Raw genomic sequence first — 72,089 nt, 5'->3', positions numbered from 1 at the left:
AGTTGGCGTTAATTAATACTAAATTTACTGAATTAAACAATGAATTTTAAAGAAATAATTCTAAGATGTCATTTCAATTAAGGCACTGTCACTGAGAAAATGGATGTGGGTGGTGTCCAGGAAGGCTGATTATGGCACTGTTACAGGAAGAAACCATTAACTCCAAAGAGGCAAGTAGATGAAAAAGAAAGGAAAAAAAAAAAAAACATGTTTTCCAAGGCTTCTAGAAGAAGCTACCGAGTTGTTAAGCGTCAAACTTCTCTATCTTTTCAACAAAGGAAGATGTATCTCGATTAAGCTCCATTGAGCTCAATAATCCAGAGCAGATCACTTTAGCATTTCCTCAACTTTACTAAGGCTGAGCAAAAATAATTGCTTCCTTGGGTTTAAGGGAAAAGCAGGGAAGATTATTTAGGGTAAAAAGTTCTAATTGACATAAGCCTTGGCTTTCCTCCCAAAAATGATTTCCTCTGCCAGGCCCAGAGAATAGAACTGTGAACCCAAACATATCTGAGACAGGTCTCAATCAATTTAGAAAGTTTACTTTGCCAAGGTTAAGGATGCACCAGTGACAGCCCCAGGAGGTCCCAATGACATGCACCTAAGTTCGTCAGGGTACAGCTTGCTTTTATACAACCTAGGGAAACGTAATATGTCAATTAATACATGTAAGATTTGCATTTATTTGATCAGGAAGGATGGGACAACCCACAATGGAGGGGGAGGGATAGGCTTCCAGGTGGTAAGTAGGTAAGAGACAACAGGTTATATTCTTTTGGGTCTTTGGTAGCCTTTCGCTAGACACACAATTTGCATGTGACAGGCAGGTAGAGGAATAGTCACTTATACCTTAGTCCGGCTCAGTGAATCTGCATTTTTACATAAAGAGTGAGGCAGAGGAAGCAATCAGATACGCATTTGTCTCAAGTGAACAGAGAGGTAACTTTAAGTTCTATCTTTTGTCCCACACCTGTGAAGATACGTTGTTAATTACATTGCCAGGGTGAAATTCAACAGAACTGTTTTAGGATGAAGATCTTAAGGCCCACAGTGAATTTTCTTGTGTGCAAATTGTGAGGGAGGTATGTAGCTTTTCTTAAATCTTTGCAGCTATCTTATTTGGGAATAAAATGGGAGGCAGGTTTGCCTGATGCAATTCCCAGCTTGACTTTCCCCTTTGGCTTAGTGATTTTTAGGGTCCCAAGATTTTATTTTTTTTTTTACAGAACAATAGCAACTTTCTAATGTTTGGAAAGCTGGGACAAGAAGGGGAATCACAACTGCAGATTTTAGAGCTAGAAGAATCTTTTCAATTGTCATTGAGTTCAACTACAAAATTGTCCAAACAAGGGTACAGATCTAGAAACTGGAGCTTTGCCCAAGGCCTCAGAGTCCAGACCCCAGACCTATATCCTGTTTATTTCTTCCTCAATACCAAAGTGGGTCTCTATTTGTGCTAAGTATAAGAAAACATCCTAAAGACAGCCCCTGATTAAAAATAAAAATTAAAAACTCTAATGAAAGGAATAACCAAACATGTCACTAGCAGGCGTCCACATCTGTCATCTCAGTTTGTTCATCTATACCATGGATATACAACTACTAACTAAAGGTTGAATCCCCGTAGGAGCACCCTGCTTTCTCATCTTGTGTATTTAATACATGTCTGCCCCAGCATATTGAATTTTGAAGAACTTCAGTATATCCGGAAAAGGAAATGTGCGTGTGCACGTTAAAGTGCTGGCCAGAGGCAGGGAAGGGAAGTAGGGGAGCAAGCACTCAGGACTTGTCCTCAAAGCTCCTTCCCTCTCAGGGCGACTGACAGTTTCTGTGTTCTCCACAAGTAAGCCATGTGGAGGGGACGGAAGGGACACCATCAATCTAACTGTGTTTTACCAACCCTCAGATGGCTTCCATTGTGTTTTCTGAGTTTGTTTTTGTTTTTGTTTAGCTTTGTTTTCCTTCTCTATCTTAGAATGTTTCTTAAAACAAATAGCTCTTCTGGCCCAGGACACCCCTGGGGATTTTTGTTCACATTCGCACTCTGAAAAAAAGGACAATTTCATTTTTAATTATAAATATTCATGTGTTCAGCTGAGACTGTGCATGTCATTATGACTTCAAAATTAGTCCAGAAAAAAAAAACTGACCTTTTATTCAAATTTCTTTATTCTTCATTGAAGCAGAATAGGGTGACATTCTGCTCTTGAAAGGAAATGGAAATTTTCCTTGTGTTTGTCACCTGAAAACTTACCATTCTCAACAAATTCCCATTTGTAGAACTTCCTCTCTGAGTTACAAGAATCCAAGGGATCAAGAGAGTTAGGGCACTTCAAAGTTTACAAGAGAGGAGCTGACTTAGATAATATTAAAGCAAACTGAAGGTGACAACATGAGTCATGCAATGTCCTCACACTGTCCTATTATTATCCCTCATTCTACAGATGGAAAAACTAAGAATCGGAAAAGTTCAACAGTTTACCTAAGGTCGTACAGCTCTTAAACAGGAGAATAAGAATGCAAATATAGCTCTTTGGATTCCAAATCTAGTTCTCTTGCCAATCCACCATAGCTGCCCATACATTTTATCAACCCTACATGTTATTGTTTAGTTTGTAAAAGCCTCTGACCAGCCCAACTTCCTAGTGAGTGCCACTTAATAAGCCAGCTGACACACCAACCAGAGTTATTTACATTTCACAGATGAATGAGGAAGGCATAAGAAAAGTACGTCATTTGACAAATATTATACAAAGGCACCTAAAGGTTCCTGTTCTTAAAGATTCTCACCTAAAATAAAAATTCAAGTTTAAGTAGGAACAACAATGGTGTAGGACCACTAATCAATTACATAAGGTGGAGTGTAAATTCTTCCCACAAACAAGGAATATGTTAGTTTTTTAGGCTAACACATTTCCACTAACTCAGAAGCTCAAAACCCATTTATTATCCCACAATAGAGCAGAAGTCCGAGAACAGCTTAGCTGGGTCCTCTGCTCAGTCTCACAAGGCTGTAATCAAGGTGTCAATCCAGGTCGAGCTTAGGATCTTCTCCCAAACGTACATGATTGTTAGAAGAATTCATTTCCTCGTGGCTGTACCGTTCAAAGCCATCAGGACAATCTTTCTAACCTCTGTGAAGGCCCAGGCCCTCTTTTTAAAGGGTCTTCCTGATTAGTTCAGGCCCACCCAGATAATCTCCCTTTTGATTAACTCAAAGTCAAACTTATTGGGGGCCCTAATCATCTCTAAAATCTAATTACATTCCCATATAATGTAACATAGTTATGAGAGTGACATATATAATATTCTTAGGTCCTGCCCACAATCAAAGGGAAGAGAATATACATGGTGGGTGCATAGACTTAAGGGTTGGAATCTTGGGAGCCATCTTAGAGCCCTGAGTATCACAGAAGCAATTAAGCTTTCTGGCTTGTAGCTCTCATGTTCTACTGGTAATCCATATCTCAATGTGACACTGTCCCTGGGTTCTGTACAGCCCTTTTAAATAAATGCCAGATCATTACTCAATTAGGTAAGCCAGGATGAGAACCTATAGTTCATGCCTGACACAGAACAAAGAAGTCCAGAAATCCAAAGCAAATAAAAGACTCAATATTTTTTTCAGCAGATACTTCCATTTTAAAGACAATTTGAAATGCTATTTACAAAAACTGGTAGGTCACTGCTACATTCACAGGCCAAGATACTAATGGTGAACATGGGGACTCAAAAAGTAGGGATCCCAGAATAAACAGAGGAGTTGTTTCAAGGTCCATAAGGCTAGATCTAAGAGTGACGCAGCCTTTGTAAGGTTTTGTTGGGATCCAACTTTAAGAAGAACTGAAAAAATGCAACCCATAGAGATCCTGGCTAAGTATCTAAAGACTTAGAATGTAGTCCTAACCTGCACCATCCCCTTTGTAACCTAAATACCTGTCCTCCCCCTCTATGGGACACACCATCCTTTCCTATAAAATATGAGTGACCTGCCCAAGTTGAGATGATGTCTAAGGTTGTTCATCCTTAAAAAATAATGCTATGATTAATACTAATGATTCACGAGCTCAAGCAGAGCCAATGGCATTTGTCATATGACTTTTCTCTTGTCATATACTCTTGTATGTCCATGGATAATTTATTTAACCATCTAAGACTGTTTCTTGTTAAATGGAGATAATAATGACCAATCACGGAGGTAGTGAGAGGGTTAACTGACACGATGGACAAGTCAACTCCCCACCAGGGTTCCTGGTACATAGTAGGACTACTGGACTACTCTTAGCACCCTCCATCCCCTTAAGAAAGCAGACTTCTGTGAGATTACTTGTGATATTCTAGAGGCCGTCTGTCTGCTAAGTGAGCATACAGAAAATTCAGGTCTGATAATCAAAACTAATAATGGTATTCAATCTAATTTTCCAAGCCAAAGGAGTGGAAGGCTGAACTGTAATCAATCTTTAGAGGTCAGTTCACAGGGGATTTACCAGGTAAAAGACATGACGCCCCTGCTGCAGAAAAATGCCCATTCTTCTCAGCCTTGTGTCCACACACATAATTTCAGCAAGATGCCCTGTGGCTCTCGTAGACACTTGAAAATGCACCCACCCTCTCGTACGACCTTATGTAGTCAACTCTTGTTTGATATCAATTATTATTTTAGAAATGATCAATTGTTTGATTCACTTTAAACAGAATTCATTTTCCTTGCACATAAAACAAATATCAAGAGTCCAACATCAGTCTTCTTCCTACTCCTGAGCCCAGAAAGCCATATCCCTTCCCCAGAGGCAAACATTGTTGCCAAATTTCTGTGAACCCTACCAGAGATTGTGTGTATGTGTGTGCGCACATATATATAGGTGTGTATATATAAATATTCACACATATGTAGATATATTCCTCTACAAATGATCATGTACTATCTGCACTTGCCCCTTGGATTTCTTCTACATTTTGTTTTCTGCACCTTACTTTTTTCACATATGTTGGAGGTCATTCTTTCACTGTATATACCAAGTTGTCCTATTTTCTTAGTGACTGCATAGCATTTCATTGTATGAATAAACCATAATTTGCTTATATAGTCTTCTTTTTGTAAATGTAGTATATAAGCATATATACTCTCCCAAGCTTTTTCTAAGTACGCTATTGCTTTTATGTAATTAATAATCTTTTCTTCACATTGGCTAAATTATGATGAGTATATCTTTAGGGTAAACTTCTAGGAGTAAAATTCTGTCAGGTCTTGTTCCAATCACTTTACGTGTATTCATTCAAAAAATATTTATTGAGAATCTGGTACATATGCATAACAGGCCCTATTCTAGGTGCTGAGGATATATCAGTGAACATAATAGAGAACATTAATCTTGAGGTGTTTTTATACTGTAGTAACAATAATTCATTTACTCTGCACAAAAACTTTTTATAGATAGGAGCTATCATTATTCTCACATTTTATAGATAGGGAAACTGAGGTACAGAAGATTAAGTTGTCCAAGATAATGTAAGTTGTGCCAGGGATTAAAACCAAATAGTCTTGTTCCAGAGTTCAGAGTTTATGCATCTTGGCATATGCTATATTTTTACACTTCTCTTAGCGTTACTCTACGAATCAACTCAATCTTACACAAAGACCCTACTTTTTTTTAGTAGGGGTGCATGTGCAGGTTTGTTGTACAGGTAAATCGCATGTCACTGGGGTTTGGTGTACTCATTACTTCATCACCCAGGTAATAAGCCTAGTACCACATGGGTAGTTTTTCAATTCTCACCCTCCTCTCACCCTTCAGCCTCAAGCAAGCCCCAGTGTCTATTGTTTCCTTCTCTGTGTCCATGTGTACACAATGTTTAGCTCTGACTTACAGGTGACAACACGTGGAATCTGGTTTTATATCTGTGTGGTAGGTTGCTAAGATAATAGCCTCCAGCTCCATCCATGTTGCTGCAAGGGACAAGATCTTGTTGGACATGGTCTTGTTCTTTTTAATGGCTGTGTAGTAATCCATGGTCTCTATGTACCACATTTTCTTTACCTTGTCTACTGCTGATGGACATGGAGGTTGATTCCATGTGTTTGTTATTGTAAATGCTGCTACAATTAACATATGCATGCATATGTCTTTAGACTAGAATGATTTACATTCCTTTCGGTATATACCCAATAGTGAGAATGTTGGATTTAATGGTAATTCTATTTTACGTTCTTTGAGAAATCAACAAACTACTTTCCGTAATGGCTAAACTTATTTACATTCCCACCAACAATGTATAAGCATTCCCTTTTCTCTACAATCTCACCAGTATCTGTTATTTTTTTAACTTTTTAATAACAGTCATTCTGTCTGGTGTCAGATGGTTTCTCACTGTAGCCTTGATGTGTGTTTCTCCAATGATTAGTGATGTTGAACAGTTTTCCATATGCTTGTTGGCTGCACTTATGTCTTCTTTTAAAAAGTGTCCATTTGTGCTCTTTGCCCACCATTTTCTCTCACCTGCATGTTTCCCTGACTCCATTATTGACTTCTCACATCTCTCATTCACACTGCAACCTGACAGTTGTCTAATTTGTAACACTCACCTTGGTACTCTCTGGTTGCTTTAAACCTTTCAAAGATTCCTATTCTCCTCTTTGTCAAAGTCTGCATTTCTTGCATGGCCAGGAAGGAGACACCTATTGGTTATCTCTGTACCCTCTATGCCACTCTCTACATACCCCATCCCACTAAACACACAGCCTTGTTCCATCCAATTACTTGGGCTGGGCAAACTCTAGCCTCTTGACTTGTAAGTCCTCCCTTACCTTTGTCAAAAGTCTTTTCAACCTGGACTTCTTCTGCCCTAGAGTAGAGTCAGTCTGTTGTTCTATGGAGATCTCTAAGCCCTTGGTAAATATAGGAGTTAGTCTCCAAAGATGTCCCCCAAAACAAAAAACTATGCCTCTCAGTATTTGTCCCCCATCCCTTGAATCTGAGCAGGATTGGGACTCACTTGTAACCAAGAGAATGCAGTGTAAGTGAAACTGTGTGGCTTCAGAGGCTTACTAAGAAAAAGCCAGGGCCGGGCGCGGTGGCTCAAGCCTGTAATTCCAGCACTTTGGGAGGCCGAGGCAGGTGGATCATGAGGTCAACAGATCGAGACCATCCTGGTCAACATGGTGAAACGCCGTCTCTACTAAAAATACAAAAAAAAAAATTAGCTGGGCACGGTGGCGCATGCCTGTAATCCCAGCTAATCAGGAGGCTGAGGCAGGAGAATTGCCTGAACCCAGGAGGCGGAGGTTGTGGTGAGCCAAGATCGCGCCATTGCACTCCAGCCTGGGTAACAAGAGCAAAACTCCATCTCAAAAAAAAAAAAAAAGAAAAAGAAAAAGCCTCGTAGCTTCCAACCTTGTCTCTTGGAAGTTTTAATCCAAGGGAAGCCAGTCATGAGAAATATTTATCTATATGAGACTGTCATACTATAAGGAATTTTAAGCTAGCCATGTAGAGGATCCATGTGAAGAAACAGATATCTTTCAGAACAGCCAATAATGGTTCTATTAATCCCAGAACATAGATGTGTAAGTAAAGAAAGCCTCAGATGATCTTAGTTTCAACCACCATTGGACTGCAAAAACACAACAGAACCCAAGCTGAATCCACCTCAAGAATCATAAGAGATAATAAAACTACTGTTTTAAGACACTAAGCTAAGGGTACTTATTATTCAGTCACAGATCACCATAAATATTCTTAAATTGGTATATAGACTGCTGTATAATAATTCTTTGTCTATTTTCCCCACAAGGTCACCCAAGGTTAAGGATGTCTAGAGATAAGTTCATCTCTGAGTCTTATAACATAGTATATTGACAAGAATATAAATTCAAGAAGTGTTTTATAAATAAATCAATGGATGGGGAAAGGACAGAATTTTGAGGAGCCTAACTCCTTTGTACCCTGGGCCATCTTCAATGAGTCCACTGTTATTACTTCCACAAAAGTTCAGTTTTACAAGCAATTATTGGGTGACTACAGTGTTATCTGTGAGGCCCTAAGCATGAGCTTTGGCATTAGATAAACCTGAATTCAGATCTCAGCTTTGTCACTTACAAATTGGGTAACCTTAGGCATTTGATTTAAACTCTTATTTGCTCATTTACAAACTTTAGATGATGAAATGCCTAACTTCTTGAAATCGTGGTACAGATATCATATTCTTAATCTTCACAGCATATGACTCAATATTTCTCATGAATGTGTGTTAATTTAATTGACAGCATATATAAAATACTTAGTTCAGTCATTAGTAAAAGAACAAATGAAAACTAACACTTAGTATCATCTCATTAAGCATGTTCCTTCCTTTATTCTGTTCCCTTCCCATTAAGTCAAAAAAGGCAGTCTAAACTAAGACTAAAAGATCCACAGTATAATTAAAAAATTGTAGTGGCCAGGTTTAGTTTTGAGTAGTTATTACATGCCCAGAATTGGCATCAGCAACAATGAATTCATGTCCATACCTGTAGTCAATACCAAATTTCAGATTCTGAGCTAAACTTTTCTAAGAAATGAGCATCCCTACAAATAACAAATTCTCCCTCCAGCATTCTCCTGCTTTATCCTTCTGAGAAACGTTAAAAAGATTGTGTTCCGACCACCACTTTGTTGAGTTTTGTCATTTGTTTCTCTTCTTCAGTAAAGAAAATTATTGAAATAGGAAGGCTCTTGGCCATTTCTCTAAAAAGAGAAACCTTTTCAGGATGACATTTATGTGTAATGGGATGTTTATCAGCACAGAACATTTCTGCCTAAAGCAGAAAATGACTCCGCAAGGTAAAATTATAGGTGATCTATTACTCATGCCAAACAGGAAGGGCAAAATGTCAACATTTATATCCAGAGGATTGAGATCCCCGTAACACATTCTTCCTACGGTGCACTTAGTGTAGAGGGCTGCTTCTACAAGCCATTTCCAGGGCATTTTACCTGGAGTAACACAAATATCTGATCACCATAAATAGGGAGAAAATAACAGGGACTTTGATTTCTGCAAAGAAATGTTCTCATTATGATCAAGGAGAGGATCGTTGGATTGACTTAACATGTATAAATTGGCTGAAGACCTGTCTAGTGGCAAATATATTCTCTTCTCTCCATTAGTCTGTAGCTGTGGGTTTTTAAAAATCCATTTCCACAGTGCTGCCTAATAATAAACATAAGATAAAGTTAAGGTAATTATTCTTTCCCAGCAAACATAGAAAAACTTGTCTTGTCTCCTTAGGCTCCATGGTTTGTCCATATAACTGGTTCTCCTTTCTCAGTATTGCAGCTAGCACATGCATTAAAACTTTAAGTATCCTTTAAGTAGCATCCTTTAGGAATTAACTCAGCTGTGATCTCTGCAAGAATTCCTCTTGACACACAAGTTTGGTTGCAGATACCATTGTGTGTCCCTAGCCCTCTGTGCTTACTTTTGTCACACTGCTGTAATTCTTCATAAGTCTCTTTCTTTGAAGAGGTGCAGATTCCTGCACCATAAGACTGTGTTGCATTTGTCTCTATAATCCTAGCAAGTAGCACTAGGCCTGAAATGTATCTGGAGCTCTGTAATGCTGAATGAAGCCAGGTGGATGGGAATAATCAGAATAATCAAACCATATACCCCTCCCAGAAGGGTCCTTGGGGAAGATGTTGTGCAAGATTCTAATTCTGTAGATACAGTTATGAAACCTAAAGTAGACTAAGGGAGTTGCCCTGGATCATACAGCATGTTGGTTTCAGGGAGGGAGCTGAATTTAGTCTAAGGGAGTTGCCCCGGATCATACAGCATGTTGGTTTCAGGGAGGGAGCTGAATTTAGTCTAAGGGAGTTGCCCCGGATCATACAGCATGTTGGTTTCAGAGAGGGAGCTGAATTTAGTCTAAGGGAGTTGCCCCGGATCATACAGCATGTTGGTTTCAGGGAGGGAGCTGAATTTAGTCTAAGGGAGTTGCCCCAGATCATACAGCATGTTGGTTTCAGAGAGGGAGCTGAATTTAGTCTTCCTAAATCCTACTTCAGGACTACCTTATTTAAACTAAATCAACAATATGAATTAAGTATGAGGACTTCCTCAAGGAATTTATCTTTCAAGTACAAAAAAAAACCCTATGATACATGAAACATGGATGAATGCAAAATGGGCTCTTTCATATGTACAAATAAAATAGTATGGGAGAATGGGGATAATGTGAAATTTGTTCCAGAAGAACTGAATCTGATTCTTGGTGTTTTGAGCCACAGTCACTGGGTCCCCTCTCTCCTTTCAGCTTCAACTCTGTTCAGCCAGGCGACCTCACTCTCACGCAAACAGGCATCTCAACTTTAACAAGAACTTTACATTCTCCTCTTCAGGGCTGGCTCCGGTGCTGGGGCACCACCCAGCATCTATGCAAACCCTGTGGAAGAGAGTTTACAACCTCTAGAAGCAATGCTCAACAAATGGAGAACAGAAGTTGGTAAATAAATATCCCAGCCTCCTATCCTTCAGATGTCCAGGAATATTGGAAGGCATTCTATGCAACTTTAGAAATGGAGGTCCTGGTGAAACTGAATCATGTTGCCCACATCAGTGACCTTGAGAACACATGCTTTTATTGGCTTTTCCTCTTTCACCCTATTCCCTCACATCTGCTTCTTAGATATCTTCCCAAAAAAGCTTTCTGTAGAGCCTTGTCTTAGGCTCTGCAGAAAAATAGAGATCCATGATTGCTTTGCAAGTTCCATGGGCCCTGAAACTTTTGCTTTCATAGGCCCCTTCTTCCATTTACACAAACTAGCCAAAATACAACTAAAAATTTTATGTTAACACTACATTGATAGAAAGACTATAATCCATGGTGGATTCATTATTGTATATTTATTATTAATCTTTTTCTTCTGATTTTAAAAGCATTTAAAATTTTAATGTTTTTATGGACCCTTTATATTGTATTTCCTGTGCCTAATGGATAAGTCGCCTTAAAGAGGTGAAAATGCAAAGGAATAATACCACAGATAAAATACCGGAGTGCCATTTGAGAGGGGCTTCAATATGGCTGACAAGAAGACATCTGGAACTTACCTCCTCTACAAAGAAATAAAATAGCAGTTAGATGATGCTGCGTTTAATAGAGCATCTAAGAGAGAACACTGGAATTGAACAGAGAAGTGAGAAAATACCTGAGGCACAGAAGCAGAGGGAAGTGAGGCAGCCATGTTGGCCAAGATTGGCTGGGAGCCTAGAAAGCCTCCCCAGCATGGGAAAAAAAGAAAGCAACACATCCTCAGCAATCTCTATGTCCACCATGAACTCTTGTAACCGTAGCCACAGGAGAACCCCTTTATCCTCATGGGCCCTAAGACTAACATAGGAAGCTACCTGGAGACTAAGTGATGGCTTCAATCTACAGAGTGAGCTTATGTTGGACCCCAAACAACCCATGTGGTAAGTATCAGATGCCTTCTAGTCAGTCATATTGAAGATCCTCCCAAGGGGCACTCCAATAACATTTTGTCCATGAGATTATTCCCTTGCTGCACTGAGCAGGTGCAGCATGATGCCGCTGAGAGTCCAACACCCACCATATTGCACCCTTCCCTGGGACCCAAAAGCCCTTGCATTGCTATACCATGGAGCCCCACTAACCTCCTCTCACATTCACTTGGAGGGCTGCATTAGCACAATGCTGGTGGTATCCAGTGAAGTGGAAGGGTCCCCAGAACTCTAGCACAAACTGAGTCTTCCGCCTTGGAGAGGCTGCCCCAGGACAAAGGGAACCAAAGTGCACACTCCCTAGACCCTAAGAACTACTTGGGGGTTACATAAATAGCAACCCCCAGCCTCAGCAGCAGGACTGACATGCACAAGCCCTAAAAACAGGCTGTGCAATTGTTCACTGCAGCCACTGCTGAGGTGACTATGGACCACAGCAGCAGGGCCACTGTTCACTTGAATGTCTCTGAAAATGCTTTTCCCACTGTGGCCACTGCTGTTGCCATAGCCACTGTCCCCATGGGCTGATGTTTACATTCGTCAGAACCTGAGAACTGCCTGCCTGTAGCTGCAGCCAAGACCACATCTCCCTGATGGCAGCAGAGTTCTAGCACATTTGCTCATGCCCCTGTCTTCATAAGCTTTCCCCACCTCAATTGCTGCAACTGTCGCAGGCAGCCAAGCACCCCACCAGGTGATCTAGGGATCACTCTACAATGACTATCAGAGCCAGCACCTGAGCACACAACCAGAGAGCCTGAGGACAGGCCCACCCAGCTGAATACTACCTCCTGAGTTACTAACAACAACATCCAGGAGCCTGGGGACTGCCCCACCCTGTACAGCACTGCTAACATTTATGCACTCCTCCTGCGCCTGAGGATAAACCCACATAGCCTGTCACTACCACCAAAGTCAGCACCCACCAGAATATGCCATGATAGAGCCTGAAAACTTGCCTGCCAAGCTCACTGCAGCTACATTAACACCAACATGTGATGCTTCAAAGAGTTGTCCCACCACTGACATCATCCAGGCTATGTATGCCATCCAGGGTCTAAAGACCTGCCCAACTGCTGGGTTCCAACCCTGCTACTGCCAGCACCTAAGCAAGACAAGAATCAACCCTTTTGGAGTCACTGACACCCAATGCCCCAAAGAGAGGAGACCTTGACCCATGCTTCTGCCACAGGGGCCTAAGGATGGGCCAGCAAAATCTCACCACAGCTTCCACTAACACAAAGGAAATCACAGACGCCACTGATATTGTTTACAGCCCAACGAATCATACAGACAATAAACTGCACATACCACAAATCAAAGCTAAAGTGTTCCACCCAATCAAGACTATAGATATATCTTCATAAAAGAATCTTTCACCAAAAAAGCCAATAAAAAAAGTGGGAGAAGCCACTGTTATACCAGATATCCAGACATCAATGTAAGGACACACACACACATACGAAAAAATTTTTTAAAATGACACCTCTAAAGGAGCACAATAATTTTCCAGCAACAGATTCCAATGAAACAGAAATTGATGAGATGCCAGGAAAAGAATTCAAAATAACGATATTAAAGAAGCTCAGTGAGATGCAATAGAACACAGATAAACAATACAAAGAAATCAGAAAAACAATTTAGGATATGAGTGAGAAATTCACCAGAGAGTGAGATATAAAAAAGAAATAAACAGAAATCCTGGAACCGAAGGATTCAATGAATGAGAGAAAAAAAAAGTATCAGGAACTTCAACAATAGACTAGAACAAGCAGACGAAGGACTCTCAGAGCTTGAAGACCGGTCTTTTGAAATAAAGCAGTCACACCAAAATTAAAAAAAAAAAAATTAACAAAGCCTATGTGATATATCAGTCACCATAAAGTGATGGAAAATATAAATTCTGGATGTTCCAATAAGCAAATAAATAAAAGGCATAGGAAATATATTTAATGAACTGATAGACATCCAGATACAGGCAGTTCAGTGACCCCTAATAGAAACAACTCAAAAAGTTCTTCTCCATTGCATGTTAGAGTCAAATTGTCAAAAGTAAAAGACAGAGAGAATTCTAAAAAACAACAAGACAAAAGCATCTAGTCACATACAAGAAAACACCATCAGACTAACAGGAGATTTCTCAGCAGAAACCTTACAGCATTAAATGAAAGAACTGTGAGTCAAAAACACTATGCCCAGCAAAGGTATCTTTTGTAAATGAAGGAGAAATAGTCTTCTGAGACAAATAAAAACTGAGGATATTTATAACCATTAAACCAGCCCTACAAAAAATTCTTAGGAAAGTCCTACATCTGGAAGTGATAGGATGATTTCTACCATCATTAAAACATATAAAAGTATAAAACTCACTGGTAGAGCCAACACACAAATGAGGAAGAGAAAGGACTTAAATGTTAACACTACATAAAATCACCAAACTGTGACCATAAACAACAAGAGGGAAAGAAAGGGAAAATAACATATACAACAACAAAAAAATAATTAACAAAATGACAGGAATAAACCTTCACATATAAACAACAACCTTAAATGTAAATAAATTATATGTTTCACACAATGGACTTATTGAATGGATTAAAAAACATGACTTTACTATATGTTGCCTTCAAGAAACTCAATTCAACTGTGAAGACTCATAGACTGAAAGTCAAGGAATAGAAAAGATACTCCATGAAAACAGAAATCAAAAGTGAGCAGAAGTAACTATACTGATACCAGATAAAACAGATTCCAGGTCAAAAATAGTTAAAAGATACAAAGATGGTAATTATATGATGATAAAGAAATAAATTCAGCAAGAGAATATAATATTTTAAATAGATAACATCCAATACTGGAGCACCAAGACATATGTAGTAAATATTATTAGATTTAAATGGAGAGATAGACTGCAATACAGTAACAAACAGTTTAGGACATCAACACCCCATCCACAGTAACAGAACATCTAGACAGAAAATCAATAAAGAAACATTAGATTTAAATTCCACTTTAGACTAAATGGAACTATGGACATATAAAGAGCATTTTATCCAGTAGCTGAGGATGCTTGTTCTGCTCAACCCCACATGAAACATTCTCTAGGAAAAGCCATATGTTAGACTACAAAACAAGCCTCAACCAATTTTTAAAAATTGACATCATATCAAGTATTTCCTCAGACCACAATGGAATGAAACTATAACTCAATAACAAAATGAATTTTGGAAATTGTACAAATGGCATGCTCCTAAAGGACCAGAGGGTCAATGAAGAAATTAAGAAAAATATAAATAAATAAATTTCTGAAAACAAATGAAAATGGAGAAACAGCATACTAAAACCTATAGAATACAGCTAAAACAGTCCTAAGAATAAAGGTTGCAGCAATAAATGCCTATATCAAAAAAGTAAAAAGATTTCAAATAATGATGCACCTCAAAGAACTAGAACAAACCACAAACATTAGTAGAAGGAAAGAATAAAGATCAGAGCAGACTGAAACGAAATAGGGACTAAAAACATACAAAGGATCCATGAAACAAAAAGTTGGTTTTTTGAAAAGATAAACAAAATCAATAAACCAGTAAGTAGACTAACCAGGAAAAAAAAATAGAGAAAGCCAAAATAAATTCAAAAATTAAAAAGTAGACATAACTGAAACCATAAAAATACAAAAAATTATCAGAGAATATTATTGACAACCAGATGCTAACAGATGAAAAAGGCTAGAGGAAAAAGATAAATTCCTAAACATTTACAACCTACCAAAATTGAATCAGAAAGAAAGAGAAAATCTGGACAGACCAATAATGAGTAACAAGATTGAATAATAATGAAAATACTTCCAAACAAAAAGTCCAGGACTGATTATTTTATTGCTCAATTCTACCAAACTTATAAAGAAAAACTAAAATGAATTATCCTCAAATTATTCCCCAAAATTGAAAAGTATAAATTGAAAAGTATAGACCAATATCTCTGATAAACATAGATGCAAAAATCCTCAACAAAATACTAACAAACTGAATTCAGCAAGACATCCAAAAGTTAATACACCACGATCAAATAGGATTTATACCAGGATTGCAAGGATGGTTCAACATATGCAAATCAATAAACATTATACATCACATCAACAGAATTAAGACTGAAAACCATATTATCATCTCAATAGATGTAGAATAAATATCTGATAAAATTTTAAAATCTTTCATGATACAAACCCTATTACAGCCAGAGCAATCAGGCAAGAGAAAAAAATAAAAGGCATACAAATTAGAAAGAGGAAGCCAAATTGTCCCTCTTTGTAGACAACATGATTGTATATTTAGAAAAAGCTAAACACTCCAGCAAATAACTTTTAGAATTGATAAGTAAATTCAGTAGTGTTGCAGAATACAAAATCAAAATACACAAGTTGGTATTGTTACTATACACCAATAAAGAACTAGCTAAAAAATCAAGAAGACAATTCCATTTACAACAGCTACAAAAAAAATGAAGTACCTAGGAATAAATTTCACCATGGAAATGAAAGACTTCTATAGGGAAACCTGAAAAACACTGATGACAGAACTGAAGAGGAAACAAATAAAAAGCCATTCCATGCTCATGGATGAGAAAAATTAATATTGTTAAAATGGTCACATGACCCAAAGCAATCTATAGATCCAACACAACCCTATCAAAATACTAATAACATTTGCACAGAAATAGACAAAAAATATTAAAGTTTATATAGAACCAAAAAAGAACTCAAATAGCCAAAGCAATTTTGAGGGGAAAATAAAATGGAAGTATCACACTACCTGATTTCAAAATGTATCACAAGGCTATTAATCAAAACAGCATGATCTTGGTATAAAAACAGACATATGGATCAATGAAACAGAATAGAAATTCCAGAAATAAATCCACATATTCACAGCCAACTTATTTTCAACAAAGTTTCCAAGAATATGCATTGGGAAAGGGACACCCTCTTCAATAAGTGGTGCTGGAAAACTGGGCATTCATATGTAGAATAATGAGACTAGACTTCGATCTCTCATCCCATGTGAAATTCAACTCAAAATGGATTAAATGTACCTAAATGTAAGACCCAAAACTATAAAACTATTAGAAGAAAACCTAGGGTAAACACTACAGGACACTGGTTTAGGCACATATTTTATGACCAAGACCTCGAAAGCACAGACCACAAAAAGAAAAATTGATAGATGGGTGTATATTAAACAAATGGCTTCTACACAGCAAAGGAAGCAATCAACAAAGTGAAGAGACAATCTTCTGAATGAAGAAAATATTTGCAAACTATTCATTCAGCAAGGGATTAACATCCAGAATATACAAAATACTCAAACAACTCAATAGCAAAAAAAAAGAATAATCCCACAAAAAGTGAGCAAAGGACATAAATAGACATTTCTCAAAAGAAGATGTATAAATAGTCAAAAGGCCTATGAAAAAATGCTCAATATCACTAATCATCCAGGAAATGCAAATGAAAACCACAATGAGATATCATCTTACCGCAGTCACAATGGCTGTTACTAAAAATACAAAACAAATAGATGCTGGTGAGTATACAGATAAAACATAACTCCTTATTAATTTTATTTCAATAGCTTTTGGGATACAAGTGGTTTTTTGTTACATAAATAAATTACATAGTGGTGAGTTCTGAGATTTTACTGCACCCACCACCTGAGTAGTATACACTGAACCTAATGTGTAGTTTTTTTTATCTCTAGTCTGCCTCCCACACTACCTATTTGGAGTCTCTAAAGTTTATTATATCACTCTGTATGCCTTTGCTTATTCAAAGATTAGCTCCCACTTATAAGTGAGAACATATGGTTTTTGGGTTTCCAGTCCTGTTACTTCACTTAGAATAATAGCCTCTAGCTCCATCCAAGTCACTGTGAAAGACATTATTTCATTCCTTTTAATGGCTGAGTAATATTCCATGGTGTCTATATACCACATTTTCTTTATCCACTCATTAGCTGAGGGGCACTTAGGTTCGTTCTACATCTTTGCAACTGTAAATTGTGCTGCTATAAACATACATATGCTGGTGTCTTCTTCATATAAGGACTTTTTTTAATTTGGGTAGATGCCTAGTAATGAGATTGCTGGATTTAATGGTAGATCTATATTTAGCTCTTTAAGGAATCTCCATACTGTAGAAAGTGTAACTCTTATATATTGCTGGTGTGAATGTAAATTGGTATAGCCATTCTGGAAAACAGTGTAGACATTTTTCAAATAAATTAGTAATAGAAATACCAGAAAATCCAGTAATCCCACTACCAGGTATTTATCCAAAGGAAAAGAAATCAGTATATTAAAGGGAGGCTTGTACCTTCAAGCTTATTGCAGCACTATTCACAATAGCAAAATTATGGAATCAATCCAAGGGTCCACCATTGAATGAATGAATGAATGAATGAATGAATGAATGAATAAAGAAAATGTGGCACATATACACAGTAGAATGCTCTTGGGCCATAAAAAAAAAAAAAAAAAAAAAAAAAGACGAAATCCTGTCATTTGTAGCAACATGTATAAAACTGGAGGTCATTAAGTGAAATAAGCCAGGCATAAAAAGACAGATATCGCATGTTCTCACTATATGTGGGAACTAGAAAAGTTGCTTATGGAGGTAGATGTTAGAATGCTAGTTACCCAGTATTGTGAAGGATGTCTGTGGAGATTTGGGAGTGAGAGCGTGAAGAAAGACAGGTGAATGTGTACAAACATACAGTTAAATGGAAGAACTAAGTTCCAATGTTTGATAGTAGCATGTGGTGACTATAATTTTAAAAATGTATTGTATATTTCAAAACTGCTAGAAGAGAGGACTTTAAATGTTCCCAACACATAGTAATGATAAACAGTCAAAATGACGACTCTAAATACACTGATTTGATCATTATACATTCTATGCATGCAGCAAAATACCACATCTACACCATGAGAAGACTCAAATACTGTATATCAATAAACAATGTTTAATGTTATTAGAGCTAAGCCTTAAAGAATGAGCTTAATTTGAACAGACATTAACAAAGTTCCTATAATTTCAACTCAGAATATTTGTTTTTTAATATTCACCTTTTTACATAAGTAAATCATGTTTATTACAGGAAATGTGAATAATACAGAAATATTGAGATGAAAATAACTTTTTTTAAATTTCACAGACCAGAGTGAACTCAACATTTCCAACAGGTGTTCAGTTTTTGTTTTGGTTTGTTTTGGTTTTTGCATCATTTGCATTAGTAAGATATATATTCACACAATTTTGCCTCAGTGCCCTGGAGATATTTTTATTTCTTTCCTTTTTATTTCCTGGCATCTATTACTGATAATGAGAGTCTGCCTTTTGTCTGACAGTGACTTTTTAAAATAAGCTGTCTCTTCTGCCTGATAACTTTTAGAACTTTCCCATGACACATGAATGTTGGAGTTTCACTACTGTGTGTCTAGGGCAAAATTCCAAATTCTTCCGTTCTTCAGCTTTTCTTTCTTAGCCCTCAACTCTTCTTCTGTCTCTGATGTATTCTGGATGATTTCCTCTGACAATCTTTCCATTTTACTTATTCACTTCTTAACCCTGTGTAGTCTACCGATGAAAGTGTCCTTAATGTTTCCTCCAATCCATACCGATATTTTTCTTTTCTGAAACCAGCTCTTTTTCCCCCAAGTTTTTCTGTCCTCTTCCATTATCTCCATTCTTATGGATTCTATCCTTTTTAAACTTTAAATATTTTCAACACTGTTACATTAAAGTACTTTTCAGCTGATTTCATTACTTTTACTTTCTTGGGCATGAATGCTTTATTTGTTGCACCTGCTGACTTACCGTTCACAGGGGCGTTTTTCAGTGTTTTGTGATATTTTCTCCTCAGCTTATCTTCAATTGAAATTTTCTTCAGTGAGCCCTGGGTTATGAAGCCCTCCTTGGGGGATGTTTTCTAGAGGTTTTTACCCGGGGTCATGTTCACTGGTTCTGGACTTTCTCATTTAGTCTTCAGCTCAGGTTTCCTTTGCCACAGGGCAGTTCTGCTCAGGACCATTGTTTCACTGATAAATCTGATCCCACCCTAGAAAAGAGTCGGCAGCAAACTTTCTGCCATGACTGCACAGTCCACCATTCTAACCCATATATTTGCATGTATCTACATTTTCCATCCTACCTTTTATCCCTTAATGTTTACTTGAGTATTAAACAACTGTCCTTTTACCTGGAGTCTCTGGAACTTTGGGACGTAAAACTAGGATCAGCTAAAATTGTTTGAAAATCTTGTGGTTTCGCATTTTTTCCTGAGGCGAGAGTCCATAGCTTTCATCACATTCACAAAGAGATCTAAGACACAAGAAAGCTTGAAAATAACTATTTTAAACAGTCTTGAATGTCTTCTAAATTCATTTTAGCCCCTGGTATTATATCAAGAGCTACAGATCTAAGTTTTGAGAAATTCCTTCCATGTCTTTTCTACTGTAGGTCAGAGCTGAGAGAAAAATGTTCCAGCTGGTGTGGGTGGTGCCAGCACATGCTTCTCTGAAAAGATTTCTTTATTGGAATTCATGCAGATATATTTTGGGTTTGAGGGAGCTGGGAGAAAATGATGTCTAGACAGTCAGCTCAACCAGTGTGGATGCCTTAATCAAGCAATAGCTAACCAGAACCCTCCCCTTCTCTATGCCCTTCATCCTGTATCCCTAGCCCCGTGAAACCTGAAAGCACAGAAACATTACCAAATAGAGAGAGAGAGTGAGTGAGTGTGTGTGTGTGTGTATGTGTGTGTGTGTGTGTGTGTACATAAAATAGCATCACAAAAAATAATTTCAGGACAAAAAGTATGACTAGAAAGAAAGGAAGTCACTGTCTAATGATAAAAAGCCCAATTTGCCTAGTAGAAATAACAATTTCAAACCTAGTGCACCAAAAAACTGCCTCACAATATAAAAAACAAAACTTGACAGAACTACAAGAACAATTTTGCAAATCCATCATCATAAAGAGGTTTTGACGATTGAACACCGATAAGTGGCATCTGTAATTGTATCTGACCGTAGAACTGCTCACAAATGGAGGTTCAGTAAGGGAATTTTCCCAGAGTCACACACAGCCAGTAGGTGGCCAAACTTTGATTCAAATCCAGGCTCGCCTGACTCCAAAGTCAAAGCACTTTCCAGTAGAGCTTGCTAGCAAGAACTAGGAAAGGGATTGTAAAAGAGATATTATACTTTAATATACATAATTCACTAGGTTGACTATTTTTCCTCTCCTCAGTGGCAGTTAGTTGCTATTTTTCTCCACCTGTTAATTACCCGGGTTTGTGTGGGGGCGGATTTGGCTTCCTGCGCAGCCCAGGCAGGTTGTCACACTGTCAAGGATTCCTCCATTAACAAGCTGTCAGTGTGCTGCCAACAGCCGCCATTTGGTTTGTTCAGAGAGAGGGAGCTCTGGTGTGGAGACTTGGCTCTATCATTTAGAGGAATTAAAAAAAATAAGGCAAGAGGCAGATGTCTTCCAGTCTGCTCTTCCACAACAGATTCGGGGATATGGCGTGGGTTCGCACTGGGAGGAGGAGAGAATGAGGCTTTTAAAATAAGTGTCGAGAAAGAAAATGCTAAGCATAAAGGAATGAAAGGCGAGAACGATGCCCTTAAAAATGCAGTCTTTCCTTTCCTCCAGACTTCCCATGGGACAAGTTTTAAATAACACTAAAAGTGGACTTTTCAAACTCAAACTTTAAAAATGGTTAAAAAGCCATGGTTTAGATTTTTAAAGTGAAAAGTGCCATTTGCCTGCAACCTTTTCAAAGTCACCCTAATGAAATATTGGGAAATTTTTCCAGTCCACAGAGGCACTTTCTGAAGCCTGTGTCCTTTCTGTTAATTAGCACAATTAACCTCTAAGCTGGCAAGCTCCCTCCCTCACCCCACTCACCCCCCCCAACCCAGTTCACCACTAACAGGCCCACAGAAATGTCAGATTTTCAAAGGGCTTCAAATAAATGAATGGCCAAGTCCAGCTTTTGAGCAACTACATTTCGAGCTGGGGGTCTCTATAAAAATCTTTTTTTCCGCACCTGTAGACTCTACTCCTGATTCCTTACTTCCAGCACCTGTGCTCACTGAAATGCACTTGCATTCTCTCCAACCAATAAGATTTCACAACCAGCTCAGCAAAAGACTTGTTTCCAAACATTCTATCAAAGCTGCCTTTGTTGTAAAAGTGAGACTTCACTGCTTAGATTTCAGGAAATTAAGAAATACATCCACCTTTCCATTTCTGCCCCATGTTTTAGTGCACTGTGGGAAATAACATTATCATTCAGGCCCAGTGAATCAGCCAAAATATAGCATTAATTTGTGGTGAGGACTTCAGCTGGTTTAAGAAAAACAGAAAAGCCAATCATCCTGGCCTATACCATCACCAAAGATATGAAAAAATGGTCTCTCAGAAGAGGAGTGGGATGCATAGTTGGAGGTTACACAGACATCATGAGCAATGGGAAAGAGGGAAGAGACGTGAAGATCTCCAAGCATCGGCAGTGATCCAGCAGGATTCATTCCAAGCATCAAAGAGACTCCCCTCAAAAAGAACCTGAAAGGCAAACACACAATTCAAGTTTTCCCCCACATCTCAACTCTAGCTGGGTCCTAACTCACCCCTACTCCCCCACACCCAGGTTTTCTCCCTGAAAACGCCTACTGGATTTTCTCCTATGAGACTTTCAGCTTCAAGCAAAAAAGAAAGCAAGTGTGAGGTTTCAATCAAGCAGTAACCAACGGTGGTTCTCCTTTAGCAGTCAGTGGTAAGAGTCTTAGAAGCAACTTTCAGAAATAGTATTCCAGTGTCTTCTAATCTCAGCTATGTTATAGAACAGAGATTGGAAAACTAAAGCTTATGGGTCATATCTAGTCTGTCACCTAATTGTGTAAATAAAGTTTAATGGAAACACAGTCATACCCATTTGTTTACATTTTGTCTATGACTGCTTCTGTGCCACAACAGCAAAACTAATAGTTATAACAAAGACTATATGGACTAAAAATCCTGAAATATGTGCTGCCCTTTACAGAAAAAACCTCTGAGGTCAAAACACCTACAAATTCTAGATAAAATGCTCAAAATAAATTTTTAAGGGAGGGGGAGATGGCAAGAAAATTAGTCAAAAATGACTCTCAAAAAAAGAAGTCATAAAAAATGAATAAGCACTTAAGCTACTGAATTACCTTGAAGATACAGGACCATCATACAAAGGAACCTGCAATCAGGGACACCCAGAAAATCTGGAACCCTAAAGAGTGACAACCTCATGAGGTGGACTCGCAAAGAACCTATCTCGCAAAGACTGACAATAAGGAAGTTTGCCTCATTTAGTCTTGTTTCTGAGTGAAGGGGAAAGAAATCTCCCCTGAGAATTTATAACCAGTATCCAACCCTCAGGCAAATTTTGAGCTAAAATTCACACTGTCAATGTGACCTAAAAACAACCAAGCCAAAATTAACTTAAGCTAATTGAGATTGGTAGTACGGCTCAGCAAAAGCCAATGCAAGTCCTCTTTGGAGGAATGTACCTTATGTACAAGCCTTAAGAAATTTCAAATTATAATGTGTGATAATAAGGAATATGAGCTAACAATCAGAATTATTTAACACATGAGAAAAATAAGTCACTTGGAGTCATTAAACAAAAAAAATGAATCCTACTAATGACACAGCAATAATAATAAAAACAACTAACACTTGCAGAGGTCACTCTGTTGTGTGCAAGATACTTATCTTAAGAACATCACATTTATAAAACCATTTAATCCTCAAAATAATCCAATGAGTAACAATTACTTTATCCTTATTTGCCAAATGAGAAAAATAAAGCACAGCATCTTCAGATTTTAAGAATGATTAGATTCACATAGAATCTAAAAAATATGTTTGTAATATATTTGAGGAAATAAACATCATCAAAATCATGTCTCAAAATGACCCAGCATATTTGAAAGACTCAAAGAGAACTTATAGAAATGAAAAATGTAATAAATGAAAATAAAAACAAAAGGCAGTCTAAGTCACATATTAGACCCATTTGAAGCATGAATTACTGAACTAAAAATAGTCGCAGAATGACAAGAGAATTACTCAATTGGAAGATAGATGCCAAAGAAACTAAACATAACTTAGCACAGAAATAAAAAGTATAATCAGAGGTGATGAGACCTAAGACATGCCTAATTGGAATTTTAAAAGGAAATAATAGGCTGGTAGATAGAAAATATTTGAAGAGCTAATGGCTTAAGATTTTCCAGAATTGATAAAAGACATAAGTTTTCTAACCATTAATTAGGATAAATAAAAAGAACCCCATGCCAAGACACAATGCGATGAGTCTGCCAAACACCAAGAAACAAGGTCTTTAAAAATCCACAGAGAAAAACACATTACCTCCAGAGTCATGATGCCTAGACTGATGGCTGACTCCCAGCAGTGATGGTGGAATCCATTTCAAAGTACTGAAATAAAAGAGCTGTCAATGATGAATTGTATAACCATCAAGGCAATATTTGTTAAATGCGGGTAAGATAAAGACAGTTACAGACAAACAAAACGTGGATTAGCTTCCAACAGACACTGACTAATGTAATTCCTAAATAATATACTTTAGTAATATTTAGGAATATACTTTAGTAATGTTCTTTAGGAATTACTTTATAATATTTATAATAAAGTATATTGTTTAGAAAAAAGGAAAATAATTTCAAATGGAAGATTAGAGATCTAAAGAGTAGTGACCAAAGAAAATAATTTAAATGAGGATAGATCTAAAAACATTTAATTGTGAAAACAATGATAGCAATGTTCCATTTGTGTATTAAAATGTAAATAAATGCAAAAAAGTTTTAGGTAAAAATGTAGATTCTGGGAGAGTATTTGAGAATTAAATATTTCAAATTTTCTACATTTTTGGGAAAAAGGCAAATATTTTATTTTAGACTTTGTTAAATTACACACATGGTAAAAACTTAAGAGTAACCAATTAAATAAAATAAATGGAATTTTAAAACTCCAAAATAATTCAAAAAAACTAAGGAAATCATGAGGGTGGGGAGAACCTCACTTGATTCAAAGAAAAGAGAAATGTAAAGCTAAACAAATGGAAAGTGTAAAACAAAAGAATGTGAATAAATCCAAATATATCAGTAATTGCTAATGGAAATGGACTAATCCTACCAGTTAAAAGATATAGTCAAACTAGATAAAAATATACCTAAAACATGAGAGCAAAGAAAGGCTGTGAATTAAATGTATAAAAACAATGTATTAAGCAAATATCAGCACATAAAACAGTATCACACAAAATCAGAATTAAGGTAGAAAGCATTATTAGTTATTAAGGAGGTTGCTTCATAATGATTTTTAAAAATTCAATACTCATTCCAAGAAGATGCCACAATTTCAGACTTTTATACACCTAAAAAAATAGGCTCAGAATATAAAACTCAAAATTTGATAGAACTACCCAAAGAATTAGATAATTCCATATCATGAGATTTTAACACACCTCTTCCCATAATTAACAAGTAGGAAACAAAATCAGATAGAGAAGATTAGGACATCATAAATAACAAATATCATCTAATAAACTTATAAAATTGATTTATACATAATACACATTGAAGACATTTATATTAAACTTAGGATTTATATGCTACAGCCCCAAATTGAAGAACATACAGTGTTTTCAAGAATTTCTTGGTTGGCAGCTAAATGGTAAGAGTTCATCTGTTTAAGAAGATGTTGGCAGTAATTGTGGCAGAAAATGATGATGGCTAGAATTAAGATAGTGGAAATGTGGACAAATAGAGGTGAACGACTTTAAAAGAGATTAAGGAAGAATATTTATAGGACTTGGTGACTGATTAAACATTGAATATAAGAGACAGGAGGAGACAAGAAAGAGATTCTGTTTCCAGATTTGAAAAAAAAAAAAATATGTGCAGAATTTTGTTCTATTCTCTGAGCCAGGGAAAAACAGGAGAAATATATTTAGAGTTCCAGGGGTGAATTCCATCTGGGATGTAATAATTTTGGGGTCCAAGAAGCATAGCAAAGATTCAATAGGCAGTTGGTTTTGTAGTCAAAGAATCAGGCTAAATATTTGCTTTGGAGATATTGTTTTACAACATTTGTTGTTAGAATACTGATATTAATTTAAATATTTGGATGGGATAAGAAGACAGGGCACAGCAATCCGTAAGTGGATTGAGAAGGAAACACTAAAATTGAAGAGATAGGTGAAATGGAAGGCTGTATTAGTTATCTACTGCTACATAACAAATACTCTACAACTTAGTGACTTTTATTTGCTCGTACTTTGCAGCTTGGCAATTTGTGCCAGCTTTATTCAGGTGTTTTTTCCACTGATCTCACTTGCAGTGACTCATATGGCTATCGTGGATTGGTGACTCAAATGGGCTGATTAATCTAAAACGGTCTCACTCATCTGGTTATTAGAAAGTCAGAATATCCTGATTCCCTTTCCTGGGACCTTACTAGCAGGTTAGCTCCATGCAGCACATCCACACTAGGGGTTCAGCGTCCCAATTAGTCAGAGGAGGACAAGCCAATTGTGCAAGCGCTGTTTAAGTCCTTGTTTGCATCATGTTTGCTAATTTCTCTAAATCCTATTTGCTAATTTCCTTAAAGCAAATCAGGTGATCATTATCAGATTCAATGGATACAGAAATAAACTCCATTTCTTGACTGAGGATCAACAAAGTTGCATTCTGTAGGGACATGTGCTCATGGGTAAGAAATATTATTAAAGTCATCTTTGCAATCTACTATGGAGATCCAGTGAAGACTACTAAGTTGGGGAGTTGTGTGCAGAAAGCCCAAGAGCATCTTAATACACAATCCAAGGGGAGAGTTTGGAGAATGATGATGCAGTTCCCCATGTCAAATGCTGTCAAAGGGTCAAGTAAGAAAAATCTAAAGAGAAGTCACAGGATTTATTAACAAAGAGATTACTAGTGCTCTTATCAGGAACACTTGGCAAGTGGTAAGGACAGAACCACAGGATTGAGGAGGGAATTGAAAGGGAGTGAATGCAAAGAGCTCATTCAGGAAGCCTAATATTAAAGAAGGAGTTAAGACTACAGCAGTAAGAGAAAGCAGAATGACCAAATAGTCTTGTTCCTCTTTACTATAAGACATACATAAAACTGAGCACTATTAAGAGTTGATAGGAGATGGGCATTTGGGTTGCCCATCAGTGATAGACTGGATAAAGAAAATGTGGCACATATACACCATGGAATACTATGTAGCCATAAAAAAGGATGAGTTAATGTCCTTTGCAGGGAAATGAATGAAGCTGGAAACCATTATTCTCAGAAAATTAACACAGGAACAGAAAACCAAACACCACATGTTCTCACTCATAGTGGGAGTTGAACAATGAGAACACATGGACACAGGAAGGGGAACATCACACAACAGGGTCTGTCAGGGGGTAAGGGCTGGGGGAGGGATAGCATTGGGAGAAATACCTAATGTAGATGACAGGTTGATGGGTGCAGCAAACCACCATGGCATGTGTCTACTTATGTAACAAACCTGCATGCTCTGCGCATTTATCCCAGAACTTAAAGTATAATTTTTTTTAAAAAAGAGTTAATAAGAAAGGTCAAAGGAGAGGAATATCAGATGCGGCCACAGGAAAGAAAGAAGTAAATACGATGAAGATTGACCTTTAGACCTTTCTGTAACAAGAAGGTGAAAGCTATCAGACATGTAAGGTGACTAAAAGCAAAGAAAGATGTGAGTGCACACCCACTTTCACACTGTCATGTGCAAGGGCCCAGTGTGTGGCTTTTCCCCACAAGTTACAGCACAAATAGACTTTAGTTGATAGACCATAAGTTTGGAATAAAAGCAAGCCCGACCTTAACATGCATTAACTGAGCAGCCTGGTGAACATAACTGAACATTTCTATGTTTCAATCCATGCATAGAATCATAACAGACCCACACTGTTTGTGAAAATTATATGTGAGAACATATCTGAAGATAACATACAACTTCAGTTTTCTCCTCCCCAAGACAGCTCCAGATCACCAAATGGGTTGCATAGCATTAGGCAAATTATGGCACCTTTCTGAGTTGTTGTTTTTCCATCTACAGACGTGCATACTGACAAATGGGCTTTCCAGGCTCTTTCCAACATTGATGTTTTAGATATCTTCAGGTCTCAGGAATGGCTTCAGCCTATAACCTAGCAGGCATTTGGAAGAACAAGTTTATATGATGGCAGAGAAAAGGCTCAGAGTGGACATCTGGAAGCTCCTGGAAACCACGAACAATGCTGTTCAGGCTTTGTATAAAGAGGCAAGAATCTCAGCACCTGGTGAACAAAGAAGCCTATGTGGTAACTTGATGGCAACCTTACTGAGTGAAGCACTTTTCTAGAAATTTTACAATCCTTGTCTGGAGCTAGCAACCTGACAGCTATCAAAACTCATGCCTCTCCTCATTCAGTAAATATTTGCTAAATGCATATTATGAGTGAAGCACTCCGCTAGACATTCAGGGTATAATAGTGATCAAAGGCATCATTTTGAGCGACTAATATTCTAGTAAAATCCATGTTATATGGTAGTACATGCTATAGAAAAAAAATAAAGCCGGGAAAGAGAGAGGGGGCTGGTGGATGGATGCAGGTGTTGCTTTCAATAAAACTGTTAGAGAAAGTTTCACTGAGAAGATAAGGCTTAAGTAGGGACCTAAGAATGATGAAGGCAACAGTCATGTGGACGTTTGGAGATCACACCAAGCAGAGGAAACAGTAAGTGTCAAGGCAGGAATGTCTCAGGTATGTCCAAGCCCAAATTCAGGAACAACACTTGTCATGGCCACAATGCACAGCATCACAACATTATGAGACTCCTCTCTAGGTATCTGCATAGAGCTCAGTTGATATAATAAGTATTAAAAATCCAATAGATTCAGGCTTCCACAACTCTGACCCCTGCTGTCCCCTTGCTACACATAGCCATGGGTTACTTGCAATGCACTGAGATTTATCAAAAGTTCACATAGCCTCCAGATATGGTTTCCTCAGCAACCATACTTTTCTTCTTCTTGTATTAGTTTCCTTTTCTTTTTACAGGATGAAGCTATTAGTTGGGAAATCTATTTTTTTCTGCTGTAAGCCCTTTTCCTATTGACATTATCCAAAACAGGCTTTAAGATTAAAGCTTTTTTCCTTGGAAAATAAATTCCACAACTCAGCATAGCCATCCAATCACCAGGATGATTTATTCCCACATAGCAATGACCCCTAACTGGCAGTTTCTCACTCACATTCTTTCTTATGCCCCCAATTTTATTTCGCTTCTATGTGATAAATTTCAGGCAATCTGGAGCCAAAAAGAAGCAAATTTTGAGATAAGGATGGAAAGGTGTTAAAAAGCATTTAGTAGGAGCCCAGGGGTGTCTATTTAAGATGTTGATGTTCTGTTATCCACCTGATATAATTGAGAAGCTGAGAAGCTGGAGTGGTGAATTTCATTCCGTGGCTCTTCTACAATTTTCAAAGCCTTTTCATAATCCTTAATTTACTGTCACATTGTTCCGTCCTTCACTGTTGACCTCCTAATTGCTAAATTCCATGGACATTCTGGGTTTACACTAACCTTGACCTCCCTTCAGCATTTGAAGCTCTTGACACACTTGCTGCTATGTCCGCAGCAATGTGATTCTATCCAGTTTCTTCCCATCACTTTCTTTACTTGACCTCATTAGTAGGTATCTCGGTGTTTCCCTGAGTTCTGGCCCAGCCCTCTTTACTGTGAGACATCCGAATCCTCTTAAGTTCCATGCCATGCCTATGCCAAGGATTCCCAAACATAGCCTCTAGTCCCAATCACTTATTCTCCACTCATCTGGCTCTGAGTTTTCAGTTGTCAGTAGGACCTGGGGGGTTCTCATAGGTGTCACAAACTCAGCAAGTCAATAACCAAATTGTTTGTATCCAGTGCCTTTGCAGATGATGATCTGTATTGACTTTCTCTCATCCCCACTGTGGCTCCAACTAGTCAGTTTCCACAACCCATACCCTATTCAGACTTTCACTCAGACATTGTGCTCTCTGTGATCCTTTGCAAAACAATAATCCATTTCTCCTTTATACTTCTGCTGCAATGAACATGTATCACTGCATATACACACTATGCTGTTATTTCTTGCACTAGTCTTTTTAAAGTCATCAATGGTTTTGTCAATCTGTATTTCCTCAGTGTTTAGAACTGCAGCCAATAAATGCATATTCAATAATAAAAGGAAGCAGGGGAGGAAGAAAGGAAGGAAGGAAGGAAGGAAGGGAGGGAGGGAGGGAGGGAGGGAGGGAGGGAGGGAGGGAGGGTTGACAGGAAAGAGGGAGAAAGAGAAAGAAAGGAGAATGTCTTAATTTTTGTTGCTTCTAACAGAATACCTTAAACTGGGTAGTTCATAAAGAAACAAAATGTATTTCTTACAGGGCTGGAGGCTGGGAAGTCCAAGGTCAAAGAGGCACATCTGGTGACAGCCTTCTTGTTGGTTGGGACCCTATAGAGTCCCCAGGTGATGAACAGCATCACATGGCATGAGAGTCGAGTGTGCTAATATGCTAGATCAGGTCTCCCTCCTCTTCTAAAACCACTAAGGCCACTCTAATGATAAAACCATCAATGCATTTATTCATCATCCATGAATGAATTAAACCATTCACAAGGGTTCTACCCCAATCACTTCTTAAAGGCCCCCAGCTTTTAATACTGCCATGTTGGAGATTTTCAATGTGAGTTTCTGAGGGGACAAACATTCAAACCACAGCAGGAGTTCTCAAAACACATCTTAATTTATATATAGGAAAAAACAGATTCAGGGAAATTTTAAAACTAGCCCAAATCCCCATAGCTAGAAACTGCAGTTCCGACACTCAGAGGCAGCCTTCTGATTTCAAATGACCAGCACTTTCCTCCTACACGACAGGAGACTCAGCTGCCACTTTTTCTTCTGTTTTGCTAGAAAATAGCATGAGCATTTTTAAAAAAGATAAACCAGGAAGGATAATTCTTTTGGCCTACAACTGGGAAAGGACTTTTCACCCAGCCTTTCCTTGTGCTTCTGCAACTTAAGAGAGAAAACGTACATTGATCTCAGCAGTCAGCAGGAAGTCATCAAAGCATTTCTCAGACAAATCCTACAGGATTGAAGGTGTCCAGACACATCTAACTCCATAATTGTTTCATAGTGTACAATCCCAGGTGAACAAGTTGGGGAATGAAAGATTGTGAGCATGGCTCAGCACTGCCATCCCTGTCTCTGGCATTGCAGCTGCACGGCTTTCAGAGCCTTCGAGCCCCTTGATCCTGCGCCCTGTGGAAGCACTTCATCCCGTGCCAGTCAAACGGCTAGATCCAGTGGGCAAAATGAATACACTGACCATTTCTGTCCACTAGAGTTTCCTTGATAATGAGTGATCACAGGAGGATGAGGATGGGAAGAAGAGAAGGGCCCAGTGCTGTCCTCACTCCTCACCAGGCTGCTTGGTCCTGGCCTGCTTCAGTGCGCACAATGTGTCAAGTGAAACATTGGCCAGGAGTCCTGACAAACTCAACCTTTTGCTGCTCAGAGTCCAGATTGGGGTCCTTACTTCCTCATTGGCAAGAAATAGGTACAAGGGAAAGAAGGGTAGCCGCACAGCAGGGTGACTGCCAGAGCGCAAAGCCTTCTTTGGAGCTCAGTGATGAGTGAGCTTCTCACTCCCACCAGGCTCCTCCAGTTATGAAAATTTGCCTCAGTTTGGAGGTTGTGGCAGCAGTGAAGGTACACAGCTCAGCTCTCTCACTTTGGGAAAGGGCTTGCCTTTCAGCTGCAAGGACTGCAGTTATCTGATGGCCTCCAGCTGTCAAGTCCTCTGATTTCACCTCAGTTTCAAGGATGGCTGCACTCTTCCAGGGCAGCCCCAGGCATGGCAGGTGTTCGAGGACTTGAACATGTCAGTGCTATGCAGGACTCCTCCAGTGGATAATCCTTGCCCTGGGGCTATGTTGGGGTTTATCAAGACTTTATGAGATCATCACTAGTCAGAGTCTCTCTTTCTCCTCCACACTGTCACAGGCTTTGCACTCCAACCCCAATAAGGCTTTTGCACTCCTACCTCTGTATCAGCACCTGCTTCCAGAAGAATCCAAATGACACAGTGATCTCTCCTGGGCTCCTGTGATGTATCTGTGCTCCCCAGTGATGTTTACTCTTCTTTTGCTACTTGGTGATATTTTTACTCTCGTTATCTAATGATATTTTTACTCTGTCTATTACTATGCATTCATCAGTTGGAGGTGGAGGGTGGCATAACTGGGGAAAGAAGACATCATTTTCAAATGCAACATTAACTTTGTGCAGTAAAAGAGAAACAATTTCACTGAGGATAATTGCTCGGCTAACATTGTAACCTCAACACCCATTGCATGGCTTCTAGTTGCATGCACCTGCGGACACAGGCCTGAGCTCCAAAGGACTGTCCTTGTCCTGCTGCCACTTTAAAATGTTCTAATTGTCAACTCTTCTGGCTTCCTCTAGGCATTCAAATACTGATTCTTAAAGTGACAAATTATTGACACAAACAAAAAATATTAAATATAAAGACAAATTTGAGATTTTTCCCTTCCAAACTGTAGTCTATTTTTGCCTCCTTAATCTTTTCACTAGCTGGGTAGAGGCTTTCAGTTCACAGCACATTCCCCTGAGGGGAAATAAGAGAGGAGAACTACTGTGGTGGTGGGAGGGGACATTAGAAAGTTGAAGAGAAGAAGGAGGATGGAAAGTGTCCTATGGATTAATTCATAATTCATCTTGTAATGGATGCTGTTGAGATTCCTCCCTGCATCCTTTCCCAGGCCAATGCACCCATTCCCAGCTGATGTGGGTACTGGCTGCTTGTGACTCACTGACCCTTGCTCCCTCCTCTGAAGAAATTCCATAGGCTGATCTACAGCTGACTTACCACCACCCTGGGCTACAATCGTGACTTATTGAGATGGAAGTTGAATAACTGGCCCTCACTCCTAAGGAAGTTTTTTCCTTCAGGCCAGTTCTTTTTCTTCAGGCTCCTAAAAAAATGTCTCTACAAAATAATCACTGTGGTAGTGGCCGTGCTATTTGCAAAGTTGGTAAGAAATTGGTATTGAGGGCTGGGCACGGTGTCTCAAGCCTGTAATCCCAGCACTTTGGGAGGCCGAGGCGGGTGGATCACAAGGTCAGGAGATCGAGACCATCCTGGTCAACATGGTGAAACCCCGTCTCTACTAAAAAATATACAAAAAATTAGCTGGGCATGGTGGTGCGTGCCTGTAATCCCAGCTATTCAGGAGGCTGAGGCAGGAGAATTGCCTGAACCCAGAAGGCGGAGGCTGCAGTGAGCCGAGATCGCACCATTGCACTCCAGCCTGGGTAACAAGCGCGAAACTCCGTCTCAAGAAAAAAAAAGGAATTGGTATTGAGTTTGCCTTAATTCACAGTAGAAAAAAAGGTTAATTTATTAATCTATCCATTTACCCTACAGTCATTTAGGGTGTACTCTCTACATAGCTCTGTGCTATGTTGATGTCAACATTGTGGCCTAAAAACTTAATGGCTAAAAATAATGATAACCTTTATTTTTCTCATGAATCTGAATTTGGGCAGAGACGTCAAGGATAACTCAGCTCTGCTCCACATGACATTAGCTGGAGCAGCTCAAAGGCTGGGGACATTCTCATCCTTTCAATGTGGCAGCTGATGCTGACTGGTGACTGAGCCCTCCACTGTGACTGAAACCACCACACACAGCTTTTCACATGACTGTTAGGCTTTCTTACAGCTTGCTGGCAGGGTGCCCCAAGAGGACCAGGCAGAATTTGTATCACCACTTATGACAGCCTCAAAGTCTCATAGCATCCTTTCCACTACAGTCACTAGCCTAACCAGATTCAAAGAAAAAAACTGCTCAGTGGAGGCGTGTCCATGTCACACTGTAAAAGATCATTTGGAATGGGAGATACATATATATATATATGTAGAGAGAGAGAGAAACACACACACATATGCAGCCAATTTTAGAAAATACAATCTTCAACAAAAATATAAGAGGTACACCCAAAGCCAGTTGACCTTTATAGCCACTGTCACAGGGTCAGGTGAGTATAAGCCAGAAAGCAAGAGTGTGTGAGCCCAGGGAATTATGGTACCAGTATGCCCAGCCTTCCTAGACTAGAGCAGAAGGCCAAAGGATTATCATTTTCACAACATCCCTGAAAACACAGTACCCACTGGCTATGTCCATCAGATGCTATTTTCTCTCTGCTTCTCCAATCATGGCAGAAACTGCTGTAGCCAGGTGAGTTCATTTTATGGTTGACTCCCTTTTTTTAGAGTAAAGGAAAAATACCAGGTGAAATTAAATTTAATTAAGGATTCTTGAACAGATAGAAACATGGAAAAGGAAATTGAAAACCCTTGCAATATCTTATTATCGAGAAGTAGTTGAAGCTATGCATTCCTCTAATGTCCAGGATCGCCAAAAGTAGTACTTGTTTTCATTAACCCTCATGTTTCTTTACTGAGCATATTTCTCTAAAGAAATGAGAGCCACAAGAAACAATTTGGTCTGTTGTCTATGTCATAGGCAGGGGACAGAGAAAATAAACTACAAAGAACATGATCTTCAATGCCAGCAAAGCTGTGTCCAAATCCTAGTTTTACTGTGTATTAATTTTATAACCCTGGGCAACTTGTTTAAACTATTTGAGCCACATGCAGCAAATATTTGTTGAGTTTCCATGCAAGCCAAGCAATGTTTTAGGTCCTGAAGACAAAACAAAACAAACAAATAACATCAAAACATAAAGTCCCTGCTTTCATGGAGCATGCATTTCAGAGGGAGAATAAGCAAAAAGCAACTTATGTCAGTGGTGATAAGTGCTATGCAGAAAAAAAAGGTAGGGAAAAACAAAGTATGAAGAGAGTGGAGTAAAATTGGACCAGTAAGACCTCTCTTATGAGAACCTGGAGGGCGGGAGGGAGAGAGCCACATAGATGTCTGAGGAAATAATACACCATAAAGAGGAAACAGATGCAAAAGGTCTTGGAACAGTGAGTGTTTAAGGAACAGTGACAAGAAACCCCAAGGAAGTCAAAGTGACAAAAGTAGAATGGAAGGAAAAGATGGAAGAGGAGATGGAGAAAGAGAAATGCATGTAGCCAGATCATGGAAGATTTCATAGACCACAATAAGGATGGCAGGTTTACTGCAAAGAGTGGCAAGCCACTTAATGCCATTGGGCAGAGAAGTAATATGATCGGACCTCAATGTTTTTCATGGATCACTTTGGCCACTAGGCGGAGAATAGGGATTCCAAGGCGGAAGTAGGGATGTCAGTTAGGAAACTATAAAAGCAGTCCAAGTGAGAATGTTGTGGCTTGGATTAAGAGGCAAGTAGGGAAATACGAAGTGGTTTTATCCTGGTTATATTCTGAAGATAAGAGCCAGGTGAATGTGCTGATGGAAGAGAAATAATAATATAAATAAGAGAAGGGTGGTGTGAGAATAAAACAAGTAATTTGGGACGTACCTCGCATGCTGCCATTTTTTCAGAGAATATGATTTGCCAGCCCACCTCTTGCCCTACACTCCTACATTTCTTACAAGTAAAGCAAAATCCCTGAGAACTCACATGATATGCTGGAATGGTAGGAGGGAAGAGAGGGGAGAGGAAGTCCCAACTTTAGGGAGCACAGAAACGGCTGCCTTCCTTCCTCCCAGGTTGCCAAAATTCACTCCACCCTGGAGTGCCCTAGCTAAGAGGAAACTAGAAATCCTACATAGGTCAGCTAGAAAATTTAGAAGTGTTCTTTCCACCTCAGCCCTTTGCATACACCACTTTCTCCCTCTTAGATACTGCTTGGCTTTGATTCTGCATCTGGGAGCGGCTACTGATCCTGTAGGAGTCCACTTGTAATTAGAGAGTAATTTTCAGGATTCCTACCCCCACATCGTCCCGCTTCCTTCTATGTCAGATACTGCCTCTGTCACTTCCCCATCATGCAGAAGCTTGCCATTACTTCACACTTTGCCACACTGGGACCGTGGCAGGATAGAAAATCAATCCACATTACTTTTTTTGTCTACAAAGACAATGTTGTTTCTTCATTGTTCTGTAACTGGTATGTTCTTCCTCACAAGCATCCCCCAGGTGAGCAGAATGAGAAAACTACATTTAGTTTAAGCTGTGATTCTTGGATCTGATTCTAAATGTAAAGACTGTTGAATTAAGCTAAATGCTCAGAGCTCCTCAGTCTCTGCCATGTCTAAATCTACAGCTTCTGTAGGGTCACCTTGCCTCTCCCTACAGGCAAGTGGCTGTCCCCACGGCAAGTCACTGCTCTCAGCATACCCCCTCTCCATCCCATCTATGGCTCTGGCCATTAGATTCCTTTAGCCCCATTTCCAATCTCCCTACCTCTTTCCACATCTGCCAGAACTAGACAGTGGATTTTCCTCCCTGTCTTTTCTGAATTTGCAGAGATTTCCCATGCACAAAATTCTATGACCAAGTCTCTTGAGATTTCTGAAGCGCTTCTCATAGGCTCTATTTCATCCTCCTGAGTATATTATCAGGTGGGTGGGCTGTGGGGAAGGGAATCTAGGATCCTTGATTGACACAGTGCCCTCTGACTCTCTTCTGGCTTAAGCTGTGAAGAAGCAGCACCAGGCTATGCCCCGGAGTGTATTTCCTCAGTGGAGGTCAGTCCCACCCCAAGATCCAGCCAGAAGCTACATCTCTGGCTGATGTGATTGGCCTGTTTCTTCAAGAGCTGGAGGTAGTGTTCCTCCCTTGGACTCTCTCTGATGCCTCTCAGAGATCGTCCAAGTCTCTGCCATGTCTAAATCCACACTTGCTATAGGGCCACCTTCCCTTTCCCCAAAGGCAAGTGGCTGTCCCCATGGCAAGCCCCTCTTCTTGGCATTTCCCACCTCCATTCCTGAGTTCTTCTCCTGCCACTGGGGAACTAAAGGTAATTCAGGGATGCCAATTCCATCCCCATCCACAGCTCTGGCCATTTGATTCCTCTAACCCCAGTTACATCTCCCTTCTTCTTCTCACATCTGCTAGAACTAAAAAGAGTGAATTTCCCTCCCTATCTCTTCTGGATTTGCAGTGACCTCCCATGCACAAAATGTTATGACTTAGTCCACCAGACCTACTTCTGCTATGTTAAATGGGAACTAAAATAATTTAGAACATTTTCTATCTCAATGAAGACTATCCTTCAAGCCTGTGTCTGTCATCTACTATCACAATAATGCTGCATAACAAACAAGCACAAAACCTTAGAGTACTCTAAATGAGCAATTATTTCACTCATGTATCTGGCTGTTGACTGGGGTCAGCTGACTGAGGCTGGTTTCCACTGAGGTCGTTCAGCTGGAGTGATTCCGTCCATTTGTTTCTCTTCTCTCCCCCGTGACAAGCAAGATAACTCAGACACATTATTCTCAAAGTGGCAATAGAATACAGGAAGAAGCCCAAATGAGCAAGCGTCTTTCCAGCCTCTGCTGGCCACAGGTCTGCTGATACTGCTTTGGCCAAAGCAAGCCACATGGAGTAGTGAAATATGCTCCCCTCAAGCTAGAGACCACTTTAAATTATGCAGGTAAGGTTGTTTCTGATGAGGGAGTAAAAAGCAAGTACAGGAACATGGACACCTGGTATACTATTCTACAATGACTCTTCCCGAGTTCCATACCTCCACTAGGAGACTGATGATTATCTTGGACCAGCTTGACTTATTACCCCTGTTACAGAATTAATCTATTCATCAGTTTCTCACCACAGAGCTGTGACCCCTCTTAAGGTCAGGGGCTATGTTTTATTAATCTTTGTCAGTCCTGAGTGCCTCGATATAGTATCTGTAATGGATACCACGGTTGACTCCTGTTCATAGAGTCCACCCTTCCCTGTTGCCTGGCAGTCATATGCTTTGGAAGACTTTGAGCACACTTTCAGTTTTAGGCATAGATACTGTATTAGTCCATTTTCACACTGCTGATAAAGACATAGCTGAGACTGGGAAGAAAAAGAGGTTTAAATGTACTTATATTTCCACATGGCTGGTGAGACCTCAGAATCATGGTGGGAGGTAAAAGGCACTTATTACATGGTGACAACAAGAGAAAAAATGAGAAAGATGCAAAACGGAAACACCTGATACAACCATCAGATCTCACAAGACTTATTCACTACAACAGGAACAGTATGGGGTAAACTTCCCCCATGTTTCAAATTATCTCCCACTGTGTCCCTCCTCAAATGTGGGAATTATGGGCGTACAATTCAAAATGAGATTTGGGTGGGGACACAGAGTCAAACGATAGCGTTCTGCCCCTGGCCCCTCCCAAATCACATGTCCTCACATTTCAAAACCAATCATGCCTTCCCAACACTCCCCAAAGTCTTAACTCATTTCAGTATTAACCCAAAAGTCCACAGTCCAAAGTCTCATCTGAGACAAGGCAAATTTCTTCTGCCTATAAGCCTGTAAAATTAAAAGCAAACTAGTTACTTCCTAGACATAATGGGGGTACAGTCATTTAAAATGGGAGAAATTAGCCAAAACAAAGGGGTTATAGGGGCTTTGCAAGTCCAAAATCCAGCAGGGCATTCAAATCTTAAAGCTCCAGGGGGTTGTGATTAAAATGGCACTGTAGGAGCAGCTCAGGATTGCAGCTACCAATGAAAATGCAGAGGGTGAGTGGATGCCGCATTCCAGACGGATCTTTATTGCCCTCAGCCCAGGAGATTCCCAGGTGGAGGAGCCCCATGGGTTGCCAGCGCGGCTGTTTTGGCCAGTGAAGCTATTTCAGCTGGCGTAGCTGTTTCAGCCGGCGCTGCAGTGCAGCGGCTCTCCATACAAAATACACTGGTCTGGTTGCCCTGTTAAACTGGCAATTGGAGATCCAGCAAGGCAGATTAGCCCATTCATCTGATTAAACAGGACTGAAACATAAAGCCAGGCCAAGAGATTCCTGGGCAGCGATGTTATTTCAGCCAGCGCAGTGGGTCACCACATGGGAAATCACACAGATCCCGGCACCCTTTCATCAGGCGACTGGAACAACTGGGAGAGAGTCAACTGTTCAACTTTTAAAAAAAAAAGGGCTCTGAGGCAGGGAGCCAGGTGATCAGGCTCGGTGGGTCACACACCCACAAAAACATACAAATAAAAAAAAAACAGCAATTGGAAATGCTCGGGGTTGAGAGTTTCATGGCAAGCACAGCTAAAACCAGGATGGCCCAGCTCTGTGGGGGATGGACGTCCACCATTACCGAGGCACTCCACCCCTATGGAGGTAGTCTGCCATTGCTGACACAGCCCGCCATTGCCAAGGCAACCTGCCATAACAAAGAGAGTCCGGCATTACAGAGGTGAGCCAACATTGCCGAAGCAGTTCTAACCACACCCATACAAACAGAACAGCAGGAAAATACACATGGCAGCAGGGTGGAGCCAGCAGCAGGGTGGAACCCACAAAGCCTCTGCAAAGCTTCAGCAAAGCCTCTGCAGGCAGTGACTAGGCTGCCTCCTTGCTGGGCAGGACAGCCCTGAAAAAAAAAAAGGCAGCAACACAACAGATACTCATAAATAAAGCCCGAACTCCCCGGGACAGAGCACCTGGGGAAAAAAACAGGGTTTATGAGTTCTGCTGCAGCAGACTTAAATGTACCTGCCTAGCTGCTCTGAATGAACAACGGAGCTCACAGCTCAGCACTTGAGCTCCTATAAACAACAGACTGTCTCCTCAAGGAGTTCCCTGACCCCGGTATATCCAAAGAGTCACCTCACAAAGGACTGATCAGACTGACGTTTGGCGGGCATCATTCTGGGAAAAAAATAGCAGAAGGAGAAACTCGTAGCAACCCTTACTGTTCTGCAGCTGCTGCAGGTGACCCCCAGGCAAGCAGGGCCTGGAGTGGACCTCTGGACATCCACTCAGAGATCCAATCTGAAAATCAGCAACTATACAGATGACAGGTGGATAAATACACAAAGATGGGAAGAAACCAGCACAAAAAGTAGAAAAACACCTGAAACCAGAACACCTCACCTTCTACAAGGAATCACAACTCCTCACCAGCAAGGGAACAAAGCTGGACGGAGAATGAGTGTGATGAAATGACAGAATCAGACTTCAGTTGGTGGGTAATGAGAAACTTCTGTGAGCTAAAAGAACATGTTCTAACTCAATGCAAAGAAACTAAGAACCTTGAAAAAAGATGTGATGATATGATAACAAGAATGGACAACTTAGAGAGAAATATGAGTGAATTGTTGAAGCTGAAAAACACAACACGAGAAATTCATGAAGCATGCACAAGTTTCAAAAACGGAATTGACCAAGCAGAAGAAAGGATATCAGAGGTCGAAGATCAACTCAGTGAAATAAAATGAGAAGTCAAGATTAGAAAAAAAAGCACAAAAAGGGATGAGCAAAGTCTCCAAGAAATGTGGGACTATGTGAAGAGACCTAATCTACATTTGATAGGTGTACCTGAATGTGACAAACAGAATGAATCCAAGCTGGAAAATACTCTTCAGGATATTATCCAGGACCACTTCCCCAACCTAGCAAGGCAAGCCAATATTCAAGTCCAGGAAATACAGAGAACCACCACAAAGATATTCCTCAAGAAGAGCAACCCCAAGGCACATAATCATCAGATTGACCAGGGTTGAAATGAAGGAGAAAATGCTAAGGGCAGCCAGAGAGAAAGGTCGGGTCACCCTCAAAGGGAAACCCATCAGACTCACAGCAGATCTCTCAGCAGAAACCCTACAAGCCAGAAGAGAGTGGGGGCCAATATTCAACATCTTTAAAGAAAAGAACTTTCAACCCAGAATTTCATATCGAGCCAAACTAAGCTTCATAAGTGAAGGAAAAATAAAATCCTTTGTGAACAAACAAGTACTCAGAGACTATGTCACCACCAGACCTGCTTTACAAGAGCTCCTGAAAGAGGCACTACACATAGAAAGGAACAACCAGTATCAGCCACTCCAAAAACACACTAAATGCTAAAGAGCATCACCAAAATAAAGAAACTGCATCAACTAATGAGCAAAACAGCCAGCTACAAACAAAATGGCAGTATCAAATTCACATATAACAATATTAATCCTAAATGTAAATGGGCTAAATGCACCAATCAAAAGACACAGACTGGCAAATTGGATAAAAAGCCAAAACCTATCAGTGTGCTTTATCCAGGAAACCCATCTCACATGCAAGGACACACAAAGGCTCAAAATAAAGGGATGGAGGAAGATTTACCAAGCAAATGGAGAGCAAAAAAAAAAGCAGGAGTTGCAATTCTCCTCTCTGATAAAATAGACTTTAAAGCAACAAAGATCAAAAGAGACAAGGAAGGACATTACATAACAGTAAAAGGACCGATACAACAAGAAGAGCTAATGATCGTAAATATATATGGACCCAATACAGGAGAACCCAGATACATAAGGCAAGTTCTTAATGACTTACAAAGAGACTTAGACTCCCACATAATAATAGTGGGAGACTTTAACACTCCACTGTCAATATTAGACAGATCAACCAGACAGAAAATTAACAAGGATATCCAGGACTTGAACTCAGACCTGGAACAAGCAAACCTGATAGATATTTACAGAACGCTCCACCCCAAATCCACAGAATATACATTCTTCTCAGCACCATATCACACCTACTCAAATACTGACCACATAATTGGAAGTAAAGCACTCCTCAGCAAATGCAAAAGAACTGAAATAATAATAAACAGTCTCTCAGACCACAGTGCAAACAAGTTAGAACTCAGAATTCAGAAACTAACTCAGAACCGCACAGCTTCATGGAAACTGAACAACTGGCTCTTGAATGTTGACTGGATAAACAATGAAATGAAGGCAGAAATAAAGAAGTTTTTTGAAACCAACAAGAATGAAGACACAACATACCAGAATCTCTGGGACACATTTAAAGCAGTCTCTAGAAGAAAATATATAGCAATAAGTGCTCATATGAGAAGAGTAGAGAGATCCAAAATTGACACCCTATCATCAAAATTGAAAGAGCTAGAGGAGCAAGATTAAAAAAAAAAACTCAAAACCTAGCAGAAGACAAGAAATAACTAAGATCAGAGCAGAACTGAAGGAGAGAGAGACATGAAAAACCCTTCAAAAAATCAAGAAATCCAAGAGCTGGCTTTTTGAAAAGATCAACAAAATAGACAGACCACTAGCCAGATTTATAAAAAAGAAAAGAGAGAATAACCAAATAGATGCAATAAAAAATGATAAAGGGGAAATCACCACAGATTCCACAGAAATTCAAACCATCATCAGAGAATATTACAAACAACTCTATGCACATAAACTAATAAACCTGGAAGAAATTGATAAATTCCTGGACACTTGCCTCCTCCCAAGCCTAAACCAGGATGAAGTCAAAACTATGAATAGACCAATAACAAGAACTGAAGTGGAGGCAGCAATTAAGAGCCTACCACACAACAAAAAGCCCAGATCCAGATGGGTTCACAGCCGAATTCTACCAGACACACAAAGAGGAACTGTTACCATTCCTTCTGAAACTATTCCAAATAATCCAAAAAGAGGGAATCCTTCCCAAATCATTTTATGAGACCAACATCATCCTGATACCAAAACCCAGCAAAGACTCAACAAGAAAAGAAAACTTCAGGCCAATATCCATGATGAACATAGATGTAAAAATCTTCAATAAAAGACTGGCAAGCCGATTGCAACAGCACATCAAAAGGCTTATCCACCATGATCAAGTAGGATTCATCCCAGGGATGCAAGGCTGGTTCAATATACACAAGTCTATAAACATAATTCACCACATAAACAGAACCAAAAACAAAAACCACATGATTATCTCAATTGACGCACAGAAGGCCTTTGACAAAATTCAACAGCCCTTTATGCTAAAAACCCTCAATCAACTCGGTATTGTTGGAACGTATCTCAAAATAATAAAAGCTATTTATGACAAACCAACAGCCAATAGCATACCGAATGGGCAAAAACTGGAAGCATTCCCTTTGAAATCTGACACTAGACAAGGATGCCCTCTCTCATCACTCCTATTCAATATAGTACTGGAAGTTCTAGCCAGAGAAGTCAGGCAAGGAAAAGAAACAAAGAGTGTTCAATTAGGAAAGGAGGAAGGCAAGTTGTCTCTATTTGCAGATGACATGATAGCATATCTAAAAGACCCCATTGTCTTAGCCCCAAAACTCCTGAAACTGATAAGCAACTTCAGCAAAGTCTCAGGATACGAAATCAATGTGCAAAAATCACAAGCATTCCTCTACACCAATAACAGACTTAGAGCCAAATCAAGAATGAACTGCCATTCACAATTGCTACAAAGAGAATAAAATACCTAGGAATACAACTAACGAGGAATGTAAAGGACCTCTTCAAGGATAACTACAAACCACTGCTCAATGAAATAACAGAAGACACAAAGAGATGGAGAAACATTCCATGTTCATGGCTAGGAAGAATCAATATCGTGAAAATGACCATACTGCCCAAAGTAATTTACAGATTCAACACTATCCCCATCAAGCTACCAATGGCCTTCTTCACAGAACTGGAAAAAACCACCTTAAACTTCATATGGAACCAAAAGAGAGCCCGCATAGCCAAGTCAATTCTAAGCAAAAAGAACACAGCAGGAGGCATCACACTACCGGACTTCAAACTATACTACAAGGCTACAGTAATCAAAACAGCATGGTACTGATACCAAAACAGAGATATACATGAATGGAACAGAAAAGAGGCATCAGAGGCAACACAACATATCTACAACTGTCTGATCTTTGACAAACCTGACAAAAACAAGCAATGGGGAAAGGATTCCCTGTTTAATAAATGGTGTTGGGAAAACTGGCTAGCCATGTGCAGAAAGCAGAAACTGGACCCCTTCCTGACACCTTACACTAAAATTAACTCCAGATCGATTAAAGACTTAAGCATAAGACCTGGCACCATAAAAACCCGAGAAGAAAATCTAGGCAAATCCATTCAGGACATAGAAATGGTTTCCTTCATGACCAAGACTTCATGACCAAAACACCAAAAGCATTGGCAACAAAAGCCAAAATAGACAAATGGGACCTAATCAAACTCCACAGCTTCTGCACAGCAAAAGAAACAGTCATTAGAGTGAATCGGCAACCAACAGAATGGGAAAAAATTTTTGCAGTTTAGCCATCTGACAAAGGGCTGATATCCAGAATTTACAAAGAACTCAAACAGATTTACAAGAAAAAAACAAGCCCACTCAAAAATGGGCAAAGGATATGAACAGACACTTTACAAAAGAACACATACATGAGGTTAACAAACATATGAAAAAATGCTCATCATCACTGGTCATTAGAGAAATGCAAATCAAAACTACATTGAGATACCATCTCATGCCAGTTAGAATGGCAATCATTAAAAAATCTGAAGACAACAGATGCTGGAGAGGATGTGGAGACATAGGAACACTTTTACACTGCTAGTGAGAGTATAAATTAGTTCAACCATTGTGGAAGACAGTGTGGCGATTTCTCAAGGACCTAGAGATAGAAATTCCATTTGACCCAGCAATCCCATTACTGGGTATATATCCAAAGGACTATAAATCATTCTCCTATAAGGACACATGCACACGAATGTTCACTGCAGCACTGTTTACAATAGCAAAGACCTGGAACCAACCCAAATGCCATTGATAATAGACTGGACTGGGAAAATGTGGCACATATACACCATGGAATATTATGCAGCCATCAAAAACGATGAGTTCGTGTCCTTTGTAGGGACATGGATGAACCTGGATAACATCATTCTCAGCAAACTGACATAAGAACAGAAAATGAAATACCGCATGTTCTCACTCATAGGCAGGTGACAAACAATGAGACCACATGGACACAGAGAGGGGAGCAATTGGGGGAATAGGGGAGGGACAGTGGGGGGGGGAAGTTGGGGAGGGATAGCATGGGGAGAAATGCCAGATGTGGGTGAAGGGGAGGAAGGCAGCAAATCACATTGCCACGTGTGTACCTATGCAACTATCTTGCATGTTCTGCACATGTACCCCAAAACCTAAAATGCAATAAAAATAAATAAATAACAATCTTAAAATTCCAAAACGATCTCCTTTTACTCCATGTCTCACATGCAGGTCACTCTAATGCAATAATTGAGTTCCCATGGTCTTGGGAAGCTCTGCCCCTGTGGCTCTGCAGAGTACAGCCTCCCTACTGGCTGCTTTCACAGGCTGGTGTTGAGTGTCTGCAGCTTTCCCAGGTACAAGGTGCAAGCTGTCAGTGGATCTACCATTCTGGGTTCTGGAGGAAGGTGGCCCTCTTCTCACAGCTCCACTAAGTGGTTCCCCAGTAGGGATTCTGTTTTGAGGCTCCAATCCCACATTTCCCTTGTGCACTGCCCTAGTGGAGGTTCTCCATAAGAGCCCCCACCCCTGCAGCAAATATGCCTGAGGATCCACTTGTTTCCATACATCTTCTGAAATCCAGGCAGAGCTTCCCAAACCCCAATTCTTGACTTCTGTGCACTCTCAGGCTCAATACCATGTCAAAGTTGCCAAGGCTTGGGAGCTTGCACCATCTGAAGCCACAGGCCAAGCTCCACATTAGCCCCTTTCAGCCACAGCTGGAGCTGCTGGGATGCAGGCCACCAAGTCCTTTGGTGGCACACAGCACAGGGACCCTGGGGCTGGCCCACAAAACTACTTTTTCTTCTTTGGCCTCTGGGCCTGTGATGGGAGGGGTTGCTATGAAGACCTCTGACATGTCCTGGAGACATTTTCTCCATTTTCTTGGGGATTAACATTGAGCTCCTCATTCTTATGCAAATTTCTGAAGCTGGCTTAAATTTCACCTCAGAAAATAATATTTTATATTGTCAGGGGGCAAATTTTCTGAACTTTTATGCTGTTTCCCTTTTAAAACTGAATACCTTTAACAGCACCCAAATCACATCTTGAATGCTTTGCTGCTTAGAAATTTCTTCCACCAGATACCCTAAATCATCTCTCTCAAGTTCAAAGTTCCACGAATCTCTAGGGTAGGGGCAAAGTGCCACCAGTCTCTTTGCTAAAACATAGCAAGAGTCACCTTTGCTCCAGTTCCCAACAAGTTCCTCATCTTCATCTGAGACCACCTCAGTCTGGACCTTATTGTTCATATGTATACCAGCATTTTTGTCAAAACCATTCACCAAGACTCTAGGAAGTACCAAAGCTCCCCACATTTCTCTGTCTTCTCCTGAGCCTCCAAACTGTTCCAACCTCTGCCTGTTACCCGGTTCCAAAGTCACTTCTACATTTTGGGGTTTCTTTTCAGCAATGCTGCGCTCTACTGGTGCCAATTTACTGTATTAGTCCATTTTCATGCTGCTGATAAAGACATACCCAAGTATGGGAAGAAAAAGAGGTTTAGTTGGACTTAGAGTTCCACATGGCTGGAGAGGCCTCAGAATCATGGCAAGAGGTGAAAGACACTTCTCACATGGTGGTGGAAAGAGAAAATGAGGAAGAAGCAAGAGTGGAAACCCCTGATAAACCCATCACATCTCGTGAGACTTATTCACTACCACAAGAACGGTATGAGGGAATGCCCCCACCCCCATGATTCAAAGTATCTCCTACCATGTCCCTCCCAAAACACATGAGAATTATGGGCGTATAATTCAAGATGAGATTTGGGATTTGGGTGGGGACACAGAGCCATACCATATCAGTCACATCCCTCTATAAGTTTGGATGAGACTATGTCAAGCACAAAGCTAATCAGTGAATGATATTTCCCTGGACACAGAGTTCAGGATAGTTCTTTCAAAGTGAAAGAACTGTCAGTGGATCCACCATTTTGAGGTCTGGAATGATAGTGAAGCTCAGAATTCTTGTTAGCTTATGCAAACTAACACCCAACCTCATCAGTATACATGAGAAACCACATAGCCCTGGTTCACTGGCAGCAATTTGCTAACATCAGGAAAGCCAATCTAGCACAAAGCAGACCTGAGAGAATCACAGATGAATGAAGATGGAGGAATAAATTGGGCCCTGGCTCTCCAGTTTTCAGTTAAATACTTCACACTCCCATATCGCCACCTCTTAGCATTCTCTGTGCCCTTCATTCTGCTTAATTTTTTCCATATTGCTTATCACCTGAAATATTGTATATGTATTTATTGAGATAAACATATTAATTTGTTTATTGTCTGTCTTCACACACTAGAAGGTAGTAAGCTCCTCGTGGATACAGACTGTTTTCTTTACTGTTCTATCCTCAGCATCCAGAACAGTGTCTGAAACATAAAATGTACTCAGTAAGAATTTGCCAAATAGATGAATGAGTCAGTGGATGAATTAACAGATAAATTATTTAGGTCAAGTTAGGTTGAGTTTTCCATTTATTACCAGTAAAAGAATCCTGATACACACTGTTCGATACACACACTTATTCACACTTCCTGAATTACATACAATACACTTATTTACACTTATGGTATTGAACAGTATGTATCAGAATTTTCTTAGTGGTGATAAATGAAAAACTCAGCCTAAACAGACCTAAATAATTTACAGTTGGAAGAGTTGAGTGAAGACACAAGAGCTGTCTTCAAATATTCAAAGGCCACACTGTAAAATATAAAATAAAATAAGAAGCATTAGATTCATTTAATTTATTCATTCATTCTGTGTGGTTCCAGAAATGGAAGTTTTATTTAGGCTCAATATAAAGAACGGTTTTCTTTTTTTTTTTCTCTTTTATTTAAATTTATTTATTATACTTTAAGTTCTGGGGTACATGTGCAGATTGTGCAGGTTTGTTACATAAGTATACCCGTGCCATGGTGGTGGTTTGCTGCATCCATCGCCCCGTCATCTACATTAAGTATTTCTCCTGATGCTATCCCTCCCCAATCCCCTCACCCCCTGCTATTTCTCCCCTAACCCCCTACCCCCCAGGCTCCAGTGTGTGTTGTTCCTCTCCCTGTATCTCTGTGTTGTCATTGTTCAACACCCACTTATGAGTGAAAACATGCGGTGTTTGGTTTTCTGTTCTTGTGTCAGTTTGCTGAGAATGATGGTTTCCAGTTTTATCCACATCCCTGCAAAGGACATGAACTCATCCTTTTTTATGGCTGCATAGTATTCCATTGTGTATATGTGCCATATTTTCTTTATCCAGTCTATCATTGATGGGCATTTGGGTTGGTTCCAAGTCTTTGCTATTGTGAACAGTGCCACAATAAACATACGTGTGCATGTGTCTTTATAACAGAATGATTTATAATCCTTTAGGCATATACCCAGTAATGGGATTGCTGGGTCAAATGGAATTTCTGGTTCTAGATCCTTGAAGAATCTCCACACTGTAAAGAACAGTTTTCTAACAAGCTGTTCAAGATGGAATGTACTGACACAATAGGTGATGGGATTCCTGTCACTTGTGGTATAACAAGTTATCCCAAGCTACCAACAGAAACTATAGAAAGTAATCTTGCAACAGTGACAGGCTAGATGCTAGATCATTTTCAATGTTGATAATGTATCATTCTAGACTTCTTTCCTGGGCCTCGAGGACACATATGCATCTTAAAATGTGTACAGGTGAGGATGCCTCTTCTTTATATATCTATCACTTGCAAAGGTTTTCTGTCTAGTCTTAGCTATGACACTTAGAGTTCTTTGACTTTGGGAAGGTCAGCTTGCCTCAGGGAACCTCAGTTTACCTGTGTGCAAAAGAAGGGGATAGGAGGAGATAAATGAAATATTTCAAGATTATATTTGTGAGCACTCTTTAAAAGCTTGATGTTGTACTAAAAGCCTTACAGTAGCCTTGGCTTAACATGATTTTAATAATTACAGAAACCTTTACACTGTAAGGGACACACTACTATTAACCTCTTTCTAAAAATCAAGAAACAAACATTCAAAAAGGCTAAGTAACTTTTCCCAAGTCACAAGACAAAGAAATTCTGAAACACAGAATTTGAAATATTCATCAGCACCCCAACTTGTCGAGTTAGAGCTTATAAATCAATCAAGGTCGAGAAACTTCTCACTCTGTAATACCTAGGTGGGCTCTTCCATCTCTGAAGGTCTGGGACTATAATCTTCTCCCTCAGGCTGCATGCTAAGGATTCAAAACTAAAATCAACATAGGGCAGCAAGAAAAGCAGGCTCATCCTGTAGTGCTGGTTCCTCTGGGCTAAATATCTCCGCATACCTGGATACCAAAACAACTCCCTAAAGGTATGTGTTTCTCAAACATAACCTACCTCTGTCCCTTCAAGATTCCTTGATCATAAGGTAGCAGTAGACACTCTGAGTCAGAACTTTCCAATTAGGGAATTAGGACCAATGTGGGTAAAAAGGATGACATTATTAGTGTCCCCATTTTACAGATAGAAAAACTGAATTTTAATGAGGTGTCATAATTTGTGCCCACTCACTCACAACTATTAAGTTCAAGACATTTGAACTCAGCAGTATAACTGAGTCTAAAAAGTCCATCCTCTTCTCTTTCTTTCTCTCATATATCATCCTGGAAGCGGTAGAACTAATAGTTCAATTCACTTTATTCATACTTTTAGAGAAATGTAACTTCTTCTAATTTGAATTGTTGGAACAATTACTAGAGGTATCACTTATCCACCTTCTCTCTAAAGAATGGGCAGATAAATCATTGCATAGAAACACTGTAAAGTTTTCTGTTCCAATCTTTGATTAATGATCAGTTAGCTACTGCCACAGTAATGCCGTGTAATGGAACACCCCCAAACTCAGGAGCTTAAGACAATGATCACTTACTGTCATGTGTATACGGGCCAGTTGGGGGTGGTCTGACTTCAAAGTACTGCACCTGAGAGTTGCCTGACATGGGCTGGGTTCAGCCAGGTACCTCTACTTCAAGCTGCAACACTGTACTCCAAGTGTCTCTCATTTCCCTTGAACCACCTAGACACAACAAGGGAGTAGCACAGGAGGAAGACAGCAAGTCAAACTACCCAGATATCTTTTAAGTCTCTACTCATATCAAGTCTGCTAACATTCCACCAACCAAAGACTATCATACAACCAAACTCAAAGTCAAGGGGTAACAAAGTACACGCCCCCATCAAGGTGGCATGGTATACTGGTTTGCCAAGGCTGCCAGAACAAAATACCGCAGAGTGGCTGGCCTGAACAAAAGATATTTATTTGCTCACTCTTGTGGAGGCTGGAGATTGGAAGTTCAAGTTCAAGGTATCAGAAGGTTTAGTTCTCCTGAGGCCTGTCTTCCTGGATTGTAGATGGACACCTTCCTGTGTCCTCAAAGGGTTTTTTTTAATCTATGCATGTGAACACCTACTTTCTCTTTCTCTTTTCGTGAGCATACCATCATGTTGGATGAATGTCCCACCTCTGTGCCCTCTTAACTGTTAATTGTCTCTTTAAAGGCTGTCAGTCACATTGAGGGTTAGGGCTTCCACATGTTAATTTGTGGAGAACACAATTCAGTTCATAACATGGGGTTAGTACATTTTAATAATGATGCTTCACTTCATTTTTAGTTTTCTACAACTTGGAGTCTGATTAACCACAGTTTCAAATTCTGGCTTCACCACTTCATAGCTGTGCAATCGAAAAAGACTATGTGTATTGCCTTACTTGTAAAACTGCAATAATAATAGTAATTAACTCATGCATTTGTTAAAACTTAAACAATTTATAAAAAGCATGTAGCACAGGATTTTTCACAAAGTAATTGCTCAAGAAATGGTGCTTGTGTTGTGGCTCTTTGTAGTTAAGAATCTTTCACTTTATTCAGGGAGGCTGCACGTGCTGTGGCCTTAGCCCCATGCCTTCTTTCTCAGGACCTGGATTCTCTCCTACAGCAAATTCTATTCCCCCAAATCCATCTTCCTTCAATCTGTTTCTGCAATATGGTGACGCTTTAAAAAACATCCACTTAACATTTCTCTGCCAATAAATTAGATACCAGAAAGAAAGAAGATGGTACACACTTGTCTTTCTAGATAGTTTGCAGATGGCTTGTTTGAAGCCATGTCATAGCTGCTGAGGCCTCAGCTAAGTGCTGGACTCTTAACAGCTATGTGAGATGCCTGTGATCTCAGAGGAGGACGGTATGTGCATTAAGTAGGATCCTTCGGGAGATTCTCTTGAGAGTTCTTTTGGGAATTAAGGATATATGATGCAAAAAACTTTAATAACTTTACAGTCACTTCTCAGGATCAGGTTTGTTATTTTACAAGCTATAAACCACTGAAAATCAATGAAACGTCTACTTCTAAAGTCCTCTGAATGCCTTCTCAAAAGAAATGATTATCTATCTACCCTCCCAGGATAGATTTCTTCCAAAATTAATTATTGTGTCCAGTGGTCTTTAAATTCTCAGATCACACCCCAAATATTCATAGCAAGCAGTTGGGCTGGGAAGCACAGATAAGAGTGCCAACATGTACTTCTTCTCTATTCTGTATAGACCAACTTGTTTAATTATCACAATCTGCCCAAAAAGTAGTTAATGTTTTCCGCTTTTCACCATAAATAAGATGTTAAAATTAAGTTTTGAGCAAGGCACCAAGACACAACAGGTGTACATGCCAAAGTTAGATGCCAGACAAAATGCTGGATATAAAAGGAAATGTTTGAGAACTATTTCCACTTGATTAGCTTCTATAGGCAAATCACAGATATGAAAAAAGGTTAGAATATGGAAAGAGAACATTTCCTGCAAACGGTATCTACAGAGCAATGATATTCAAAATGTAGCCTCCAGACTAGCAGCATTAGTAACTCAGCAACTTATTAGAAATGTAAATTATCAGACCCCACACCAGACCCACTGAATCAGAAACTCTGGGAGTGAAGCCCAGTAATTTGTTTTAATAAGCCTTCAGGTGATTCTGATGCAGGCCAGAGTTTGAGAATCACTGATCTAGAGAAAACTATTTTCTGACTACCTCCTTTCCCCACCCAAGAAACATTCCTAGACTGCCAAGAGTAACCATTTGAGACCACCTGGGAAGCCAGGGTCAATCTAACAAGTGGCCTCCCTCACTGCCAGCCATCTTCCGAGACTGGTTCACCCAGGTCATTGCAGGGCATTATTCCCCAAGCCTGGGGATTTCGAAAAGACAGATAAAACCAGGCTTTCTGTGAGAAGACTTCCAAGTTTTCTAAAGACATATGGACGGTGAAAAGTCAGAACCCTAACCCAACCTCCCTTCATTTCTGTGCCCTGATAGAGCTTGCCACACTGACTTTTTCCTATCCCTGGAAGAACAAAAAAGAGTCAGGGGTTTCTGGGAAGTTCCTCAAAGTCCCTGCAGGGAACAGAGAGAATTGGCAGACTGGTCTCCCTTACTCACTCAAGCATGCAGACTCAAGTTCAGTGATGAGGAAGGTCTTTGTATAAATCACCAGATAGTTGAATATGTGTCTCCCGGAGTTGTGATAGTCAGTGGACTGAAATATAACCCTTGTCCTCTAAATAATGGAGGGCGGCCAGGTGCGGTGGCTCACGCCTGTAATCCCAGCACTTTGGGAGGCCGAGGCTGGTGGATCACGAGGTCAAGAGATCAAGTCCATCCTGGCCAACATGGTGAAACCCCATCTCTACTAAAAAGTACAAAAAATTAGCCAAGCATGGTGGTGCATGTCTGTAGTCCCAGCCACTCGGGAGGCTGAGGCAGGAGAATTGCTTGAAACCAGAAAACGGAAGTTGCAGTGAGCCAGGATCGTGCCACTGCACTCCAGTCTGGCAATAGAGCGAGACTCTGTCTCAAAAAAAGAAAAAATAATGGCGGGCAGGAAACACAACATAGTAAGTCGATTTAGTGCCTTCTAAAGTTCAGTGCAGTGGTAAAGGTGTGCATTTGCAGGTTTTGTCAGTGCGAAAGACATTAATTTTTCACACACACAACAACAGTGTAAAAAAGGCAGCACAGACTCCTCTTAGGCACTACACTAGTTTCAGTGCTGTGTAACAAAGTATTACAAACTTAGTGCTATAAAATGTCATTCATTTACTAGCTTAAAGTTCTTCAGGTCAATCAAGGTACAGCATAACTCAGTTTTCTATTCAGGGCCTCAAGGAGCTAAAATCAAGGTGTCAGCTGAGCTGCAATCCTTTCCAGAGACTCCAGGGAAGAATCTGCTCCCAAGCTCATTCCAGTTGTTGGCCAAATTCAGTTCCTTGCTGCTCTAGAATGAAGGCCCTTGTTTCCTCGCTAGCTATCAGCTGGGTCTGTGCTCAGCTCCTAAATGCCACCCACACTACTTACCACATGGCCTCAACCATCTTAAAAGCCAGCAACATAAAATCCTTCTCACACTTCAAATATATTACTTCCTCTGTCTCTGACGTCTAGGCCCAGATTTAAAGGGCTTGTGTGATTAGATGCAGCCAACCTGAATAATCTCCCTTTTGTTTAACTCAAAGTCAAGTCATTGTTAAAGTAATCTATACTTAAACTTCATATGGAACCAAGAGAGCCTGCATAGCCAAGTCAATTCTAAGCAAAAAGAACACAGCAGGAGGCATCACACTACCGGACTTCGAATTATACTACAAGGCTACAGTAATCAAAACAGCATGATACTGGTACCAAAACAGAGATATAGACCAATGGAACCGAACAGAGCCATCAGAGGCAACACAACATATCTACTACCATACAATCTTTGATAAACCTGATGAAAACAAGCAATGGGGAAAGGATTCCCTGTTCAATAAATGGTGTTGGGAAAACTGGCTAGCCATGTGCAGAAAGCAGAAACTGGACCCCTTCCTGACACCTTACACTAAAATTAACTCCAGATTGATTAAAGACAAACATAAGTCCTGGCACCATAAAAACCCTAGAAGGAAATCTAGGCAAAACCATTCAGGACATAGGAGTAGGCAAGGACTTCATGACTAAAACACCAAAAGCATTGGCAACAAAAGCCAAAATAGACAAATGGGACCTAATCAAACTCCACAGCTTCTGCACAGCAAAAGAAACAGTCATTAGAGTGAATTGGTAACCAACAGAATGGGAAAAAATTTTTGCAGTTTACCCATCTGACAAAGGGCTGATATCCAGAATTTACAAAGAACTCAAACAGATTTACAGGAAAAAAACAAACAAGCCCACTCAAAAATGGGCAAAGGATATGAACAGACACTTTACAAAAGAAGATGTACATGAGGCCAACAAACATATGAAAAAATGCTCATCATCACTGGTCATTAGAGAAATGCAAATCAAAACTACATTGAGATACCATCTCATGCCAGTTAGAATGGCAATCATTAAAAAATCTGGAGACAACAGATGCTGGAGAGGATGTGGAGAAATAGGAACACTTTTACACTGCTAGTGGGAGTGTAAATTATTTCAACCATTGTGGAAGACAGTGTGGCTATTCCTCAAGGACCTAGAAATAGAAATTCCATTTGACCCAGCAATTCCATTACTGGGTATATATCCAAAGGATTATAAATCGTTCTACTGTAAGGACACATGCACACGAATATTCATTGCAGCACTGTTTACATTAGCAAAGACCTGGAATCAACCCAAATGCCCATCGATGATAGACTGGACTGCGAAAATGTGGCACATATACAGCATGGAATATTATGCAGCAATCAAAAACAATGAGTTTGTGTCCTTTGTAGGGACATGAATGAAACTGGAGACCATCATTCTCAGCAAACTGACACAAGAACAAAAAATGAAATACCACATGTTCTCACTCATAGGCGGGTGATGAACAATGAGAACACATGAACACAGGGAGGGGAGCACTACACACTGGGGTCTATTGGGGGGAATAGGGGAGGTACAGCCGGTGGGGGAGCTGGGGAGGGATAGCATGGGGAGAAATGCCAGATGTGGGTGAAGGGGAGGAAGGCAGCAAATCACACTGCCATGTGTGTACCTATGCAACTATCTTGCATGTTCTGCACATGTACCCCAAAACCTAAAATGAAAAAAAAATTAAAAGCACAAAATCAACTAATTAATTAACATTAGTTGCATGTACAGTTCTTTTTTGCCATGTAATGTAACAATTACAGAAGTCATAGCTCATCATAGTCTCAGATTCCACTCACATTCAAGGGGAGGGAATTATACAAAGGTAAAAGTTATTTATGGTCATTTTAGAATTCTGTCTACCACAAACCATTTTTTAAAACTAGAGAGGTGAGTGGGCTCCAGTAGGTAAGAGATAAAAGTGAATAACAGCTAGGGATCCTCTTTGGAGGTCAAGGATTTTGCAAAAAATAAAAAAGAAGAGGGGTATCTAGGCAAAAGGAATTCCCGAATAGCTCATGAAAATGTCCTTTGAGACAAATATACAGGGGGGCTCTAAACTCTGCCAGGCCTCAAAAGCAAGGCACCATAAAAGGATAACACCAGTTGTCAGATGCATAAGAACTTTCTTGTATCCCTTTTTCTCTTCCACTCTCTATAAATTTTCACTCTGGCAAAAGCAAAACCTGTGTTAGCAAACCAGGGAAAGAGTTAAATGCTGGGACAAGAAAGAAGAGCAAAGTCATCACACTCTCTTTCCTGAAAGCAGGTGGCTGTGAAATGCAGGTCTTACCCAGGTTGGGGAAGTCTTATATTTGAATGAAGATTGAAGTCATGATTAATGTCTGGGCTGAACTTGTTCCAGAATTACAACTGTGTTTTATTGTTTATTTTGTATTCTTTTGTTTAAAGTTAGACACAGGTTTTCTGAAAATGAACCGAAAAGTCGTGGAGATGCCTGAGCTTGTGTATAGTAGCATAGAAAAGCCCTTCTCCAATGAAATAAGTTCAAAAGAACAATAAGACAAGGAGGACAAGGAGGCAGATAAACTGCTGCATCTTGATTATACCCCAAGCATTATGGTTATTCAAAGTACTAGTTACATACATATGAGACAACTGAGATCATTAAAAAGTGAATTAGCTTGCCCAAGATACACAACTAGTAAGCTAACGAGTAACTGAGCTGGGATTGGAAATCAAGTCTCCCTAACTCTAAAATGTATTCCTTTACTATCATGCCAAGTAGGAATCTTGATGGCAGGCACATTATGAATATGGAGGACAGAAAGCTATAGAGGAGCTGCATAGAGATAAATGCCCACTCTCACCATGAGAAGGTTTTTATCACCTCTGTTGTCTGCACCTGGCTTCTGTTCAGGCTGCAGAATCCAACATGACTCTTCATTGTAGTACCTCAGTACCTTTAAGAAGCCTTAACTATTCTTCCTAGATGAAACTCCAAATATTCAGACTTTCTTTCTAGTAACAGGAGTTTAGGACTCTCTTCTGAGAATAATCTAGTACCTTCTGGATAATCAGTCAGTGTGATCTACCCATGACCAGAGGATATAGTTCACTTGAGATCATTCTTTCTCAGTTTTAGTGGGAAGAAAAATATGTAGCAATCTCCAATTTTTATCTTCCAACCAGAATAACAGTAGAAGTTTTCTGGGATGACCATACCCCAGTGTAGTGTAAGAGGAAGGATCTCTCTCACTGGAAGAGAAAGTCACTCTCTGTGGTTTGTGTCTTCTCTTTCAGTCCAAGCAGCAGATTGCTACAAAGAAGGAAAGAATGACAGAGAAGAAAAATCACGTGTGCCAGTTCTTGCCAGCAGGAACTGAGGAGCTGGGACATACATAGGACACCAGGCAGCTAAATGAGGCTTAACAAGGAAACTGAGAAATGAGGTCACAGAGCACAGTAGAGTAGAAAGAACAGGGACAGGGAGCTAGAGAGCCTGTGATGTGTGCAACTGTAGGACTCTGGACATGCTTATCTAGCCAGTGTGAATTTCTTTCCCTCATCTGATAAATAGCCATGCAGCTCTGTAAACTTGCTCTGGAGGATGAAATGAAATAACATTTATACACTTGGTACTTAGTGGACTTGACTCTTGGTTCTTACCACAACCTATATCTTCTGGTCATTGCCCCAGGAAATTGAAATTTTTAGAGACATCTTCGAGATTTATAAAATCATATAGTTTGAATCAATTGCAATATTTGTAATCAATGTGTACATCCACACAGCCTAGGTTCTTCCACTCATCAATTCCTTACTTCTACCTGGAAGACTCCATCACAAACTCTATGCGCCCAATTTGTCATGAGGCTGGTTGTCAGACCACCCTCAGGGGGAAGATGGACCTGACCACTCTCCCCCTCTTCAGAATCAGTGATGGAGTTAATATAGAAACATAAAGCAGGAATAATTGTGTTCTAACCTTGAACACAAACTCTGAGTGCTCTGCTAATATATTTCCAAAGCACAAAAGAAGGGAAAAGAGAACTGTAGCAGAAGACACAAGATACAAACTGGCAGCCAACCTTGAGTGGCTGACTTTGCAAACTACCCAAGCTGATAAAGCTGCAGCCACATAGGAATCCTCTTATCCAATTGTCAGCCAAGATGAGAATGTGCCACTGGGCCTTGAAAATTGTAGCTGTGAAAGAACTTGAAGTGCCCTTTAAATTTCATGAGAAATTCCTTCACTTGTCCTTCCTAGTTATCACACTTTGCTTGGTGTTAAGAATGCCTAGATAACCTGTCAACATCCCCATCCACAAATAACAAGAAAAACAGATATTATATTAATCAAGATAATTAATGCCATCTTCCCAACATACCCAACATTTCAGTGGCTTAACACATTACAAGTTTTTTTCTTGCTTATGTCATATCCAAATGTGGATTGGGTGGCCTTCCTTCATCCTGTAGTTATGCAATCTGAGGCATAAGACTTTCAAGATCAAAAAGAGGTGGCTGGAGGATCACATGGGATGATTTCAAAAGTCGAGCTCAGAATTGGTACACATCACTCCTGTCAATACCTCATTGGCCAGAACTCATCATATGGCACCAACCTAATGGCAAAGGAGTCTGGGAGATATAGAGGAACACACAACACACTGTTGCTGAGTCTTAACAGTTTCTGCCATAGAGAAACAAATTTGTAAATGGCAATGCAATGAGTTAAGTGCACAATATGACATAGGTTCCTAACGACACAATGAAGGGAGTAGTAAATTCTGCTTAGGCAGGTCTAAAAAGGTTTCATGAGAAAGATGACACATGATATGAGCCCTAGAAACAGAACAGGAGCAAGATAATTGTGGGAAAGAAGAGGGGCATTTTCAGGCAGAGGCATGGATGCATGAAATAGTGTGGCAAGTTTAGGAACTGTCAAAAATGTGGATGCCTGAGAAACAGTGTGGATGACAATTCATGGAGTGGAGACTGGAGCTGTGAGTGAGACCTAATCCTGAGGTTAGAAGGAAAACTTCAGGGATACAGTAAAGGCATGCTGGAACCTAGGGTTCTTACCAGGCATCAGGAGGAAGTCTGGACTCCAGGTATGATCAGATATGTGAATCAAGTCCTTGTAGACCTTCAGTCAATAAGCAAGGGAAGCCTTCTTCACAGGGTTAGCAAAAATTCCAAACAGAAGTATGGTTATAATTAAACATCAGTCATGCTGCACTTTGGCCCACTTCCTTATTGCCAAAAGTCACAGAGCACTAGATACTGACAGTTTGCATCCTCACTGTTCCTTAGGCAAGATCTCTAACAGAATTATAAGGCTTTTGTGTAAGCATTACTTAAGATGTTTTTGAAATCCCAAATTCCAGGGGAATGGCTGAAGCCAGTCAGTTGGAAGACACCCACAGAGGAATCAAATCAGGAAAAAATACAGTTTCTTCATCTTCCTGTCCCATGACTTCACCCTGCACTCTTCAACCAATCAGTATTCTTCACTATTCAGTCCACTCCAAAATCCTTAAAAAACCCTAACCTCAGGGAGAGGAATCTGAGGCTCCCTCCCCTCTCCTCATTTGGTGGCCCTATGATTAAAGTTCTTTCTCTGCTGCAACGCAGTGTCTCAGTTCATTGACTTATTGTGTGCATCGGGTAATGAACCTGTTACAGTTACACAAGGCCTCCTATGTTCCCTGCTTCTGTGACAAAAAGACAGCAATGTAACCATGATGACTGTAGGCTGCTTTAAGCAGCAATACCAGGCCTCTTTCTTGGGTTTGCAACACCATGCAGAAGGAAGATAAGTTTAAGCATCAGACAGACCTGGATTGAAATGCTTTTCTGAAGTTACTCTCTAAGCTGTTTTTTCTAGAATGATAATAGCAATGCCTACCATAGAAAAAGAGCATGCAGAAGAAGTGAAATGCTGTTGTAGAGACACAAGAATGGCAACTGATTGAGTCGACCTTCCAGACATGTGATCAGCACTTCCACTCTCTGCCACATCCGCTTTTCTCTCCCTGTTTCTAATGCAGTTTTTACTTATACAGTTGATGGGCTTAGAGAGAGACAGTGAGCAGAGAGCTCTTCCTTTTCACAGAGGTGTCTTTGGGCTGTGTCAGTTGAAATAAAGCTGTTTACTGCCTTAACCCCGTGCTCCGACACACCCACTGGGTAAAGTTCTTAGATGTTCCTGGAATCAGGCTGCCTCTTAGTCTCTCCTTGAAGCCAGCCTGACATTGGAGTCTAGAAGTCTTCTTAGATCCATTATCTCATTACATATTGACAATCACCCTCTGCAACAGACAGCATCATTCCCATTTTACAAATGAGAAAAACCACAAAGGGATTTGACAAACAAGGCCAAATGGATTACATTTCCTTTAATCCAATTGCCTCATATTCTCCCTGGTATAAAAAAAAAAAAATGACCACTCTTTATTCCTACCTTAAAAAACAGTAGGAAAAGATGGAGATACTTGGCCAGGAAATGAGATGGCTCTCAGTCTAGTTTCCCCAGTAAAGCACTAAGTAATAAACCTAACTCTAGAGAGAAAACTCAGAAGGCACAGCTAATAGTGTTGTTTTTAACATATGCTGAACCAAAATAAACTGATCACCAAGTAAATCAGCAAGGCCCTGGTGTATGTTAAAAGAATGACCCTCCTCCTTTTTGGCTACAACTATTTTACTGAGAAATCACATAACCCATACAGAAGATGTACAAACACATATATACCTACACCTTTACATGTCATATACGTTCACACACTCATATACCCCAATTAACATAAATGAGCCTATATATACATTTTTTTCTTTTTTACTTTGTTCTGACATAGGTGACCACCGTATAAAAATGGGAAAAAGGACACTTTGCATAATCTGACCCTCCCTCCATCCATCAAAATAAGTAAACAAAATTGAAAAAGTGAAATGAAGCTTAGAGGGTACAGCATTTCACGGCTGACGCCCCTGATTCAAGTAGCTTCATGAGGCATCCTTTTTCTTCTATAGGCTCCCGTAGCAGAAAGTGTCAGGGTCCACCCACGTCCTTTCAGGCTACGTTGGAGGTCACCCACAGACCTTTTCCATATGTACCACTCTTGGGTCCTGAGCGTATGCTCAGTCTGGGCTCAGGACAGGCCAGAAACACCAAGGATATAATGTCTTGGGAGCCACACTCAACACTGAGCTGTGATAGGAACTGGTTAAGTAAATTTCCAGCTTCCTCCCCCCTTACAGGGACAGAATCTGAAGTGTGCTCTAAACAGCCCTTTATAAGGTCCCCATCAGGACTGACACCTGTTGCCCATGGCAGTGACCTGCTTACCAACACACCCCTTGTTGGCCTTCCCCACCCACCCTGTCTCACTTCCCCACTCTCTTACTGTGCTGCCTAAGATGATTGCCCAAATAAATGACTTACCCAGATCCCTGTCTCAGGAAGTGCTTTTAGGGCACTAAACTACAAAAGTTTCCCAATTCCAGAGCCTCTAAACCAGGTCTCCAACCCCCGATATCAGCATGTCTCCCACTAAATTCCCTGAATCCATGTTTTCTAGATAGTTCCAAAGGAAACTGTCCCCGCTCTGTGCTGTGATAGTTTGCATTGTGTCTCCCCCACTGGTCTGTAGCAGGGATTCTGTCAGGTACCAAGTGCAGTGCTGGATCACGGCAGGTGTTCCATAAATGACTAGTGAATCATCATGTCCTCTCTCTCTGCAAAGCACATGCCCATCTCCAACACTTCTGGCTTGGCTCTGCAGCCCTGGAGTCAGTCTTACAGAGTTGCTTAGAGGCTTGCAGAGGTGTCTGGCCTGGGATGCAATAGCACCATGGGAAGCCATCAGACAGCTCTGGTAATATGCCTTACTATAACTGCAGACATACAGATGGACAAATAGACGGGTCCTTGGCCACTGGTGCTCTATGCTAGCATTGTGTGTGCCTAAGGAGGCTTGCCTTGTTGTGGATCAAAGAGAGTGGCTGCAGATCACTCCCGCCACCCACATCACTCCCACCAATTCCCAGAAGCTCCTCTCATACCTCCCTGTAATGTCCCTATTTCTTTTCTTTTTCTTTTTTTGAGATGGAGTTTTACCCTTGTTGCCCAGCTTGGAGTGCAGTGGCGTGATCTTCACTCACTGCAACCTCTGCCTCCTGGGTTCAAGCAATTCTCCTGCCTCAGCCTCCCGAGTAGCTAGGATTACAGGTATGCACCACCACGCCCTGCTAATTTTGTATTTTTAGTACAGACAGGGTTTCTATGTTGGTCAGGCTGGTCTAAAACTCCCAACCTCAGGTGATCTGCCCACCTTGGCCTCCCAAAGTGCTGGGATTACAGGTGTGAGCCACCACACCTGGCCAATGTCCCTATTTCTAAAGGACACATTCTCGGCTCCTCAAAATGAGGCTGTCTTGAAGCTGGATTCTCTCTGACAAAGCCACCCGACATGTTTTGCCAGCAGATCCAGTGAGCAGGAAAAATCCCATGGATACCCCAGAGGGAGTTTCAGCAGCCAGAGAGGGATGGAAATCCCACAGCTACTCACCTTCAGTGTGAGTCCTCCCCTGCTTTGCCCAAGTTGCTCTTCAAGCTCATTCTCTGATACCCATGACCTTCTCTAAGCCTGATCTCCCACAGACAAGCTGGCACCATACACTGTACAGTAATGTCTTCTCTACTGGACTCCTGAGAACAGGAAGAGTTTGTGCATTCTTGTCCCCACTGCCTATCATCATGGCAGTTACACATAAGGCATTTTACATGTGTTGAGGACGAGAGTAAGCAGAGCTTTCCACATCAGGCTGAAACAGGCCTTAAAAACGTGTCTATCCCTTGGCGAGGGAACACAGCAATATAAATCCATTCAGAACACTGAGTCTTTGATGTATAAAGGCGGAATCTTAAAAGAGGAGAAGGGGTTAGAAAGGAGAAGCTTGAGGACAACAGAGGCATGCTTTGCTCAATTCACACAGAGAATGGATAGGCAAGATGATGCTGAGAAGGGAAGAGGATACCATCCCCTCTCAGTGCAGCACTTCTTCCAATAGTAAAAAGAACAAGAACTCTGAAGTTAGAATTTGATTTGCAGCCTAGCTTTTCTGAGATTGTTCATGAAGAACTACGAAAATGCCAAAACACAGCAGCAGAGGAGTCTTGGGAAACAGGCTCAGGCCTGTCAGCATTTCTGATTGTTAACCAGTCACACTTTGTGCTTTATTTCAAGCCTGTTTGAGGCCAGTGGAGAAATGAACAGGCCATAGCTACACCAATTACTTTCCAGATGAAACTTCCACAGTGTGGAGGGAGTGAGTTTCTATTTGTGGACTCAACTTAGAAAATTGTTTAGAAAATTTCCTGGCAGGTATGAGCAGGAACTTGATCAAGGAATAACTCTAGGTAGGGATTTTTTAAATGAAATTCAGAGCAAACGCCATAAAAAAAAGTCAGCGTCGCAGCTAGAGAGGGATGCTGGCATTCCAACACACCTGGTGGAGACCGAACCTGGCGAGCAGCAATCAAAGCTGGCTCCCAGACATTTGAGAGCCTCACCACAGAGTTGGCAGTGCTGTAGAAGCTGCATTCAAGCCCTGGCCTGGGTGTCATGGAAACCAAGTTTCATATGCAGGCTCATCCAAGGTCTCCTAATTTACTGTCTAAAGCAAGCTTTCTCACCATTCTCCATCTGTTTTCATTTCTACATTTCAAAGTTGGAGATAATCCTCTTTAAAAAAAAAAAAAAGTGGAGAAAGTGAGTACTTACAGAATACCCACTATGAGCCAGGCTTATACTAGATGTTATACATGAATTATTCCGTTAACCTTCACAATGGCCCAGAGTAGTCAGGTAGGGTGAGGTAATGTATAGCAGTCAGAATTCAGGTTTAGAGCCAGGCTCAGTGGCTCACGCCTATAATCCCAGCACTTTGGGAGGCCAAGGCTGGTGGATCACGAGGTCAAGAGATCGAGACCATCCTGTCAACATGGTGAAACCCCATCTCTACTAAAAATACAAAAAATTAGCTGGGCATGGTGGCACGCACCTGTAGTCCCAGCTACTCGGGAGGCTGAGGCAGGAGAATTGCCTGAACCCAGGAGGCGGAGGTTGCGGTGAGCCGAGATCATGCCATTGCACTCCAGCCTGGGTAACGAGAGTGAAACTCCATCTCAAAAAAAAAAGTGAATTTTTTTTTTTAGAATTCTCTAAAAACCACTTTGTTTTTGAGAAATGGATCGATACAGACAGCATTAAATACAAAGAGTAAAGACTGAAGGCTGGTGAGAACTACTGTAGCTTTGAAGAAATCAGAAAATACTTGAACCACAGGACACCCCTGCCAATGATCTCATCTGCATGTCACACTGGAGTAGGGGTTCCCAGAAGTTCACCCGGAAGCTACTGTGAATTTCGTGTTCATTATATGTCCACATGGCTATCCTCCACAACAAGAGAGCAACAAATGCTTCTCCTCTTCCATCTTAAAGGTCTGCCTACCTGTCTCACATTGGCAAAAGCTAAACCAGAACACTGTCGATCAGAGGGCCTGGTAGTTTTCAGAATTTTAGCCCCTTAGAAACAAGGAAGAGCTTAGAACCAACAGTCAATATCTGACACTGAATAATATTATTGTGTTTATCTTATTATTGAGGCGCCTAAAATTTCAAGAAGTCAAATAACTTTTCTCAAGTTCTTTCTGCTAGTTTGTGATGGGGATGGAAGATCATTATAATAAACCTGGGTGTTCCTCCCTCCAAAACCTAGGAGAAAGAAAGGAATTTTGATTAGTGTAGACACACATATTTGTTCAACTGCATCCAGAGAAGAGATTTCTGTGTTTGCATTGCTGCTTATCCACTAGCCTTGTCAGCACGAGGGAGATTTAAAAAAAAGCGGGTTTCCCCATAAACCATGCAAGAGTCTATGTGATATTTGTCCATAATAATTAAAAAGAGTATGAGGGCAATAATATTAATGCCTTCAAGTGCAACCAGGGGAATGCAAGTTAAAACCACAGTGAGACGCTGTGTCACATCTACCAGACTAGCAAACATGAAGTGCTGCAAGGACAAAGAGCCACACCAACTCTCTGCCACTGCTGGTGGACATAATAGGTTGGTACAACCATGTCAGAAAACAATGTTCCATTACCTCTTTTTGAGACAGGTTCTCACCTTGTCACCCAGGTTGGAGTGCAGTGGCCAAATCTAGGTTCACTGCACCCTCCACCACCAGACCAGGCTCAAGCTATCCTCCCACCTCAGCCTTCTGAGTAGCTGGGAATACAGGCATGTGCCACCACACTCAGCTAATTTTCTGTAATTTTGTAGAGATGAGGTTTTTCTATGGTGCCCAAACTGGTCTTGAACTTCTGAACTCAAGCAATCAGCCCACATCAGCCTCCCAAAATGCTGGAATTATGGGCATAAGCCACCACCCTTGGCTTTCCATTACCTCTTAAAGTTAAATGTGTTTACAGTCTATGAGGAAGGAATTTCACTCATACTAATATCTCCTAGAGAAATTCTTGTACACTGTAAGATGAAATGTATACATAAATGTTTATAATAGCATTATCCATAATAGGTTAAAACTTAAAGCAAACCTAATGGCCATTAACAGGATGAATAAATAAATAGAGTATATTCATACAATGGAATATTACACAGCAATAGAAATACAATGAGATGGAAAGCGATATATGAACTTAAAAGTTTTAATGCTCAGGAAAATAGTCATGATTCCATTCATATAAAAGGTATAAGCAGACAGTACCAAATAATATACTGTTTAGACTGCATCCTATGTCACAAAAATCTAAAGCAATGAAAATATTAATTAAATACAGAAAATAATGGATTATTTTAGAGGGAGATAGAATGGAGTTAAACTCGGGAGGGACACTTGGAGGAACCTTCTATGGTCTTAATCTAAGTGGGACGGTAAGTTCAAGGGCGTTTATTTTATTCTGATTCCTTACATCATAATTACGTATACTCTTCTATATGTATACATATACACATATTTCTTTGTATATTTCATATGCAAAGAAAGTTAATGTCACAGTGGAGATTTTCTGTCAGCCTCTGCCTTTCTCCAGCCCCACCCAATTATAGTTTGGTTTTGGGATAGCAGTTGTACAGCCTGTCCATCCCATTCTGGGCTTTCAAATTTAGCCCACTCTGAGACAAGATAAGGTCTACTTTGGTGTATGAACTCCATCCCCAGAATTCCTCCTGACCTATTCTCACTTGACAGCTTTACCATATTAATAAACCAAACTAGTTTAGAACATGAATTTTGGGCCAGGCGTGGTGACTCATGCCTGTAATCCCAGCACTTTGGGAGGCCGAGACGGGAAGATCACCTGAGGTCAGGAGTTCGAGACCAGCCTGGCCAATATGATGAAACCCCGTCTCTGCTAAAAATAAAAAATTAGCTGGGCGTGGTGGCGGGCACCTGTAGTCCCAGCTACTCGGGAGGCTGAGGCAGGAGGATCACTTGAACCCAGGAGGCAGAGGTTGCAGTGAGCCAAGATAGCACCACTGCACTCCAGCCTGGTGACAGAGCGACACTCTGTGTCAAAAAGATAAAAAGAACTTGAATTTTGGAACCTGTGTTCGATTCCCAGCCCCGCCACTAGCTAGCGTGGTGACCTTGGGATCGTTGTATAACCTGCATGTTTCTCAGACAGTGAAACAGTACTTACCTCCTCAGATTGTTGTTAGGAAGGTGCGATGATTTAATTGAGGTAAAGCACTTTGAAGATGGACTGGCACATGGGGACTGTGATTTCATTGTCAGCTTTGACTATTACTTCCTGCTTTTTCTCTTGGCAGCTTAGTTGATCACCCCACCTTTCTTGCTTGATGCCACACCTCAGTACTTACTCTGCATTTGGTCCTATTCCTAAGAACAGGAATCAGCAAACTATGGCCTGCAGGTCAGAGGCAGCCCACTGTCTGTTTTTGTAAATAAATTTTCACTGAAACACAGCTATGTGCATTTATTAATATGTTGTCTGTGACCATTTTCATGTTACAAAAGCAGGGCTGATTAGTTGTCACAGACTGTATAATCTGCAAAGACTATCTGGCCATTTATAGAAAATGTCTGCTGACTCCTCCTTAGTATATGGTTAAACTCTGCTCTCCTGGCTTTGATCTTGCCCATCTCCCATAACCTTTCTGGTGCAGACACAATTCCACATATCTGTAGTCCAACCTCAGGCACAGTGACAAATGAAGCCAACATAATTTATGTTCTTGGGCTATACGGACTATGAAATCGACTCAACTCCTTCTTGGCCATTTCTCATCATGGATAGAAGGGCTTAGACACATCAAGTGCCCAGGCCATTTCTGAGCAAGCCAATGCATGTGACAGCCGACTCTGGCGTGAAGAGCTCACTACCTCCTACTAGAAATCTCCAACAGCATAGCATGTGATTACCTCACTTTGAAATAGAATATGTAGAAACATAATAAATACGCCAGGTCACACATTTGTAAACACATACAAAGATAAGCATTAACTGTCACCACGACCTGGCCATTAAAATGTTTTAAATCCTGAATATTACATCCCCCTAAGTAAGGCAAAGCCATTAAAGCAATAACTGTGAAGTCATATGATTCTCTCAATGGGTCTTAGGAGGAAACAAGTCAATGTAAAATAGGCATTTATTTTTTTAATGTAATCCCTGTTCTGATGACATTCATCCCTATGACCTCAAGCACCCAAGATAACACACCTACTTCACAGTTCTAAATGAGAAGTCCTCTAATAAGGGTGAAGGGTAACACAAAGACAAAATCTAAAAAAAGAAACCAAAGAGACTGCAAAGACAAGGAGTTTCAGCAAATCACCCATTCCCACCCAGGGAAAGAAAAAAAAACAGACGTGCCCTCCTTTGTGTGCTATTTTGGTCACATGTGATTAATAGCCTGTCACACTGTCAGGAGAACCCAGACTCAATCAAATCGACACATGGCAGCTCTGTGCACTAAGGCGGGGCACATTTCTGCACGAAATATGCCAGAGGGATGCACTGTGTGTGTATATATATATATATAGAGAGAGAGAGAACACATACCTGCCACTTGCATTCCTTGATCCTGAAATCCTGCCAAAATTCCTCTCCCTCCACATACTCCCAGTGTGTGTGTGTGTGTGTGTGTGACAGAGAGAATGTGTGTGTGTGTTTGTGTGTATGTGTGTGCATTTTCCCATTCCATTCAGCAAGCAGCTGTGAAAGCTGTTATACTGCCTCCACAGCATCAGAAAAGGATCTGGTGAGTGTTAAATGAGGGGGAGGTGTGATAAAAGGGATAAGGCAGTTAAATTGGGTAACTTAGAAAAGAATGAGATAAGATAATGAATGTGTTGCCATGGAAACCAGGTCATAGGCATAATCTAATACTGCTCTCTATCTGTAACATTCTATATTCTGAGAAATGGGCAAACCCTATTTTTTCTACTTACGAATATTATCTTTACAGAGATATTAATAGTCTAGTCAGTGCCTTATTTCCCCATTTATTAGTGAAGCAATACATAAGTGAGATACAAACATGTCCTCTAGACTAGAAGAATGCAAAAATCCTTTGTGAATCCTAAAAGGACTCTCTCTGATTTATTTTCATTCCTTTTAAAATTGACTGTCACATTTCTCTTTACTTCCCATAAACATCCTATCCGCCAAGCTTGCTCTTTAATAAAATATGTTTTATTAAAGAATGCCCAAGAAATTGATACATTTCTGTAAAATTTGGCTTTACAACCAAATGCACCCCAACTCTCTGTATCAAAAGAGCCCTTCAAGTAATCATCCTGGAAGTTATTCTGCTGGCTGATTCCTCAGGGTGAATATCTTTATAACTCCTCCTTTGGCACATGGGAATTACGGTGACTTTAAAATACATGTTAAAATACTAAAATATAAATAAAAAGGAAAGTTTTAAACTCAAACATGTAAATCTAAATGAAACATCAGCATGGGGGTGAGGATGGTGCAATACATATTCACAGCCCTTAATGTCCTATGTGTGCTACTTGAACTAACCTTTTGAGTGTGCCTTCTGGTGGTCAAGGCAAACAAGAAAGCATGAAATAACAAACGAATGAGTAAAGTAAAACATTGCTCAAAATAACCCAAGCTCTTCTTAGAACTCAGTATTGAAAGGAATTTCTTACTTGGAGGTTCATACGTGGACCGCTCATATATTGCGCACAATGTCACAGATGCAAATGCGAGAAAAGGCTTCATTGGGACCTTCAGCCATGAAACCAAGGTGCACATTATGAATGCAATCTTGAGGGCTGTGTTCATAAGGAAAGGGAAAAGAAGGGAATAATATGTAGAATTTATATTTTTATTTGTCCTGCTTGGTTTAAGCATTATAATACTTTCAAGGAGAACTCCCCCATATTCACTTCCAAATAGCTCTTAGCTCAGCTAACTATTAGGTAAGAATTAGAAAGCAGACAGTGTTTTTATCCTCTGACCTAGAATGTAGATCTACTCTGGGTTTAATGATGATCATGATGTATATGGACCAAATTTACAAGCTTTTATGAAAATAGAGGGCTAATTCAAGACTCTCCAACCAATTCCTAGGTGCTGGTGTTATTACAAAGGCATTATTAGAATGAAGCAAACTCTGGAGATGGTTCTAAAGAGTTAACTCTGCAACTGGGTCATCCTGGAGAACTTGATCCCATTCAGACTCCAGCAAAGGCAGAGACCATTAACGCTCATCACATCTCCATGGCTTCTCTGCATCTCCCAGCTCTCTTTACAATTAGGTTTGGACTAAATAACAAAGTTCAAACCAAAGGAATGTGGGAATAAATGCTGTAAACCCTTGGAAAATCCAGAGGAACTTTCCAGTTGCTTTCCTTCCTTGAAATGGAAACTTAGAAGCCATACGTTACAAGAAGGGTGGCTCCATAATGCAGTAATATGAGCAAGAAATTAAAGCACACACTAAGTCACTGATATTTCAGGGTTTACCTAGTGTGAGAGTAAGCATGAATTACCCAAATAACTAATAATACACTAGCCAATAAACTGTCTTCACCATTTCATCTTTTTTTTTTAGATGGAGTCTCACTCTATTGCCAGGCTGGAGTACAGTGGTACAATCTTGGCTCACTACAACCTCTGCTTCCTGGGTTCAAGCAATTCTCCTGCCTCAGCCGCCCAAGTAGCTGGGACTACAGGCACCCACCACCATGCCTGGCTAATTTTTATATTTTTAGTAGAGATGGGGTTTTGCCATGTTGGGCAGGATGGTCTTGATCTCTTGACCTCATGATCCACCCATATCAGCCTCCCAAAGTGCTAGGATTATGAGCCACCACACCCAGCCTGATCTGTCACTTTTAAATCATGTTTCATTAATTGTTTTATAGATGGTATATATTTTTGGCTTAAATACTTTTGTAAAAATACAGACAAAAATTTGCAAGATATAACTACTGTCCTGTCTTTGAATGTATTTACAGACTCAGTTTCTCTCTCTCTCTCTCTCTCCGCTCTCTCTCTCTCTGCTTTCTTGCCTTCTCACCTCATGCCATATTAACATAGAGACATACAAATATAATTAGAAAAAAAGATATATAAACAGTGGATGCCAGATATAAATAAATAAGTAGGTAATAGATCTCTATTCTAAGAGAAATAGATCTATAGAGAAGCAGACAGACATGGTGCTTAGATATGCTTCTGTAAGTTTCAGGTGGGCATGGTTTCACATAACTTCAACAGGTAATTGTATAATTACCTGTTCATTTATAAATGTTGACATTGAGTGCTGAGAAATAAACTGAGATTAGCAGTTAGAAAGTAGTAGGAGAGCATTTTTACTCAAATAGTTCTACTTCAGAGCCTGCATCTGAATCACCACTTTCTACTCACCTGAGTTAATTTATTATCTTTCATTTATTCACTCAATTTCTCCAACACTAATTGTTGCTTAACCAGTAAGATAAGTGATAGGTCATTGTTGTTGCTTTCCTGTCTCCTGACAACTCATGTTTCCTTTTCTATCGACTGCCTGTTTTTTTAAGGATTATTTATGTATTTATTCATTTGTAACAGCTCTTTATAAAGATATTAACTTTGTATCTGCCATATTTGTTCAAAAATATTTTTCCAGTGTTCTTTTCTCTTTTAATTTATGGTGATTTCTCTTTATTTCCTTTCAAATCTTCCTTATAATTTCCATTATAGTTTTAAAGATCTTGATCTTAGATCTCCAAACTAACATAAATACACACTTACACTTTCCACATATGCTAATCATTTGTTTCGCTGTTACATTCTTTGTCTACTGGAGAGTTATGCTTATATAAAGGCTTTGAATCCTCCTTAATTTTGTTTCCTTGAGTGTTTTCATTTTTCATCATTTTCCAAACAATATTAATGAATATCTATGTTTTATCCTATTGATCTGAAATGCTATCTTTATTACACGGCATATGGATTGTTATGTAGCAGGGGAAGCAGACAATCTTGACAATCTTAGCTTGTAAAGAAAATGGCTCTAGTGTTTGCATCTCAAGTATTATGCTGCGTGCTTTTCAGATATATATATTTACTACATGTATAAACTACTCTTCTAGCCCTATTTTACTTATAATTTACCTTAATCATAAATAGTCATGTTTCCCCTAACATAATGGATTATCATAATATATATTTTTATTAATGAGTCATCATTGAAATTCTGTAATAAAATCCACTTAGCCATAGCACATAATTTCTTTAATATACTAGAGTTCATGCAGTCACCATTTGTTTAGAATTTTGCATTTCCATTTCTAAGAGAAATTGATCTATAGTTTCCTGTAGTTAAGCTAATTATAAGAAAAGAAAGGGGAAATTTACCTTTTATTAGGAAATATTTCAAGTAGCACAAAAATTTTTTGTTATATAATGGTTTGAGAAAAACTCATTTCTAAAGCTGTATGGGTCTGTCATCTTTTCACTGGTTATTTTTAGATACTTTTAATAATTTCTTTCAAGCTCTATTCAGCTTTTTTTCCTATTCTATGATTGACTGTTTTTTTATACTATCCTTTAAAATTATTCTTTCATTCATGTCTTTATGTCTATTGGCATATATTGGCACAGAATTCTACTTTTTCTGTTAAATGTGTTAAAGCGTAAACAAATAATGATTTAGTTATATCTCCTTGATCATCCCTAATAAAGTGTGTCGTTATTTCTTTTTCCTTCCCTGGTCACAGTTATGAGATTTTGTCTATTTTAGTGGTCTTAAGTCTTTTTTAAAAAACATACAATAAAACTCTCGTCTTTATTATTTTATTATTTTCAAACATCATTTCCATTTCTGCTTTTGTTTATTTCTTCCTTGGATGGACATAATTCAAATACAACCATTAAACACAATTCATTAATCCTATTATTGATTTCTCTTTATTCTGTTATCTACTTAGTATATAAAATATTGCATCCTACCATTATCTTGATTATTTAAATTTTTAAAATTTTTCACATTCTTGTGTAATTCATTAAAGTTTTGTAATTGTTTATTTTCATTTGGATTTTACTATTAGAAATGTAGACTTTGTCTCTGTTGCACGTTGCATATTTGTTCATAAAATGTTATTTTTTATATCAATCCTGTTTTCTGTTTGAAATTGCATGTAAATATACACACATATCCTCATTTTTAAGCATATTTCTCAATGTGTTTAGGAGTGTGTTATGGTCTGAATGTATCCCCCAAAATGCATATGTTTTAAACTTTATACCCAATGCTACAGTGTTGGGAGGTGGGGCCAAATGGGAGGCATGTAACTCATGAGATCTTAGTTCTTATGAATAGATTGATGTCACTATGAAAAGGGCTTGCAGAAGTGGTTTTGATCTTTTCTGCTTTCTGTCATGTGAGGACACATTTGTCCCCTTTTGTCCTTCACCTTCTGCCATGTGAATATGTAGCAAGAGAGCCCTTGCCAATGCCACACCTTTGGTCTTGGACATCTCAGCCTCCAGAACAGTGGAGAAAAAAACTTCCATTCTTTATAAATTGTTCAGTATCAGGTATTCTATT

At 39.9% G+C, this 72,089-nt stretch overlaps 1 long non-coding RNA gene across 1 annotated transcript; it reads right to left on the bottom strand.

The window, feature by feature from the left end:
• Positions 1–18,495: 18,495 nt before the first annotated feature.
• On the bottom strand, positions 18,496–67,271 carry LOC118148845 (uncharacterized). Its single transcript, XR_004735862.3, has 4 exons — positions 67,100–67,271; positions 58,067–58,157; positions 23,969–24,036; positions 18,496–22,126 (listed from the first exon to the last, which is right to left on the bottom strand). It is a non-coding gene; the product is annotated as an uncharacterized LOC118148845 (long non-coding RNA).
• Positions 67,272–72,089: the final 4,818 nt, after the last annotated feature.

Source organism: Callithrix jacchus, chromosome 17 (genome assembly GCF_049354715.1).
Source record: "Callithrix jacchus isolate 240 chromosome 17, calJac240_pri, whole genome shotgun sequence".
Lineage (NCBI taxonomy): Eukaryota > Metazoa > Chordata > Mammalia > Primates > Cebidae > Callithrix > Callithrix jacchus.
This window is presented reverse-complemented; position numbering and strand designations above follow the sequence as displayed.